Source organism: Schistocerca americana, chromosome 2, assembly GCF_021461395.2.
Source record: "Schistocerca americana isolate TAMUIC-IGC-003095 chromosome 2, iqSchAmer2.1, whole genome shotgun sequence".
NCBI lineage: Eukaryota > Metazoa > Arthropoda > Insecta > Orthoptera > Acrididae > Schistocerca > Schistocerca americana.
Genome location: NC_060120.1, coordinates 494949443 through 495021531, shown reverse-complemented (window position 1 = coordinate 495021531; position 72089 = coordinate 494949443).

Here is a 72089-nt window from a genome sequence, read left to right as displayed (position 1 = left end):
CATCCTGCAACACCTGTAACGTATCACATCCTACCTACTGCTTGAAGTGTAAAGCGAAACCTCCTTCAGGCACCACTGAGCTCACCGTCCCTGTCAATGCTGTTGATGACCCCATCCAGCCCAACAACTCGCTATGCCCTCCACCTACTGCAGAGGACATCACCTGTTTCATCACCATTGTGCTCCAAAACATCCACCCCTTCAGGGGCTCCCACACACTTTCCCAAATCGCCCTTGCTGCCCATTCCATCTTCCGTCTTACCATCTATGCCACATACTCCCACAACCAGGCCCACTTCACCTTCATTCCCCTCACCACCCTCGTCTAACTCTCCCCTTCCATTGTACAACAACGCTACTGTATCCTGTACCACAATATCCCACCCACATACTCCTCTTCCTCCACACTCCCCGTCAGCACCACATGGATGCCTTCGTCCTAAATGAAACATTCCTTCAACCCCGTATCCCCATCTACATAGTTCCTTACACCCTTCACCACACCGATAACCCATACCCTCTGGCGCCTGGTGGAGTTGCTATAGGCCACCTCAAGCACCTTCAAGTCTGGCCCCAACTTCTCCTTAACAATCCTGCAGAGAATCTCACCCTCAGCCTTTTCATCCCCACCCTTACCGTCACCTGTGCCACCATTTTTGTCTGCCCTCAGACCCCCATCCCGTATGATTTCCTGGCCCACATTGACTGCACCTTCTCCACCTGCATAATTGCCCCTGACCTCGATATCTACAGCCGAGATCCGGCCGACCACCAGTGGTGGATCAGTTTATCACCACCCTCCAGAGAGACCTGGTTCCCCTCCCTCAGCACACCCGACCCAAATCCAACACCATTCCTGATGTGGTCCTTGCCTCTCCCAACCTCCTTGGGCGCATCACCGCAGATGTCCTTGACCTCATTGGCAGAGACCATGCTCCTGTTCTCCTCACTATCTCTAATGGTCGCCATCCCCGAAACGCTCCTTGCCCCGACATCCCTTCTAAACTTGTCCATGATTACTCCCATGCCAACTGGGATGCCTACCGGGACTCCATTCACACCCAGGTTGATGGCCACTACCTTACCCTCCAATCTCCTGATGACATCTCTCGCACTGCTGCCTTCCTGCACCAGACCTTGTCTGACGCTGTCGCCACCCACATCTGCACCACAGCCATCCACCCTCACTGCCCTGCCCTGCCTCCTCAGGCTGTAATTCTCCTTTGAGAGTCCCGCTGCCTCTACCGCTCTTTTCTCCGCACTCGTGACCAGGCTGCACATACCTGCCACCGGCAATTACAATGACACATTTGCAACCTACTTACTGAGAAGAAATGCCGTGCCTGGTGCCAGACATGAACAAAACTGAACACCACGCTCGCCATAAACTCTTTCAAGTATTGGTCTGCTTACCACTGTCTTACTGGGAACCGCCACACCCCACCAGTACCCTCTCCTCCATGATGACCATTCTTTTCCTGACAACCTCAGTAAGGCCAACCACTTTTCCTCTCACCTCACCGATGTTTTTTCCATCCCACATGATCCCCACTTTGATTATTCCCTCTTCCCTGACGTCATGGACCGTACCAATACCACTGTTCTTCCCCTTGCTCCTAGTTTCCAGTACTTCGGCCACACACCACCATCTGAACTAAACATTCCCATCACTCCACAGGACATCAGTCTCACACTCTGCACTGAACGCAACACTGCTCCTGGCCACGACTGCATTACCTACTGCCACCTCAAACACTGCCCTCCCTCCTTCCTATAAGTCCTCGCCACCACTGGCTTCTATCCTGACCTGTGGAAAACCTCACATATCCTGATGTTCTCCAAACCAAACAAGCCTCCATCTGATGCCTCTTCCTATCGTCCTTCCTGTCTTACATCAGTCTTCAGTAAACTCTTGGAATCTACCCTTTCTATCCTGACCTGTGGAAAACCTCACATATCCTGATGTTCTCCAAACCAAACAAGCCTCCATCTGATGCCTCTTCCTATCGTCCTATCTGTCTTACATCGGTCTTCAGTAAACTCTTGGAATTTACCCTTTCCTGGTGGATCCATCACAACCTCCACCTAAACCACCTCTGCCCCAACACCCAGTGTGGCTTTCGACCTTCCTTCTCTACTGATGACCAACTCCTCTGCCTCAGTCATCTCCTCTCCCACCAGCTTAACTCCCGTCACTCTGCCGTTTTTGTCTCCGTCGACCTCGAAAAGGCCTATGACCGTGTCTGGCATCCCAGTCTCCTGTTTAAACTCCAAACCTACACCCTTCCTGTCAACTACATTCGTCTGATGGCCTCCTTCCTCTCCCAAGGCCCCTCCTATGTTACTATCCATAATGCCAATTCCCACAGCTGATGACACTGCATTCCTCGCCCTCGCTCCAATGGTCCCAATGCCTTCTCCACAATCACCTTGACCTTTTTGCCGCATGGTGTAAAAAGTGGCTCCTGAAAATCAATCCTTCCACGACCCAGGCAATCATTGTAGGTCATACCACTCGCTCCTTCCAGCTCCTGGATTTCACCCTTACCATCTGAGCCCGTCCTGTCCACCTCACCCCCACCCTCACCTACCTTCGCCTCACCATTGACCGTCACCTCACCTGGATCCTTCATCTCCGCTCCATCCAATCCAAAGCCCACAACTGCCTCCTACTCCTCAAACTCCTCTCTGGCCGGACATGGGGGTTGCACCCTTCTACCATTCTCCACACCTACAAATCATTAATCCATCCCATGCTCTGTTATGCCAGTCCCGCCTCGATATCTGGCCCCCCCCAGATCCTTTAGCCTCATGCCCTCCGCCTCACCTTCCATATACGCCTCCCGTCCCCACCGGATCTTCTATGATCTCATTCCTTTCCCCCATCTGCTCTTATTCCCCGAACATATCTGCATACTCTACACCTGCCGTGGCTCGAGTGGCCGAATGGTTCTAGGCGCTACAGTCTGGAACCATGCATCTGCTACGGTCGCAGGTTCGAATCCTGCCTCGGGCATGGATGTGAGTGATGTCCTTAAGTTACTTAGTTTTAAGTAGTTCTAAGTTCTAGGGGACTGATGCTCAGACCCATTTGAATCATTACACCTCCCGCCGCCTTGATCCCCCCCTCACCCCCTTGTTGCTCCTCTCTTCTCGCATCCCCACCCCCTGCAACGTCTTCACTGTTGTGTACCCCCAACCCTCCATCTCTACACCCTTTATCTCCTTTCCCAAGGTGGCTTCCATCAACTCTCCCTCCCTGATGATGCCCTCTCTCCCTCCATTTATCCCTCCTATCAACTCTGATCCTCACCTCTTTTCCTCTGTCCCCTTCCCAGGCTCCCTCTCCCCCCTTCCATCCCCTTTTTTCCCCACCTACCCTCTCTCTCACCCCTTCTCTCCCCACAGTCCTTTTGCATTTCCCTCCTCTGCCTTTTCCCATTCCCTCTTCTGTGTGCCCTGCCAGTCCCCCCCCCCCCTTATGAGTCCTCTCCCTCCTTTGGTTCCCCTCCCTTTCGTTTCTCCTCTCCTTGTTTTCCCCCTCATCTGTCCAGGTTCACCCCCCCCCTTCCGCCCTAGGCTATGGTGTGTCCTCTTTGTGCCTACATTTTATTGCAGTGTTAACAAAGCATGTTCAGTGTTGTGTGTCTTTTCCGAAGTGTTGTGAACGGACATCATACTGTCACTGGGTGTGGTTTTATAACTCTTGCGAACAGAAGCCACACTGTCGCCATGTTTTTTTTAATTGTCTGTTACTATGTTACCTGTCTGCTTCCTGTATATTTTATTCGCTTTGCCAACCCTTTGCTATATGTTTTAACTTTACACAATTTTCCGCCGTTTTACAATTTAAGTCACTGTTTTATCACCTGCTTTTATTGTTTCTTAACTTCTTCATACATTTGAAAAAGTCTGTAGGCTGCAGAGTAGCGTAAGAAGCTGCTGCCAGCCCCCCCCCCCCTCCCTTTGAGGGGAATCGAAATTCAATAAAGGAAAAAAAAAAGGAATTCATGACAGCTCGCAGCTAAGAAACGCCGGGACTGGCAACAGACATACACCCATCTTAATGCTACACTTCTATCAACTCATCCAAGTACTGGCCAGCCTTCCACCGCCTTACCGAATTTAACCCCCTCCTTACTACCCTCTCCTTCATGATAATCAACCCTTCCCTGACAACCTTAGTAAGGCCAACCACTTTGCCTCCTACCTCTCCAATGTCTTTACCATCCCAACCGATCCCCAGTTCGATTACTCCCTCTTCCCAGAAGTCCGCAATCGAACTGACACCTATGTCCATCCCCTTGCTCCTGGTTTCCAGTACTTGGACAACATTTCACACACCGAACTCAATGCCCCCATCACTACTCAGCATATCAAGGCTACACTCTGCACGAAACGCAACACCGCTCATGGTCACAATCGTGTCACCTATGCCCCCTTTGTGAAGCTCCTGCCTCCTTCCTCTCCACTCTGTCCAGGCTCTATAATGTAGTCCTGTCCACCGGCTACTACCCCGATGTGTGGAAAACCTCCCACATCCTGATGTTCCTTAAACCCGACAAACCGCCGTCCGCTGTCTCCTCCTACCATCCCATCAGCCTTACCTCAGTCTTCAGCAAGGTCCTGGAATCCATCTTTACCCAACGCATCCACCAGCATCTCCGCCAGCGCCGCCTCCTTCCTGTTACCCAGTGCAGCTTTTGGCCGTCGTTCTCTGCCGCTGATCTTCTCCTTCATCTCACTCATCTCCTCTCTGAACAGCTCAATTCCCGTCGCTCCGCTATCTTCCTCTCCCTCGACCTCGAACGAGCCTATCACTGTGCGTGGAATTCCAGTCTTCTCTTGAAGCTCCAAACCTTCACCCTTCCTATTAACTACGTCCATCTGATCGAGTCCTTTCTTTCCCAATGTCCGTCCTATGTCACCATCCATAACACGGATTCCTACACCTTTTCCCCGCCGCTGGTGTGCCCCAAGGTTCCGTCCTCTCCTTTTGTATACGGCGGACATGCCGCCGCCTTCAACCCCCATCTTTTTTCTCCAGTACGCCGATGACACCACATTACTTGCCCTCGCCCCCACCCTGCAGCGCTCCCAACACCTTCTCCAATCCCATATTGTCCAGTTCACCACTTGGTGCAACCAGTGGTTGCTCAAGGTCAATCCTTCCAAAACGCAGGCAAGCATTGTAGGCAAAACCACCCCTTCCTTCCGCCTCCTCGACTTATATGTCACTATCTATGGCTGTCCTATCGCCCTGCCCCCCACCCTTAAGTACCTTGGCGTCACCCTTGACTGTCGCCTCTCTTGGACCCCCCCATCTCTAGACAATCCAAGCCAAGGCACACTCCCGACTTTGTCTCCTCAAGTTTCTTTCTGGACGTACATTGGGTCTGAACCCCTCCACCATCCCCCACACCTATAAATCCCTCATCCGCCCTATCCTCTGCTATGCCCATCCAGCCTTGATCTCCGCCCCTCCTACCTTTTACAAATCCCTTCAAATCCTCGAACACCATGCTCTTCGCCTCACCTATTGCATTTGTCTCCCCTCCCCCCACACGGATCCTGTATGACCTTATTCCGTTCCCCCACCTCCCCCTTTTCCTGGAACGGATACAGATCCTCTACACCTCCCGTAAACAAGATCCTCCACACCCGCTTGTCTCTCACATCCTCTCCCACCCCCGCCCGCTGCCGCGCATGCATTTCCACACCCCACCTGTTCTCCATCTCCCCATTATCCCTACCCTCTCCCAAAGTGGCTTCCACCAGCTCCCCCTCCCTGATGATGCCCTCCTCCCCCCCCCATCTACCCTTCCTATCAACTTTGATCCTCCCCTACCACTTCCTGTGTTTTTCCCTCAGGGCACCCTCTCTCCCTTCGCTCTCCCTTCCCTCCCTCCTCCCTTCCTCCCCCCTCCTACCCTGGGCTTCCCCTACACCCCATACCTTCATTCCTCCCCCCATCTCTCCTCCCATTGGCATCTCTGCTCTCCCCTCTCCCTCCCCCAACACCTTGTTCCCCTCTTGGCAGGTCCCCGGACTCGCACACGTTAAGTGGACATTCGTGCGCCGGAGATCATCGCCATCGGTTAAGTGTGTGTTCCGTTGTGTTTGTGCCTCAGTGTTTTCGCCGCCCACGCTCCATCGTTCACGTGTCGTCTCCATCATCAGTGTCCGTGTTCGGTGCTAACAGTTTCTTTGGTTGTCTTCGTGTGTGAACGGCTTCGTGTTTTTTCGTTACTGTGTCTACTGTTTTTTGTCCCCCACTATATTCTGTATCTTCTGTGTCTCCATTGTTTTTTTTCTATTGTAAAACCTGTGGCTGAAGAGCTGAGTACTGTGCTGCTGCCAGCCTACCTTATGTAAGGTGTTAAATAACAATAAAGGAAAAGAAAATTCATGACAGTCAGTTTTAGCCCTGACGACGACCATGGAGGTAGTGGTCGAAAGCTAGGAGTTTTATCCTGAACTGACGTGGCATGTACACCGAGAGACTTTTATTCGGAGCTATTGTGGTTCTGCACATGGAGAAAGGTATCGCTACGGTTGTGATAGACACCTCAAAATATGAAACGAAAACTGATGAGCTCTTGTGCAACCCTGTAAGCAATGATCCAAGTCAAGTATACGGAGGCCTTCTTAAATCACTCGAAGAGCTCATCCTGACACAGCCAAGAGACTCACCACCATAGTTCCAGTAGCACATACAATTTATGGGGTACCTAAACTATACAGATAAGAGTATGCACTGAAGCCTATAGTGAATGGAAACGATTTGCCTACCTATTATATAGCAAAACATCTGGATTGTAAATTGTGTTGATAGTTTAACAGACTTTTACGTGAACGATTCTTAACACTTTGTACAAACAGCAGATATAGCCAACTGACATGGTTGGTTTTGATATTATGTCTATTTTCGGCAATGTACTTACAAACGAGGCCATTCTTATCCCACAGTATGAGGTCCCACCTGATATCAATGATTTGTTGCCCTTGTGCCTCTCATCAACGCACTTCACCTGGCAGGGAAAATATTACGATAAGTTACATGGAGTGGTAGTGGTCTCCCTTCTCTTCCCAATGGCTGCGGACCTCTCAGTGGAAGCTTTCGAGGAAACGACCCTACCTTCTGCACCATTTCTCCTGTGGTTTGTGAATGACGTATTTCCTGTCTGGCCACACGGGGAAGGAGACCTGAGAATTTTCCTCCAGCAGTTCAACAACCTGCATAAGAATATACAGTTCACACACGAAGCCGCAAACAATGATACGATACCAGTTTTGAAATTGGAGGTATGTAGAACTGTCAGTGACGGACTGGTTCTCAAGGGGTACCAGAAACCAATGCACACCAGCCTGTGCCGGCCGCGGTGGTCTCGCGGGTCTAAGCGCTCAGTCCGGAACCGCGCGACTGCTACGGTCTCAGGTTCGGACCTGCCGAGGGAGAGGTCAGGGAGGATGGAAAAGCAGGGGAACTCTAACAGTTTACTGCTTGCTGAGCCCACTATCTAAGTCTTAGAAAATTTCAAAAGAATATCATGCATCTCTGGCACAACCGCCGGCCGGAGTGGCCGTGCGGTTCTAGGCGCTACAGTCTGAAACCGAGCCACCGCTACGGTAGCAGGTTCGAATCCTGCCTCGGGCATGGGTGTGTGTGATGTCCTTAGATAAGTTAGGTTTAAGTCGTTCTGAGTTCTACGGGACTGATGACCGCAGATGTTAAGTCCCATAGTGCTCAGAGCTATTTGAACCATTTGAACACCAGCCTGTTCATGCAAGCGTAGAGGTACAGCCACCCAACCCAGAAGTTTTCTGTCCTGAATACACTAACTGTCCATGCCCACCGGATAAGTGTGACTAATAACATTAAAGCAGAATCGAGGGGACCACGCCACACCTCTCGCGCCAAAAGTATGATACAATTATAAAAAAAGGGCAACCAAGAGCAACTGGCATAAAGCAAGAGAAGAGGCCAAGTAAGAGAACCTTCGGCTCCTGCACTTACTGCAAGAGAGGGGCGTCAGTGGACGGTTAGGCAACGTCGTCTATCGACGAGTTTTCACACTGATTTTCTGAGCAGCCACATGATAGCTACAATAATCCGGCGCCCCGGCTGAAAACTGTCTCAATCCGACGGGACACGAGTTGTTGCAGTTCGAAAGCCTTACGGGTCATGGACGAGACAGCCTAAGCAAGCAGCTATAGAGGAACAGTCAGTGTATTTTTACTCGCATCAGGAAGAAAATATGTCCACCAGAAGCCTCGAGCAGGTCTGCACACAGGCACCACTCATCGACAAGTCGTATAGTCCTACCCTCTCCTACTAGACATGGCTTGCATATTACATTCGAGGGCCAATAATGTTCCACAAACATGATTATTGACATCAAGCGTTTGCAAAAAATAGTGGCACTTTTCTTCCAGTAAAACCAGTCTAACCACGAGGAAGGACGTTTTAAAACAGCCGAAAAGACAGTTGTTTGGTTCCCAGGAACATGATAAATTGTCAAAGTCGCGAAAGTGTTCAGCTATCGTTCCTGTCCTGCTCCTGCTACTCGCATTCGCAGTAGAACAGAAGCCAGAACGAGTAGGTTTTATTGCGAATACAAAGGCGACGCCACAGGACGGGCGTTTACCGGAAAAGTGACGTAGACTCACGAGGTATCACGTGAGGTCACATGGCGAAGCGCGAGGCGCAACTCAAACGTTGGCAGTAACCTTATATGGTAAGATACGTTGACCGGCAGGCCAGTGGCCAGACGCCAACGTGGAAGGGGTCGACGCTACGTACAAAAGCAGTAGCGGCGGTGTCCGACGGGGGGAGGGAGAATTGAGTTCAGAATGCGATCCAGGATCGACCTCCGTGCAAGTCAGGACCGGGGCTTGGACTTGCGCGGTTTTGCTCTGGCGCGGTTCTGAATTAGCCTCGTAGCTCCCTCCACGGCTGTATGACCAATGCTGTACATTCATAGAGGTCACTTATTGAGTTTGGCTCCAAAGAGCAATTAAAGGTTGTAGTTATCGAAGTCTTCCCTATTTGTTCGTTTTTTTCCGACCGAGTACCATAACTCCTACTTGAGGGACCATCCTCCCCTTTATTATGTCTCCAGGCGTCTGGAACGCTTACTGGCAGCGTCCTATACGGGATGAAGCGAAATTCTCTCACTCGGAAATCGCAGCGTGACTTCCCACATGCCAGCGATAAAAAAATGTCTGTCACAAAATTTCATCTGGGAGTATATGCGGCAGAAAAAGGTTAAAGAGTGGCAATCTGGCAAAACTGTAAAAACACGTACGGTAACTACCTTTGACAGCGGAGTTTAAACTTGCTGTGAAGCTGGTGGAGTGGATAGAGTTTCGGATTAGCATGCAGGAGGTCGAGGGTTTAATCCTGGGTTGGGATGCATTTTTTTTTTTTTTTTTTTTTTTTTTGCTAATTTCATCCTGACATTTCTTACTGTAATATACACCGTTTTTTATGTCACATGTACCCTAAATGTACAATATTTCGTAACGCTGAAAAGAACAAATACATGGTAAGACAAATAAGAAAGAGACAGTTGAAAAAATTAATGGGACCATGGTGATATTACATACAAATTGTTTGGACTTTGTTCGTAAAGCACGTTGCTAGTCGGACGGGTAATGTAAGATCCTAACGAAATGTAATTGACCTGAACAAGGCAAGAATAATAGTTGGTATTAATCCATGTGACCATTAGAGGAGGGTACAAAGAAAATAGGTTTCGCTTCTAGTAGAGGAAGTGGTGCGAAGAAATTCGAGCCCACGACGTGGAAAGGGTATCTTTCAAAGCTGGTCAATGTTCCATTTCTACGACTGTCGTATGTAAGTGCAAATTTTTTCCAAAGGAATCACTACAATCGCTGTTGACGATTTATACGCCAGATACCGTATCACTTGGATTACCCAGGATCGAACCGTCGCCCTTCTGCATGCCAACCCGAAACTCTAGCCACAGCGCCAACTGTGCAGTACTATTAAACTGTGCTGTCAGGGATAGTTACCATACGTGTTGATACAGTGTTGTGAGATTGCCACTCTTTAACGTCCGGATGCACTCGCCGGACGAAATTTTGTGTCAGATATTTTCTTAACACTGATGTGTGAGGAGTCTCGCTGCGAAGCTAGAGTGGGCGAATTTCGTTTCACCCTATATAGAAAATGTGATGGGATGTGTTCATCGTGGATAAGCGTGCATTTATCACGCCACGATTGTAGGAATAGGTCACATTATTCGAAATATCGAACCTACTCAGCCTAAAGTCACGCAAAATGACGGATCGGTTTTGAGACTCCTCATGTATATTACTTCGGTAACCGGTTCGCAGGCCAGGGACAGAACCAGGAGGCAGGAGAGCAAAAGAGCTCTCGAAAAAGGAGAAGAAGCCGGGACCTAGCGCTGTAGCCTCAACAACAGCAGCAGACGGACGGTGCCCGGGATCGAAGCGGACATCCCGGAAGGTGGCCAGGAGCTGCCGACAGCGGCACGTGGTCACAGACGGCGCACAGGCGTGGTGCAGTGGCACCATCAGTTGCAGAAAGCGGCGCCAGGCCGCGGACGACGGTGTGATGGCAACCAGCAAATGCTGCACGCGGGGCGGGCAGCGCGCCGTATCAGGCGACGCAGAGGCGGTGCAGCGCCATCGGCGACGACGGACGATGTCCCTGGCAAAACACGGCGCGTGGCAGGCCACGGCGGCGGCACCACAGACAGACGCCCGAGGTTGCAGACGGCGGCGCAGAACAGCGGAAGGCACACGTCAACAGCAACGGCAGCGGCGACGACGGCCGGTGGCACAAGGTTAACGCTTTGTAGCGGACGGCGCGCGGAAGCAAAAATTACCACACGACGGCGATAATGTTTAAAGCGCAGGCACTGACGCTTATTAGCAACCTATTAGGCAAGTTGTTAATTTGTCAGATTTGCTAAAATTAAATTTCTAGCCTTTCAATGGGGCTAAGAACACTCTAAATTGGTTCCTCGACAGTTGCGATTTAACATTTGAAATGGTTGTACCAGATGGCTCAAATGGCTCTGAGCACTATGGGACTTAACAGTTGAGGTCATCAGTCCCCTAGAACTTAGAACTACTTAAACCTAACTAACCTAAGGTCATCACACACATCCATGCCCGAGGCAGGATCCGAACCTGCTACTGTAGCGGTGGCTCGGTTTCAGACTTTAGCGCCTAGAATCGCACGGCCACTCCGGCCGGCGGTTGTGCCAGAGATGCATGATATTCTTTTGAAATTTGCTAAGACTTAGATAGTGGGCTCAGCAAGCAGTAAACTGTTAGAGACCTAAGCGCCACTTGGCGAGATGTCCGAGCCATATTAGTAGAAGAATACGGCAGCAAAAGGACACTTGATTACTACGATTACCAATTGTTCATAGTCAGCAAGAACGTGGGGAAAGTACAGTACAGTGGGGCTCAAGGTAATATACAATGCAACACCACTTCAAGGGAGTTATTAGAGACACTATGAGAGAATCAGAATTAGAAGGCAGCCTTGCTCTTGTCTGTAAATTAAGCCGAGCTGTGTTTATCCAGGGCACTTATGACGATAGGATAAAGACCAGAGTGCGAATGGGCGGTGAACAGCTAGCGCTAGCAGCAGCTATAGAGACCGCTCCGGCAGAGGAGAGCGCGTTAGCCTCTTCTAGAGAAAAGGTGATCGCCTGAGGCGCTGTTGCAGTGCCGCGAAATGAGAAGAAGGCCTCGAAGTGCTTCAAGTGCGGGAAGCCAAGCCACAAGAAGCGAGACTGTAGTAGCGGAAAAGTAATACGAAATGTAGGACCGGTTGCACCAGGAAATTGCAAGGAAACTGACCAAGGGCGAGTAGTTAAACGCTCACGATGTAATTATCCGGGTCACAGGGGACCACGTCTGCAGAATAAATCTTTAACGTGCTTTAAATACCAAAGTAAATATCTTTAGGCGAGGGACTGCCCAGAGAGCGCTTTCCATGCACAGAATGCGTATGGGAAAGGTTAAATCCAGAAAAACTAAGTAAAGGCGTAAAAATGCAGTCACCTTACGTCTTGCCTGGTGAAGTATTAACAGTAAACTGCTAAAGCAAAAATAATATAGTAGAACTGGATTGTGAGGAAGGTATTAATGATCGCCTGAGGTTTCTCATTGATAATGGGGCGCAGATAAGCCTAGTGAGGGAAATAAAAGACGGGGGAAAATGTAATACAGCTGAACGTAGGGCAGGATTCGGGGAATCGCTTATACAGTTGCAAGGGCAGAGGCCAGAGTAAACCTCGGATTACGAGTGGGCAGCGGAATGCGAGTGACGCATTGCTTCCATTGCATCGGGGAAGATATTGATATTTCGTTTGACGGGCTGGTGGGCCTAGAATTTTCCAAGGAAAATAGTGTCGTAATCAATTATGCCACCGGAAGCCTGTGGCTCCACGGGGAACGGATCGGAATGAAGACGGAGCAAGAGTGTGAGCTCCGCACATTTCAGTTAGGTTTAGAAGTCCGGGACTCGTAATACGATTGCGCAAGTGCAGGAAAGACAAAGATCTTTTGGGAAAATCTCAGACGTTGAGTGAAAGGTGCGTCACGAGATGAAAAAGGAGTCACCAGATGAGCTCCGCACAGTAACATCAAAAGAGAGAGGAGATTCTTTCAACAAAGGCTTAAGCACGAAGCGAGAAACAGGTGGAAAGGTGAGAGTGAGCACTGGCAGAAAGTTATTAACAGTTGAAACACAACAACGGCAGGTAGCAGGGATTGCCGGAGGGAAGCGAAAACGGCGGAAACCAAACGTTAGCAGTGTTTCAACGATAGCAGTTGGACTCCCAGAGGAACGGGTGTGTCAGATAAAAATAGAAACAAACGGAATGAAGGAAGCTACCATTCGGAAACAGAAGATCACAAAGCGCCTGTATCTACTAGAAGCATTGGTAAATCGAGAGAATGCGTAATAAATATGCTGAATACCACAAAGAAGTGTGTCAGTAGAATGCGCACAGGTAGTAGCCAAAGCAGATCAAAAGCTGGAATTGTTGAGAAAATCCTTCAGAGTGAATAGTGTCCATAAAAATAACCCATAGGTGAAGGTGAGGGTAAGTATTCTAAAGGAAAATATTCGCTTCGGTCATATGAATGCGGATGAAAGGGCAGCAATTATAGAGTACCATGTACAGTGATATTTTCCATTTCCCGTGAGACAAATTGTCATACACAGATAGTATCAGGCACTAAATTAAACTGCTGCCAGAAGCGAAAGGTAGGGTGACATGATCGTTGCCCTACAGAATACCGCAAGCACAAAAGGAGATACTCCAGCGTGAAATTGAGAAAATGTTAGCGGATGACATTATTGTACAAAGCGAGAGTGGGTGGAGCCTTCCTTTAATAATTTTGCCTAAAAAGAAAGGCGCTAGGGGAAAGCAAAAGTAGAGAATAGTCGCAGACTACAGGCAACTGAATGAGATCTCTCTAAGTTCAGTTCATACGTTACCAACAACTGACGAAATTCGTGGAAAGGAGAAGTACTTCTCGACCCTGGATTTGCGGAAGGGCTATTATCAGGTTTTATTAAACGAAAAGGATCGAGAAAATACGAATTTCAGCTCGCTGCATGGGCATTATGAGTACAAAAGAATGCCCATGGGGCTCAAAGTAGCTCCAAGTACGTTCCAGAGATTGATGAACTCCATTATTACGGGGTTTCAAGGTGATAAGCTGTTCATATACCTGTACGACGTGGTCATATTCGCCTCCTTCGTACAGGAACACAATGGGCGACTGGCAGAGATATTTGAAAGACTGAGACTCCACAATTTGAAACTATAGGTGAAAAAGTGCGAATTTTTGCGAAAAGAAGTGTGCTACTTGGGCCATATTATATCTGCCGAGGACTTGAGGCCACACCCACAGAAGGTCAAGGTAATAGAGATCCTTAGCCGAGAACAACAAAGCAATTAAAGGTGTGTCAAGGCCTTATGGGATACTACCACGTTCCACAAGCAACTTCAGCAAAATCGCAAATCCGCTACACGAGCTAGTAAGGACAGAGGTGCCTTACAGCTTCAGTGTTGAGCAAGAGAACGCTTATCTGTATTTGAAGGAGAAGCTGATAAGTCCACCATTACTGCAATATCCATACTTTGAAAAGGACTGTAAATTACGACTGACGCTAGCCAAACAAGCATCGGAACTTTGTTGAGTCAGGGAATAATTAGAAGTGACTTACCTGTTGCGTACGCCTTAAGGACGCTAAACACGGCGGAAAGAGGGTAGAGTAGGATAGAAAGGGAGGCGTTGGCCATTTGTTGGGCCATGAAATATTTTAGACTCTATGTATTTGGCAGAAGGTTCTTGATTTGTACTGACCATAAACCTCAAACATGGATAGGTAGTATATCAGGTCCTTCATCCAGACTGATGATGTTTAGGCTGAAGCTGGAGGAGTACGATTATCAAATGGTGTACAACAGTGGCAAAGGTAACCAAGTGGCCGACGCGCTCTCGCGAGTAAGAGACGTCTGGGCGGCGGATGCGCTACCAGAAGGCAGCAGTTGCCTAGGTCAGGATACGACAGACACGGAAGCCGTAGTTCATGTCAGGCACCTACAGGCAGGCAAACACAGCGGGATTGTTGAAGCATACGAACAGGCAGCAGGCGCGGCTGTCAAGGACACCGGACACGAAACAGCTGAGCCGAGGACTGTGAAAGAGTATATTTGGAAGTGATAAAGAAAAGTGTATCAGGAAACGAGACATATCTGAGCCGATAATGGCAGAAGAAATAAGCGGAGGCGAAAAACCCGTGATATTAAAACAGTTCCACAATAGGAAGGACCTATAATCGAATAAAGAAATACTGTGTGTGGAACGGTATGAAGAAATATAGAGGAATACATACGAAAGTGCAAAAGTTGTCGAAACAACAAGCTCACTCGGAAAAAAACATTAAAATGCCTCTAGAAATCAGGAAAACACCTGAGCACGTTTTAGAAAGGTGCAATATTGATATAGTGGTCCATTACATCAGATGGACAATGGAAACACGTATATTGTAACGTTTCAACACGCGCTGACGAAGTTTATGGTAGCTGAACCTTTTGACAGGCAAGATGCCGATACAGCAGCACACGTGCTAATTGAGAAGATTATACTGGGGTATGGGATACAGTCAGTATTGCTGAGTGATATGGGAAGTAATTTCATGAGCGAAACCATGAAAAGAGTATGTTAACTGTAGCATATTGAAAAGATTCAGAGCGATAGAAAGGTCGCACCGAACGTTTGCGAGCCATTATGTGAATAAAGCGCAGACAAACAGGGACAGTTGGGTTCCATTTGCAGTTTTTATAAATAATACGGTATCGCAAAGTGCGACAGGATATACACCAAATGAGTAAATGTAATATTCTAGGGATACTGCAGAAAGTTCCGGCTGCAATGAGGTATAATTTTGACGACTATGTGGCAGAGCTAAAGGAGCGCTGGCAAGAAATGCATTGGTGTGCGAGAGAGTATAATGCGCAATGTAAAATAAAGAATTAGGAATACTATGACAGAACGAAGAATCTCACGGAATTTCGTTGTGGGGGCAGGGTTCTGTTGTTTGATGAGAGCGTATGAAGAGGCAGATCGCTTAAGTTAGATGCGCATTGGCAAGAACCGTAGACAGTAGTACGAACAAAGGGGTCTAATGTGGCAATTTGCCAGAAACGAAACAAGTATCTAGTGTTGATGTCAATAGATTGAAGGAGTTTTTCTAATTCCAGATGTCGGCGTCGTGTTGCAGCGCCAGCGTATTGCATCGCCAGTGTATTGCATCGACCTGCTCATAGGGATTGAGCACACCAGACAAGTACCGAATACGCATCTAACGAAGTTCCAGACGTCACCATTACTATATACGATAACAATTACAATGTAATTTGTAAAATTGTTATTTCATCTTGATGGGACCGAAGGAAAAATTTGCTCACACCGACGTTCTCTCAAGGTGAGCGATTACATATTTTGGCTTGGTTCAAAGGGCTCGGAGCACTATCGCACTTAACATCTGTGGTCCTCAGCCCCCTAGAACGTAGAACTACTTAAACCTAGCTAACCTAAGGACATCACACCCATCCATGCCCGAGGCAGGATTCGAACCAGCGACCGTAGCGGTCACGCGGTTCCAGACTGAAGCGCCTAGAACCGCACGGCCACACCAGCTGGCTCACTTATTTTAAGGATGGATTAGCGTCACTGAACATGAGTGCAGCAGAGAGTGAAACTGCAGAATTTGTATTAAATTGGCACATAGGAATAATTGAAAAGGTGCAGGGACTAACTGAACAATTAGCACGGCAAGAAACCCGTATAAAGGAACAAGGGATCTTACATTTCGTGGGCGAGGTAAAGCGACCTTGACTAGTTTTAACCAAACGGTATACGCCGTAGCAAAAAATGAAGAGATTATCACGCACGGAATGAAACAATTAAGCCGGCACATAGTAGAACTTGAGAACAGCACTGACAAACGGTTGCCCAATACAGTCATTTTGATCACTGTTAATGAACAGCTAATACAACTCACGGGCATATTCAATGTGCTACAGCGGCAATTAGATATGTTAATATCAGCAATTGTTAACGTACAGAAGGGCATTCTGCAGTCGCATCTGATCAATCCACTACAAATGATGAAGTATCTAGAACTGATAAAAGAAGACATCAAGAATAAGCAGTTCCCTGTCTCACTTACGGGCAACAGCGGTTATCAGTTGATCAGAATAATTGTAGCACGTCATCTTCGTGGTGTAGCAATTTTAATGGCCAGTAGTGTATGTATATTGCCCCTGAGAAAGTGCTACTGCTAACTGATGACGCGAAACGGTGGTATGCGAAGTTAAACAACGAGCAGTTTGTAGTGTAAAACAGTATATCAGAGCTTCAGAATATACAAACAGGTTTTCATCCTCTTGTTTACGTCTGATCATGAGAGATGTGCGGTGAAGGTGCTGCAGTCAATGCGAGAAGTTCCGAAGGATTGCGTGCAAAAGTTAGTAGTACTGAACGAAAGTCTGTGGACAGCACTAGGTAGTAATGAATGGCTGTTTGCTGCCCCGTGGATCAGGGCATCACCGTCATCTGTGACCCACAAACACCGTGCTCCGAATTACAGGGAAACTGAAATTTTTAGGTATACGTCGTGGATATGCACCTCAAATGGTGATACAATCTGAACGTATAACACGAACAAATGTCTTTGGTAGTGACATTGTGCCAAATTTGAGTATGGATATAGATTGCTGAGCAGTAAACAACTAAAGAAAAAATATAAGAGAATTTAAGTTAGATTTGCTGATAAATCCTGTAGTTAGGCAGCCAGATGACCTAACTGCTGCAGGACGTACGTTGGATGAGTTGCAGAGTGAAACTGAGAATCAGGAAAGAAGTGCATTCAGCAGGTTCAAGTTAAGTCAGTTTTCTCTCTGAAGTTTCATGGGCTCTGATGTGGTGTTAATAGTAATTATTAGTTGCCTATGCAAATACTGCAGATGTTATAAGGACTATTTCGAAATAGTATTCAAAACGAAGGGTGATGACTGTTGCAGGAAAATATGTGTTAAAAACTCTATCGTAAATTAGTACCCAGATAGAGATGTAGAGGTATCGTCCTACAAGGAAGACATCGAAAGACCGTAAAAAGGTAAATTTTGATAGACCTGTAGTACCTGCAACACATGTGCGAAGTGATGTGAGACGAAGTGTCTGTCAAAGTGTTAAAATGGAAAAGCGCTGATTTATTCGTTGATTTGGAGGGACCATCGGTCCCAGCGGATTAGGGGATTAAGGGGAAGGAAGTCAGCCGTGCACTTTCAAAGGAACCATCTCGGCATTTGCCTGAAACGATTTAGGGAAATCATGGGAAACCTAAATCAGGATGGCCGGACGCGTGTTTGAACCGTCGTACTCCAGAATACGAGTCCAGTGTGCTAACCACTGCGCCACCTCACTCGGTGGACAAGCGCTGAAAATGTGAACATAATGTCTATCAAAATGTTAACTTGGAAGAAAGCGAAAACAGAAAGGAAATGGTTAAGTCTTTCCTTTGCCATGAAATGAAATTGTAATCATGTTATGAAGAGTGCAACAATATGTAAATTAATGATGAAGTTGATTGTAACAGTGGTTATAAATGAAAAGTGTAATCATTATATGCGATGTCCCCTATTGTGAAATGAAATGTATGTATAAGAATGTAACAATGGTGTAAAGTGTGAAATGTAAATGTGTTCTTTTACAGAGAAGATCGATTTATGGAAAACTGTAAGCATTTATGTATGTCGAAGTTGTAGTGTAAACCAAATGTGTATACTTCTCATTATAAGGAATGAATAAAACATGTAAGAATGTTGTATAAAAATTTGTACTCGCTGAGGACAGCGTCTACAAATTTCTCCCTAAAGGGGTAGGTGTAGCGTATTTAAAACATTAAACGCCTAACAGGCGGCAGAACAGATGCCAGAATGAGTAAGTTTTACTGAGAGTACAAAGGCGACGCCGCAGGATTGGCGTTGACCGGAAAAGTGCCGTAGACTCAAGAGATATGACGTGAGGTCACATGGTGAACCCCGAGGCGCAACTCAAGCGTTGGCGGCAACCCTATACGGTAACATACGAGGGCCGGAATGGCGATGGCCAGACGCCAACGTGTAAAGGGTCAACTCTGTCTATAAAGGCGGTATCGGCGGCGCCCGGTTGGGGATTTCAGTTCATAAGGCGGTCAAGGAGGGATCTCTGTGCAAGTCTGGCCCGAGGGGGCTATGACATGGGTAGTTCTGCTCTGGCTCTGTTCGCGTCTCTGAATTAAGCCTCGTAGCTCCCTCCATGGTTGTATGACCGTCAGGCATAGTGTACATTCATAGAGATCACATATTTAGTTTTGCTACAACGAGAAATTAAAGATTATATTTATCCAAGTCTTTCCTGTTTGTTAGTACATTTTCCGACCGAATTCCGTAACTCCTTCAAAATATCCTGTTATCCGTTTCTACTTAGCAAACTGGAGGGACCATCCTCCCCTTTCTTACGTCATTAGGCGTCTGGACCGTTCACTGGTCACCGTGCTGACTGGCGACCCCGTCTTATGGGTTAATAAATCCATGGAACCTGGGGCGTCAAAGCATCAGGAATGAAAAAAACTACTAATAAATATAATTTAAATCTATTTTGCTCTGTGACAGTACGTAAAGTAACGTCATAAATGTAATGAAACTAGCGCTATGTAAGCCCGATGACTGAGCGATGTGAAGGAAAAAAATTGAACCTCATTTCATCCAGCGGATCGATACCACGAGGAAATAGTGAGTTGGAAAGGGAATCTCCAACACTTAGATTCTTCATTTGAGATTACTTAGATTCTTCATTTGCACTTAAAGTGAAACACCACTGTAAGCATTAGCTGATATGTAATCAAAGCTGGAGTCCAATATTCACTGTGCCCATTTAAAAGGACTACAAACTAAGAAATTTTATTCACACACACACACTCACACTCACTCACACACACACACACACACACACACACACACACACACACACACACACACACACACACACAAGCGCGCTCGCGAGCACGTACGCGAGCTTCCACGAAAAGCAACTTAATCCGAAGCGGCGTGTACCAATTACTGCTTGTCACGTAGATAGCAGACTTGCATCTCATTGGCAACGCTGCTCCCCAAAAAGCGCTTATGAATTTTTATATCCACTATTTTAAGCTTCAGAATGCTGTGAAACGAGAAATTCCATAATGTGAAGTCACAAAAATCGGCTATTTTCTCGGCCACGAAAGCTTTCACGGATCATTCGCGGGTGGCTTAAGGTACACTTCTGGACTGTAAATAGCCATTGATGCATTGAACTCAATTGTGGCATACTGATAGATGTGCAACATGCAGACTGCACGCTGACGAATCCTCTCACGGGTGGTCGATGTCAATAACAATAAGAGAAAAATGTGTTAGCATTCATCCCACCTGTTATGCAGTGAACAGTGCTGTTATGTCCTTGTTGTTAAGGTTGAGTAAGAAATTAAGGGAGATTAAGGCATATGTAACGCATATACATGTGTCAGACTCTCTCTTTTCCTCTCTTTTTCTTTAGCTGTTAACCTCTCCAGTCGCTCTCTACCGTCCCCCATTTCGGCCTGTTTGGTGCTAATATTTCCATATCCACCTTCTCATCACACGCAAAATCCACATTTATGTATTTTGCAGATTTTAACGTTGATCAGATCGTTTAATGTTGCCTCTACTCCAACTCAATGATGGCCACTGATGCATGGCATAGCACATGCATTTTCAATATATCTCCTGTCCTCATAATGGTTTGCCTTATAGCTGTTCTTCTCGATACCTGTAACTTTCAATAATTTTAGCTGCCCTCTTAACATCTAACAAAAATGCAACAGATTCGTCTTCTCCCATTTTCTCGTAGCTCACGTTTCATTGCCTTACGTACTGCACTTCGAAGCGTATGTGCGATTAGCAGTTATCATGATTTACCCATTGTTGTTGTGGTCTTCAGTCCAGAGACTGGTTGGATGCAGCTCTCAATGCTACTCTATGCTGTGCATGCTTCTTCATCTCCCAGTACATACTGCAACCTACATCCTTCTGAATCTGCTTAGTGTATTCATCTCTTGGTCTCTCTCTACGATTTTTACCCCCCACGCTGCCCTCCAGTACTAAATTGGTGATCCCTTGATGCCTCAGAACATGTTCTACCAACCGATCCCTTCTTCTAGTGAAGGTGCGCCACAAATTTCTCTTCTCTCTAATTCTATTCAATACCTCCTCATTAGTTATGTGATCTACCCATCTAATCTTCAGCATTCTTCTGTAGCATCACATTTCGAAAGCTTCTATTGTCTTCTTGTCCAAACTATTTATCGTTCACGTTTCACTTCCATACATGGCCACACTCCATGCAAATACTTTCAGAAACGACTTCCTGACACTTAAATCAATACTCGATGTTAACAAATTTCTCTTCTTCAGAAACGCTTCCCTTGCCATTGCCAGTCTACATTTTATATCCTCTCTACTTCGACCATCATCAGTTATTTTGCTCCCCAAATGTTCAAATGTGTGTGAAATCTTATGGGATTTAACTACTAAGGTCATCAGTCCTTAAGCTTACACACTACTTAACCTAAATTATCCTGCCGATAAACACACACACCCATGCCCGAGGGAGGACTCGAAACTCCGCCGGGACCAGCCGCACAGTCCATGACTGCAGCGCCTTGGACCGCTCGGCTAACATCGCGCGGCTTCTTCCCAAATAGCAAAACTCATTTACTACTTGAATTGTCTCATTTCCTAATTCAATTCCCGCACCATCACCCGATTTAATTCGACTGCATTCCATTATCCTCCTTTTGCTTCTGTTGATGTTCATCTTCGATCCTCTTTCCAAGACACTGTCCATTCCGTTCAACTGCTCTTCCAAGTCCTTTGCTGTCTCTGACTGAATTACGATGTCATCGGCGAACCTCGAAGTTTTTATTTCTTCTCCATGGATTTTAATACCTACTCCGAATTTTTCTTTTGTTTCCTTTACTGCTTGCTCAATATACAGATTGAATAACATCGGGCATAGGCTCCAACCCTGTCTCACTCTCTTCCCAACCACAGCCCCTCTTTCATGCCCCTCGACTCTTATAACTGCCTCTGGTTTCTGTACAAATTGTAAATAGCCTTTCGCTCCCTGTATTTTACCCCTGCCACCTTCATAATTTAAAAAGAGGCTATTCCAATTAATATTGTTAAAAGCTTTCTCTAAGTCTACAAATGCTGGAAACGTAGGTTTGACTTTCCTTGATCTTTCTTCCAAGATAAGTCGTAAGGTCAGTATTGCCTCACGTGTTGCAACATTTCTACGGAATCCAAACTGATCTTCCCCGAGGTCAGCTTCTACCAGTTTTTCCATTCGTCTGTAAAGAATACGTGTTAGTATTTTGCAGCCGTGGATTATTAAACTGACAATTCGGTAATTTTCATATCTGTCAACACCTGCTTTCTTTGGGATTGGAACTATTATATGTGCCCATTATGCGAGCAATATTTCAAAAGTAAGAAATGCCACTTGGACACAGTACTAATGACAGAGTAAAATGCATAGCTACATATCTACGACTCCCCATAGCAGATATTTTCAATAAAGTTTGTTTATTTCTGAGTTATTTATTTCTCACAGGTGTGACGAAACGACCCTGTATGTTCCCAGTGGCTTTTACCTGAATGGCAAATAAGTTAGACAAGCTTGTAAGGGTAATTAATTTAAAAATGTTTGTAATTTACTGAATGCGTTCACTGCGGTGTGCAGAACTTCTAGTTCAGTGTGGTTTGCAATCAATGATTCTCTTTGGTGGCGTGTGAAGCCTCCCGACGTGATAGCGAGGGGTGGGGTTTTCCGGATTTCACTCCGACGTGGCTTGTTTATCGATGGAGCAGTCGCCACGCCCTCTGGTAAATGTGCCAGTGAGATAGTTCCCGTGTGCCACACCCGGCGAGGGCCACCCGCTGTCAAGAGAACGGCGAGGAGGTGCTGCAACCGTATAGAGAAGCCTATATTGATAAAACAGTTTTTTCCAGTGAAACGAGACAACCCCTAAAGCAGGGGCCGCGATTCTCGTTTTATTCAACAACTGTCTCAATGAACACCGAAAAAACTAATTTGTCTTTCTACATTTTGACTGCGATTGCTTTTAATCGATCAAAGAAGTTAAACACTAGCAACAATTTCGTATCATTTCGCACAACACAATGTCCTTATATTTTGAGACTCAAATCTTTGTCGTTTAATTTATAAGTTTGTGAGAGTCATGAAAAGATTCTTACTGTTATGATGAACGGATGTCGAGTACATCCCCTTACGAATCTTCACAGAAAGATGTAATCGGTGAATCTGGTAGCTGTCATTACTCATTTAAGTATTTTTGTTACTTAAGGATTACACATTAACACACTACAATGTCTTTGTGGAAACTACTCCGCAGAAGTTATGGATCACATAGACAACATATAAGGAATACATGTCATACGAAAAACGTTAAAGCTAACAGTTTTCTGAATTTGTCCTTATTCTGAGTAAGTGACGTTTTTTGGGTCCTGCTAATCGGTGAAATTGCAATACTTCTTCTTTTTAAGTAGCCGCACTAATTCCCTGTACTACGTTCAATAAATTTTTGCTCGAACGTCTTACTACAATAACTGTGTCAAGTACGATTTATTTTCATGGTCACGTATTTTCAGTAACCTGTTTCTCATTTTCTACGATTATTGTCCCTAAAACAGCATTAATTTTGTACCAGCGATTATTAATTTTAAAATGTAAGCTTACCTATTTCAATTTGTAAATTTCCTGGACACAAAAACCATACACTATGATACAGAATAAATTTAAGGGCTTAATATATTTAGCATAATTTTCATTTATAAGTCTGTTGCAACTCATTTGTCGTACAGTTGTTTCAATCGCTAACAACATCAAGCAATTCGAACTCTTCCGCATGCTTCATGATAACAGACAAATGGAGTTTAATTTTTCATTAGACAAATAATTAGTTGGAGAACTAATTGACAGCGGGTCGCTTTACGACATAATGGTTAGGTTGTGAGCCAAAGCATTGCGTCCATAAAAAATGTTAACTAAATGATATAGCGGCCTAACGGAGAACCAGTGAATAAATACTGAACCAATTACGTGTAATTTATAAATGAAAACCGTAGAGGTATCGTTAGCTAAGACATAAATGTACCCTAATCATACATGAGGATTGACTTCCAATTTAGTATTTGTCTTAGAGAAACAAGTTATTAGGAACGATTGCCTTACATAGGCGAATTACATACACAGTGAGTGCACGCATTAAATTTGTTCCCCTGTTACATATAAACAAATGCGATTTTTTTATTCCTGGTATGCATCTTTAAAATTTACAGGGTAACTATATTACCCTTTGGGAATAAAAACTGGTGTTAGAAAAGGGGATGGTTTATCACCTTTACTGTTTAACTGCGTTCTAGAGAAAATAGTATCAGGAATTTGAAACTAAAGAATCAGACAACTGAACTAGTAATTTTAGGAAGGGAAACAGATGGAGTTAGGGTAAACAACCTGACTTTTATTGACAGTTTTGCAGTGCTCTCAGAGGTAAAACGGAGTGATAGGTAAACATAAATAAGGAACTACACATCAGAACGGACAAGAAAAATGTACAGTGGAAGTAAGTGTTAACAAAATAATGAGACCATATGCTCTGCAAGAAATATTTAGAACAAGAAATGCATATCTAGAGAAACAAAACTAAAACACTATATCTCAATGGTACGAACGAAATGTTTACATGGGTGTGAATGCCTAACGGTGAAGCTGGACAGAATGGAGGTACTTGAATGACAGATTATTAGAAAAATAATGGGTGCAATACGAAGTAAGGATGGCTGGAAAATGAGAAGTAATGAAGAGATCTACAAACGTATAGAGAAATATCAGAAATAATGGATAAAAGTAGATGAATTTTTTTGGATACCTCTAGCGAATATATGAAAACAGGTAAATAAGAGAGATATTCTAATATTTCTGGAAGAAAAATCGATAGTAGCACGGGTTACAGTCCTAAGGCAAGAACTAGAAAAAGGATAAAAATCATAAATAACAGAAGGAAATCTTTTCAAGAATAATATACTAAATATCGAAATGTTTTCAGTGAAGAAAAAAATAACAAAGCTGGAACAGCATGTACAGAAGAAAGGGAAGACAACATGGAGAGAAGTTGTAAATACGAAGATCAAATAAGAGAGCTTACGGCGCTCAATGGTTACATCACCAAGTATGTCGCTTCCAACTTAAATTATATGTTAAAAAATAATTTACTAAACACATTTAAAACAGGAGGACAGAAAGTTCATTTCACAAATAAAAATGCAATTTAACGGAACGTGAATGTAATATTATTGACAAATAGCTTACACTAGAGACACTTACATCTGCATTATTCAATCTACACACTGAGCAAGCAGTATGGGAAACAAAGGAAAATTTTGGAGTAGGAATTAAAATCCATGGATAATAAATAAAAATTTTGAGGTTCGCCGATGACACTGTAATTCTGTCAGAGACAGCAAAGGTCCTGGAAGAGCATTTGAGCGGAATGGACAGTTCTTGAAGGAAGGCTGTAAGATGAACATCAACTAATGCGAAAGGAGGATAATGGAATATAGTCTAATTCAATCAGGTGATGCTGTTGGAATTAGATTAGGAATGAGATATAGTAGATGAGTTTTGCTATTTGGGAAGCAAAATAACTGATGATGGTCAAAGTAGGGTGGATATGAAATGTGGTCTGGCAATGTCAAGAGAAGCGTTTCTGAAGAAGAGAAATATGTTAACATCGAGTACAGATTTAAGTCTCAGGAAGCCTTTCCTCAAAGTATTTGTTTGGAGTGTAGCCATGTATGGATGTGAAACGTGGACGATCAAATAGTTTAGACACGAAGAGAAATGTGGTGCTACAGTAGGTCGCTGAAGATTAGATTGGTAGATCACATAACTAATGAGGAGGTACTGAATAGAATTGGGGAGAAGAGGAATTTGTGGCAGAAATTGTCTAGGAGAAGGGATCGGTTGGTAGGACATGTTCTGAGGCATCAAGGGATCACCAATTTAGTACTGGAGGGCAGCGTGGAGGGTGAAAATAGTAGAGGGAGACCAAGAGAAGGATACACTACGCAGATTCAGAAGGAAGTAGGGTGCAGTAGTTACTTGTAAATGAAGAAGCTTGCACAGGATTGAGTAGAATGGAGAGCTGCATCAAACCAGTCTCTGGACTGAAGACCACAACAACAACAACTCATCTGCATTGTGGCGCTGTTAAGTGTGAAAGAACCAAAGAAAACCATATTGTATTTAGCACAGATGAGACGATTATACAGTGCACATAGTCTGGAAAATAGGAGATTTAAGTTCTTTCCATGAATAGGAAACTTACAATTGTGTTCTATACATTTTGTTTGAAAACAAATAGCTAAATTCCTTGTTCTTAGATTAAAGCAGTTTCATTAAGTCATGTATTGTTAGTGTAACTAAGAAGAAAGAATCACATGTCAACATGTGTGTTAAAAGAGATATTTTGTTATTACTTTGTACAGTCTAAATGTTAACTGTCGACGTATGATGTTCCATCTTGACATAAGATGAACCGGGCCCCACGTAGGAAGGAAGGGTCGGTCGTCTAAGTCAGGACCCCTGGTAGGGAGGTAGGGATACAGAGTGCCAGGCCGGCGAAGCAGAAAGTAGTTACGGGCTTCGGAATAAGTTGGTTTCATTTAAAGGAGACGGCGTGCACTCGTCAGATACAGATAGAATGGAAAAATGGTTCGTTTGTATCATATCATGTAAGTCCTGTATTATGCTGTTCTGAAATAAAACCATTATTAACACATACATAAAAATCACGCAGTGTCATAACAAATTGTTAGTCATTCGGCTGGTCCCGGCGGAAGTTCGAGTCCTCCCTCGGGCATGGGTGTGTGTGTTTGTCCGCAGGATAATTTAGGTTAAGTAGTGTGTAAGCTTAGGGACTGATGACCTTCGCAGTTAAGTCCCATAAGATTTCACACACACCTGAACATTTTTTTGAATTTTTTTGGTTAGAATATATTAAATAGATATTTGTAGTGTTCCATTTTTTTAAAGCACAGTTCAGCAGTGGATGTCTATACTATTAGTCCGCGATTACTCACTTTTGAAGCAGCAGACAAAACCCTGATATGTGTAAGTCCAAAAGAATTATACACTATATCATCACTTAACCCACGTGCGGCTCACTGGCCGCACAATAGCTCACCGACCTTACCCAACTACTCACAAACAGTAAAAGACCGTAAGATGTAATCCACTTAATCCTATTTCAACTCTGTCACAGGACCAACTACCTCGGTTGAAAAAATGCCTACGCTTGACCATTATTCACTTAAAAATATGTTATACAAGTTTTAAATATTCCAAATATGTACATTATATATAACTATCACATGCACTTTAATGTCAATTCTTTTCAGTAACTATTATTACACAATCAATCTTGTATTACATTTTTTATCTCGCAAAAACGGCAATCGCAACCCAAATCAGATAGTTTCTTCACTCGTGCCGATTCCTTGCTAGGCTTCTCAAATATTTTCTCTAGAAATATTAATACCCAAATTCCTCATTAAATAAGCAGAGACAGATAATAATGTTAGTAAAAGTAATTCATGCTGGGCTAATCTTTTCGTTTAACTCTCGAGAACTCTTTAGTTTGGTACACAGTACTATAATAATATATATTTCTCATCTATATTAAATAGATGGTCTTTTTTCTGCTTGTCTCGTATGCTCATTTTATAGCTGTCTCAACAGATGAAGTAACGTACGTATTTTTAGTCAGTCTGTATCTCTTGTTAGTGCTGTTATAAACAGTTTCACGAACAAATGATGGTAAGTCAGTTGATAAATGTGTCACAAACATGGTGATAATTTTATAGGAATGGTATCTTGATTGAGATTTCAATGCTGTAGGAAGGAATTCTGTAGTTCTGTTCGAAGCGATTCCAGCGTTTTTCGTGAACATGTATGTTTTTGTAAAGGCTATGCCACTCCGTGATAGACTGATGGATACGGAAAAGAAAGAATCTCAGGTGCAAAGTTATTTTTATCGGAAGTAGCGCGTTTCGCTAGGTTAACGCGTCATCAGATTTTATCTAAAAAGAAAAGAAAAGCAAGTGCAGAGTCTTACGAAAGTATAATCATAGGTCATGGTTCTAAGCTGAATTAAAAAATTACTTTTTTTCAGACAACGTGGGAACAAAACAACACTCCCGACAAGCTATAAACAGCATTTCATATAACTGACTGGAAACACGGTCAGTCAGAACTGATGGTAAATGAACCACCTAAAGGCATTTCTGACCGACTAGATTCACTGAAACAAGACTGTAATTAAATAATTATAAAAATATAAAAATAAAAGTAAGGGCATTTAAAATCGACAAAAGTAACAGATAATTACCTTGGAACTCATGAACACCATCGTCTGAAGGTCAGAGTAGAGCCAAATGCACATCGCTTAAGTCATAAAATTTTGTAAATAAACTGTCTTCAAGACGGCCACATTGGAACTAGTGCGAAATAAGCACATGTGGTCCGCGAGAGTGCAGCGGAAAGAGCACAGAGGGCACAACTGTCGGAAACTCCTTGACTAAGCTAAGCATAAAGCTATATGAGTGAATCATTAAAAATAAGAAGTGAGATTCATCAAAAACACATCATGAGATGAAGATTCAACCAAACGCCCGAAATACAAGTCAAATATGTGAATAGATAGCACAGTTTCAAAAAGTAGATAACAGCGTCTAAGATAAAAGCAGAGAAATACTGAGTATTAAAAGAAAGTCAAAATTAACGAATATTACAAAAAAGATGTTGGTTTAAAAGAGTTCAATAAAGGTCATAGAAGGTTACAAATTGGCTTTATATGAATAAAAATGGGGTATGGAACAAAAATAAGGAAGAGGAAACAGCTAGTAACTTGCGAGACCTATTATATAACAGGTTACATGAGATCACAATTCAGATTGTTATTGAACAGCTTGTCTTTTAGAAGTCTACTATCATTGACAGTTAACTTTTAAACGTTCAGAACATCCGGAGTTATGTATGATCTAATATTTTAAGTTCAATAAATGTTCGCGGAATCTCGTCTTAAAGATCCTGTCTACACTGGTGTTCAAAATTAAAGCAACAACAAAAAGTTTTACGAGTTGGCGTTTATGCGTTTATTTTGCCACAAAACAGTAGAAACAGGTGATAGTAAAACAGAAACAATCTAAAGAATACAGAACGTAATCAACTCGAAATTGCATAACTGTACACAAACATTTTGGTTTTTTTTTTCAACTTAACGGATTATCACACACATCCTAAACAACTGGTTATCGTCCTCAGTATGGGGTCTGATCACCTCTGGCAGCAATACGAACCTGATAACGAGGGTGCATGATACTTATAACGTCAACAGTCTCATGTTGAGGCAGTAACGTCCACTCCTCCTCCAGAGCTGCTCACAGGTCTTGGAGAGTGGTTGATGGATGCGGACGTGCTGTAACCCATCTCCCTAGTACATCCCAGACATGCTCTATGGGATTGAAATCGGGAGAGTGAGCAGGACATGCCATACGTGCATGATCTTCCATTTCTAAGAAAATATCAGCCGCCCTTTGAGGTTGAGTGAGCATTATCGCCCATCAATACGAAGTCTGGGCCCACGTTGTGTTCATTATGCTGTTGCTGGTGTTGTTGAAATGGCTGCTGCATAGGAGAAACGCTGTGGCACAATAGTACGGAAGGAAGGAAGGAAGGGCGGAAAACTGGTGGCTGGGGGATCTCGTTATCATGGTAGTGACTGAGGAATGGACTGCATAGATGACGAACGTTGAAGTGTTTTTATTGTCAGGAATCTGTTGAAGTGATGGTACATTGTTCACATATGCTGTGGGACAATACAGATTATCTGAAAGATGAGATGGATGTGGACAATTATGAGGGGAGAACGAAGATGCAAAACGGGCGACTGATGGTATGAGTGACGACAGTGACCTATGTCTGGGGAGGAGGCACATACCGCGAGACGTCAGCAAGCGACGTCCAGTTCTAGAGCGAGTGGTGGCTGGAACGACGACTATGAAGATGCGATACAAAGACGAGGCAAATTACTCCCACTATAGTCTGTGAAAAACAGTGATGAGAGTAGAACTCCTTGGCGACGAATTTACGGACTAGAGACTTGATTTTGCAGACTGTGGTAGTGATAATTGAGGGGTTACATTTGTCGAACGATGAAAACAGTTATACTTATCAGGGTGAAAGGCAGCAGATGAGTGAGTTAGCAGAAGACAGTGAAGGCAGGCTGAACACTGTTGCGTTCAAATACAATCGTAAAACTTACGTTTCAGACATAAAAGATTAATGCAGCACTATACAGATCAAGATGGTTCTAAAAATACCACTTGATTGAAAAAGGTACATTCTCTAATTTTTGTAAATTGGGTCTTCAGTCTGAAGACTGGTTTCATGTAGCTCTCGATGCTATTCTGCCATTATTCCAACTTCTTCTCCTTCGAATAACAGCTGAAAGCTACATTCCTCTAAATCTGCTTACTCTCATCGTGTCTTGGTCTCTCTCTAAGATTTTTACTCCCCACACTTACCTCAGTTACTAATTCACGACCCATTAATGTCTCACGGTATGTCCTATCAATGAATCCCTTCTTTTAGTCAAATTCTGCCACGCATTTCTTATCTCCTCATTTCTCTTCAGTACTTCCTCATTAGTTACGCCATCTACCATCTAATCTTCTGCATTCTCCTGTAGCACCACATTTCCAAAGCTTTTATTCTCTTCTCGTCTAATTGTTTATCACACACGTTTCGCTTCCATACATGACTACACTCCACACAAATGCTCTCAGAAAAGACTTTCTCACACTTAAATCAACACTAATGGAAAAAACCGCAGCACTTTGAAGGAACTGTGCGACATAAACGAAAGTTGATAAGCGAGTTTCTGCATCTGAAAAATAATGTCTGTTCAGATTTCGTGCCATTGACATAAGAGTGCCGCTAGTAGCTTTGCTTTCAATACGTGCTATAACAGTCGTGAGCTTTACTTACTTTCGAGTTTGACGTGGTGAGTTAACGTTGGTCAACAATGCCTTTAAGGTGGCAAAGACGCTATCATCAGCACCTCACTGAGCCTGAACGAAGTCGTGTAATAGGTCTTCGAAAAAGCGGATGGTCTCTCCGTGACTATCCAGAACGAGATAGCAGGAATGTAGCCACTGTACATGATCGCTGGCGGTGGTGATCACGAGAATGTACGGTCGCAATAAGACCGGTGTCCAGACGCCCACGTGACACTGCCGATAAGGAAAGCCATCGTGTTAGGCGTGGAACTCTGGTTTATCGTACTGCATCTCCAGCACCAATTTGAACAGCAGTTGTCACCACAGTGACAGGAAGAGCTGTCACAAATCAGTTACAGCTGCGAGCCAGACCCCTGAAGAGTGTATTCCTCTAACCCCAAACCAGCACCACTTGTGACTTCAGCGGTATCAATCGCAAGCTCATTGAACAGCAGAGTGGAGGTCAGTTGTGTTTTCTGATGAAGGCTGCTTAGGCATCAGTGCCAACGATGTCCATGTGTTGGCTAGACACACTGGACCTACATTTGAAATTATTGTCTGGGGTTCGATTTCGTATGACAGCAGGAGTACTCTCCTCGTTATCCCACGCACTCTGACTGAAAATTTCGTAAATCAACCTGGTGATTCAACCTGTGGTGCCACCTTTCATGAACATAGTTTTGGGGGATGTCTTCCAACAAAATACGGATCACTCACCTACCGCTGTTGTAACCCAACATGCCCTACATAGTGTCGGTAAGCTGCCTTAGCCTGCTCGGTCACCAGATCTGTCTCCAATCGAGCACATGCAGGACATCTTCGGACAACAACTCCAGCATCATCCGCAAACAGCACTAACCAGCCCTGTACTGACCGACCAAATGCACTTTACCGCACAGACTGACATCCGGCACTTGTACAACACAATCATCAGTTATTTTACTGCCCAAACAGCAAAACTCATCTATAACTTTAGGTGTCTCGTTTAACAATAGAATCCCCTCAGCATCACCTGATTTGATTCGACTGCATTCCATTATCCTCGTTTTGCACCCTCTTTTCAAGACACTGCCCATTTCCTTCAGCTGCTCTTCCTCGTTCTTAGTTGTCCTGACAGAATTACGGTGTAATCCGCAAACCTTGAAGATTTTAAATCTAGTCTTTAATTCCTGCTCCAAATTTTTCTTTGTTTTCCTTTACTGTTTCCTCAAAGTACAGTTTGAATAACATCAAGGATAGGCTACACCTCTGCCTCACTCCTTTCCCTCTCATACTCCTCCACTCATACAACTGTCCTCCGGTTTTTGTACAAGTTGCAAATACCCACTTGCTCCCTATATTTCATCCCTTCCACTTTCAGAAATTTAAAGATCGATTACCAGTCGACATTGTCAAAAGCTCTTTCTAAGTCTACAAATGCTATAAACGTCGGTTTGACTTTACTTACATTATTTTCTAAGAGAAGTCGTAGGGCCGGCTGGAGTGGCCGTGCGGTTCTAGGCGCTACAGTCTGGAGCCGAGTGACCGCTACGGTCGCAGGTTCGAATCCTGCCTCTGGCATGGATGTGTGTGATGTCCTTAGGTTAGTTAGGTTTAATTAGTTCTAAGTTTTAGGCGACTGATAACCTCAGAAGTTAAGTCGCATAGTGCTCAGAGCCATTTGAACCATTTTTTAACCAAGTCGTAGGGTCAGTATTGTTTCGCGTATTCCTAGATTTCTCCGGAATCCAAACTGATCTTCGTCGAGGTCGACTTCTGTCAACATTTCTATTCTTCTGTAAGGAATTCGTTTGAGTATTTTGCAACCATGACTTATTAAACTGATAGTTCGGTAATATTCGCAAATTTCAACACCTAATATCTTTATAAATGAAATTGCTATGTTCTTCTTGAAGTCCGAGCGCAATTTTCCTCTCTCGTACATCTTACACACAAGATGGAAAAGTTCTGACATGGCTGTTTCTCCCAAGGCGCTCGGCAATTCTGTCGGAATGCCTCGTTTTCCTAGAACCTTGTTTCTGCTTAGATCTTCCGGCCCTTCCTCACATTCCTCTCGCAGTATCTCCCCTCTAATCTTCATCTACGTCCTATTACATTTCCATAATATTGCTCTCAGGTACATCTCTCTTGTGTAAAATCTGTACACATACACCTTCCACCTTTCGGCTTTCACTCTTTGCTTAGAACTGATTTTTCATCTGCTATCTTGGTACTCATAAAGCTGCTTCTATTTTCTCCAAAGGCCCCTTCCATTTTCCTGTGGGAGCTATCTATACAGTCCCTAGTGGTAAATGATTCTAAATCCTTAGGTTTGCCCTCTATCCACACCTGTTTAGCCATTTTACACTACCTGTCAGTCTCAATTTTTTGAGTTTTTATTCTCTTTCGTCAGCTTCATTTACGGCATTTTATAATTTCTTTCTTTCATCAATTGAATTCAGGACCTTCTGTGTTATTCGAGGATTTGTGCAAGGATTTGTCTTTTTGCCTAGTTGATCCTGTGCTCTCTTCACGATTTTATCTCTCTAAGCTACCCATTCGTTTTCTACTATACTCCTTTCCCATGATCTTATCAATCGTTACCTGATGCTTCCTCTGAAACTCTCCACAACCTCTGGTTCTTTCAATTTATCCAAGCCCCATCTCCTTAATTTCCTACCTTTCTGCAGTTTGTTCAGTTTTAATGTGCAGTTCATAATTAATAAATTGAGGTCAGAGTACACATCTGCCGCTGGAAATGTCTTACAGTTAAAACCTGCTTCTGAAATCTCTGTCTTATGATTATGTAATCGGTCTCATACCTTACGGTCTCTCCACATCTTCTCCACGTATACAACATTTGTGCAAGATTCTTAAACCAAATGTTGGTTATGAATAAATGTGGCTTCGCCTTTCATTCCTCTCCCACAATCCATATTCACCTCTTATTTTTCATTCTCTTCCTACTGTCAGATTATAGGCATCCACCACTATTAAATTTTCGTCTCCCTTAACTGAGTAATGTCTTTCTCATAATTATAGATTTCTTCAATTTCTTCGTCATCTTCGGAGCCAGTTGGCATACAAACTAGTACTACTTTAGTGTTGTAGGCTTCGTGTCTACTTCGTCTACAATTCTGCGTTCACTGTGCTGTTTATAGCAGCTTACCCATATTCCTATTTTCTTACCGATTATGAAACCCGCTCCTGGATTGTCCCTATTTGATTTTGTACTTATAAGCCTGAATTCACCTGACGAGAAGCGCTGTTCCTCCAGCCACCGAACGTCAGTAACTCCTAATATATCTAACATTAAGCTATCCATTTCCCTTTCTAAATTTTCTAACGTACCTTCTTGATTAAGTACTCCAATACTCCATGCTCCGATTCATAGAACGCCTGTTTTGTTTCCCCTGGTGACGACTGCTTCCTGAGTACTCCCCATCTGAAGATCTGAATGTAGGACTATTTTACCTCCAGAATATTTTTACCTACGAGCATGCCATGAGAATTTAAACATACAGAAATGTTACATGGCCTCGGGATAAATTATGGCTCTAGCTTCTCCTTGCTTACAGCCGTTCGTAGTAGCAGCACGGCAAGTCCGTTTTGGTTATGATACAAGGTCTGAGTAGTCAGACTGTTGCTCTGCAGCTACCGGAAAGTCTGCCGCTGCCCATCTTCAGGAACCACACGATTGTCTGGCCTCTCAACAGGTGCCCCTCCGCTATGGTTGCACCTATGTTACGGCTATCGGTTTCACTGAGACACACAAGGCTCCCTACCAACGTCAAAGTCCATGGATCATAGGGGGGAGTGGGTATAGATTAGTACATAATACTGTAGTAAATGTCGTCTCCAACATTAGACATTCAGAACCCATTGTAACGCCGGAAATGTATATCCTCCTACTTCCATCTATTGTACTATAATTTTTTCCTTATTTTGTTACCTGAAGATATGACATTTCTGTGTCTTTATATATTGCAATTGTTTTACTATTTATATATATATATATATATATATATATATATATATATATATATATATGCATTTATGTCGATGTATAATTGGTTTGTTTTGTAAATATTATTTGTATTTTTACGCTGGGTCTGGCCTAGGGAAAACTATGCTATCGAACTATTACATCGATAGGTCGTGTGGAGAACCACAGTGTTTAGGATCTTTGGTAGTGTTAACTCTGCCGCGTGGAGCGCGGGCAGAGTGGGAATGTGGCGGGAGTAGGGCTTTGGAGCAGGTGTGTTGAGTGACGCTCCCGCAATTTGCCGCACTTTCGGGATTTGGCAGCATGTATTTGCGCTCGACTTGCTATGATAGTTTCTGACACGGTGTCGCGGACGGGAAGCATTAGCTGGCGCACATCAAGAGCCCGTTTCGCCTGGTGACCGCGTCGAGAAGAAGGCGTGCCAACATCCAGCTTCTGCAACAGCGACGGCCGACAATGAGTGACTGTCGCCACCTCCTCGACCGACGACTTCAAACCTTCAATCAACCAACAAGGAAGGCTGGAAGCACGTAAATTTTTAGAAATGTATGGCAGACCTCAGCTTTTCAAACTGTTTCATTAGCAAAATACAGCAACTTAGCATGAAACTTTGTTGTTCATTGTCCCAATTGCACTACCAAGCAGGGTCCCTTCCTTTTCCATAAGCAACCCAAGTGTCGTTGAAATTCAAACGCCAGCATTAAAGTAATATTATTCGATATCACTGCTTTAATTTCAAAGTTTTAAGGTATTCATAGCTGGCTACAATATTTAGATTACACAAGCACAAATTAAGAGTGCGAGTTTTGTTACTATATTTTAGCTTACCTGTGACTGCAGCTCAGCTTGGTACGTACTAAATTTTACTACTGTTAATTGTTCAGAATCATTTAATTCAAGTTCAAAGTTAAATCTCTTATTTCTTAATTGCGTAGATTCAAGTAGCTTTTGAAATGATTGTTGAGATAGCCCAAGGCTAACCTTATTTTATTGAATTTCGTAGCGCTTCAGAAACAAAGTTCACTGCTAATTTCAGTCACTAAATTAACTTTCAATTTTCCAGTCTTATTAATTATTTTGCTAAATTAAGTCAGAGTGTAGCGTAATTTATTTCTTCTGATAAACATTCAGTTTTCACACAGCACGTGTCAACCTTCAGTTGCCATGCTTTTAGTGCTAATTATATGTGCATTAATCTTTCATTTTCAGTTATTATAGTAGTTGTCAATAGCACTAGCGACCGTAATTTTCCCCAAATCTCAAATATCTAAATAACGTCACTTAATTGTTAACGCAACGACCACACATTTAGCTTCTTTATTAATTTTTCCCTTTCCTCAAAATTAATTACCACCAATTTCATTTGCATTTGCATTTTTCCTTTCACTTAGATGTAGCCCTTTCCTCTCTCCTTACCGACAAATTAACTTCGGTGACGATTGCTTTTCCCAAATTTCCATTAGGTGCACGCGGTTTAAATTTTCACTGTCATTAAGGTCGATAAGTGAGGGGGAGGTTACACCATACAGACAGTTTTTCTAGCTGTGTGTATTTCCGCAACGTGTTGCGTAAAACGTGTGCGAGACCGCACTCTCCAATAGCACAATGCAAACGTGCGAGACTGTTTTCCTAGAGTGCGAACAACGCATACCAGACTGGCCAACGGATGACTGGATAGAAGCCTTAGATTGGCTTATTGATTTCTCTCACGTTCTCGGCAAGACTTTTCCTAAAGTGTGACGGTGGTAGTTTTTGAACAGTTCGCGCAACGGCCTTTTAACAGCTGCATGAATTTCTACTAACTTTTGCCTGTCGTAATTTGTGCGTTTCAATCGAGAACGCAACACCCTTTTCTTCCACATGTGTATCCGAGTGTCGTTGTCAAATCACGGTGGGACTTTTCCGTCCTTAATCCACTTACTCGGCACATACTTCTCCAAGACACGATTTACAGTCTGTTTAAACTTGATCCAAAATTCCTCTACATTCATCTTACTGGAATTAAATGATGTCAATTCAATGTCTACGTGAGATGCTGACAACTTATTATCTGCACTTTCCAGCAGAACTTACGCTTAGCCTCCTTGACTGATTTACCAACTTTAGTAACCATAGTCTCCTTGATGACTTCATGGCACAAATTCCTGTCTCTATACTGACGCGGTCGATGTGTTCAGGCCTATTTGTAGCTACAAGGTCTAAAATATTTCCATTGCTCGTGAGCTGTCTGACTAGATGTTCAAATGTGTGTGAATTCCTATGGGACCAAACTGCTGAGGTCATAGGTCCCTAGACTTACACACTACTTAAACTAACTTACGCTAAGAACAACACACACACCCATACCCGAGCGAGGACTAGAAACTCCGGCGGGAGTGGCCGCCGGATTCGTGACATGACGCCTCTAATCGCGCGCCCACTCCGCGCAGCTGTCTGACTAGATGCTCAAGACGGCTTTCATGTATAGGATTTAACCAGAGAGTTTGCAAGTATCAACATATGTGACATAAACGGCCGTATCTATTGATTGGCTTGACTTAAAAGCTTAAAGTTTTTACGATGCCCATGGGCTATAGGCCTTAATATATGAGATGTACTTCAACTTGTTGCCTCAGCCTCTTCCTGGTAAAAAGAGACCTCAACAGATGGATAGACAGACAGACGGACAAGAAAAGGCATATGAAAGAACTTGTGTAACACAATTAGAAATTAAGGATTTTCTGGATTTTTTACTTTACTTGTACTGCGAAACATAGCTTCTTGCTCAGTTTCATGATTCCATCAAAAGTACCCTACAGCTCTGCTAAGTGCGTTTCCCTCAAAACATGTGGCATAAAAGGTGGCATCATTTGATTACATTGACTTAAAAGCTTAATTTTTTTACACCGCCAAAAGGCGTAAATATCAGCTTAATACCTCTCACCATTCCTGAGAAAAAGGGGTCTCAAAAGACAGAGACTCAAACGGACAACAAAGTGGTCCTGTAATGGCTTGGTCTTCTCCATTGCAGGTACGGAACACTAAAAATCTCCATGTTACAAATATTACTCTGCAGCGCGATTATTACGAAAATGCACGCGGGGGATATTTGTAATGGGAACTTTTTTAGATATATGTTCAGGTCATGAAACAAAAACTGAGGAACTGTTAGATGACGATAATTTTGGCTTTTGGAACGGTATAGGTAACAGAAAGACGGTCTGGTGTTGTGCTTGTTAATGGAAGCAAGACTTAAAGGAAATCAAGATACCATCATAAACTTTTACGACCTTGAGAAAGCGCTAGGCCACATAATATGGAGAAAGATGAAGGAAATTTTCAGAAGAACTGGTGTAAGTTATAGGGCAAGATGGGTAATATACAATATGTATAAGAACCAAGAACGAAAAATAAGGATGGAGATAAAGAAGGAAGTACTGGATTAAAAAGGATTGCAGACAGGGTTTGCAACGTTTGTCTCTTCTTTTCAATCTGTATATCGAAGAAGCAATTACGGAAATAAGAGACAGACTCAGGAGAGGAGTTAAATGTCAGGATTAAAGAACATCGATGATGAGATTCCCAGATGACATTGAAAGAATAAAAGGACACATGGACCGGAATGAACAGTCTGCTCGGCACGTACTACTGGCTAAGAGTAGAACGAAGAAATAGGGGAGCAGTGAGGAGTAGCAGAAATGAGAGTAGTGATCATGATTACATCAAAACTGGAGACATCGAAGCAGGCGAAATGAATTAAGTCTGAGACCTTTGAACCAAAATGATGGACGAGGCAAGGGGGGGCGTTGTATTGTAGTGTATTGAATGTTAACCAGGGAACTGGAAATGACGGTTAGGCTCCGTCCCTGCCGCAGCCGCAGCGGTCCACAACCCCACGACGACTACCACAGTCCACTTCACCCCTCCGCCACCCCACACCGAACCCAGGGTTATTCCCCCGGGAACGTCTCACACCAGACGAGTGTAACCCCTATGTTTGCGTGGTGGCGTACGCGTACGTGGAGAACTTGCTTGCGCAGCAATCGCCGGCATAGTGTAGCTGAGGCGGAATAAGGGGAACCAGACCGCATTCGCCGAAGCAGATGGAAAACGCTTAAAAACCATCCACAGACTGGCCAGCTCATCGGACCTCGACACAAGTCCGCCGGGCGGACTCGTGCCAGAGACCAGGTGCTCCTTCCCACTCCAGAAAGCCGTGCGTTAGAACGCTCGGCTAACCGGACGGGCTAAGGGGGGGCATAAAATGCAGACCAGCATAGTCGGAGACAGAGTTCCTGGCAAAATGAAGTGTACTAGTATCAAACGTTAGCTATAATTTGAACAAGAAATTTCTGAGGATGTATGTTTGCATCCCAGTATTGTATAGAGTTGAATCATGCACTGTACAAAACGGAAAGAAATGTGAATCGAAGCGTTTGAGATATTGTGCCACAGACAAATAATGACAGGCGTACTCGTATTATAATGAATGAGGAAGTTGTGCGCAGAACCGATGACGAAAGGAACATATGGAAAACAGAAAAGAAGAGAGAACAGGTTGTGAAACGTCTATTACGAAATGTGCAAGTAACTTTCATGGTACTAATGAGAGCTGTAGGCTGTAAAATCTGCGAAGGAAGACGGAGGGCGTAAGGTGAAAGTGACGCTCTGAGAGGTTGGCACAGGAGATGAGTCCTGATGACTCGCAGCAGCCCTCTACCCCACTGCCCTCCTCCATCCCCCCCCCCCCCCTCATCCCTCAAAAAATAGGTCCATGCAGCTGTCGACGTAGGTCGTTTGACAGTGGGAAAACAGAGGGATTAGTAGGATGATTTCTTAGAACATCCACCATTTTCGGCAAATTGGCCACGATCTGACTCCCATTTGTGATGAAAGTTTTATAATACACGAAATAGTAGTTAAAGCCCACCGAAGAGGTTAGTACAGCCGTAGGTGTGTCTTTTATAAATCACCCTGAACCGTACTTCAAGTATGTAATCTGCTTAATGGCTGCAGTCATGGACTGTGCGGCTGGTCTCGACGGAGGTTCGAGTACTCCCTCGGGCATGGGTGTGTGTGTTTGTCCTTATGATAATTTAGGTTAAGTAGTGTGTATGCTTAGGGATTGATGACCTTAGCAGTTAAGTCCCATAAGATTTCACACACATTTGAACAACCTGCTTAATGAAAAATATAAGGGTACAATGAAGAAAAATTTTCCTCAGAACACAGTGGATTACTTGTTGAATATAGTTTAATGGGTATTAGGCATTTGTCTCAGGCATATTGATGTGCCTATCGTTTCATCTCTTACTACCTAGGGCCCGGGTATAATGCCCATACAACAAAATTCACATACAGCGCAAATCACGGTCATGGAAATTTGCATTCTACACACAGTAGATCACTCTTAGGCAGACTGAGGCATTTTCTTCTTACCCTTACCACACTGTTGTTCATATTGACCAAATTAAATGCTTACAGGAAACAATTTATTCTCTCGTTTTCCAGATCAAATATTATCGTCAATACTGAAAGCCCGTTATGATTTTTAATACTTATTAATGCCCAAGATCGAGATAAGGAAATTCTCAGCTACTGTCATAATGGTTGAGGTCTGGAAGAGATGTTTGTCTAATATACACTAACACGAAAATAAATAAGTAAGCTTCATCTACCGGTGCCGTTCTCACTAAATTATTCCTCAGTGTAAGCCGCCTTATCTCATAAAATACACTAAATGCTATTAACAGTGAACGTTTCTGCCATACTGCCTCATACTCATTTTAGTAATTTAAGTATTTTATATGACACATTATGTATTTGTTTCCCGCATCTCGTGGTCGTGCGGTAGCGTTTTCGCTTCCCACGCCCGGGTTCCCGGGTTCGATTCCCGGCGGGGTCAGGGATTTTCTCTACCTCGTGATGGCTGGGTGTTGTGTGCTGTCCTTAGGTCAGTTAGGTTTAAGTAGTTCTAAGTTCTAGGGGACTGATGACCATAGATGTTAAGTCCCATAGTGCTCAGAGCCATTTGAACCATTTATTAGTTTCAGGTGCCCAGTACTTAGATAATACAAATATTTACAGCAGGGCGGAAGATGTCACACTGATTAAGATATTCTGGGCTATGATGCCGTGGTCTGATGAATTTTAATTGAATGCTAACGTTTCGTCCCCATCATATGAGCACATCTTCAAAGGGCTTGCAGATTCTTTGAAGGACCCATGAGTGTCGTGGCAGATAGTTCAGCTGTTGTGGAACACGTTTGTCATCCAGGAGACCAACGGATTTGATCTGACAAGACTCTGGTACTGTCGGCCACAAGCGAATACCATGGTAGACTAAACAGAGAGACAAAAAGTTTACTAAACACCCAGTAATTTTTATCGGAAGGAGGATGGTGAGAGCTGAATCATATATGGATTCCGGTGCCGAAGGACAAGTGTACCCTTCTTCCACAATAGGGTGATAGCAACAGTTGACAACAACTGACGACGAACAACTGCGCAAGGACTTCTGAAACATGTGACGTCACGCCTCTGCAGAGGAGCACATGACAACAGAATTCTATTAAAGTCGGTAGTGAGCCAGACAGTCAAGGGAAAAAAAATGGCTAAAATCGGCGTTGAAGTCGTCCTCTGTTGTTGAGGATGAAACGTTGGATTTCTATAAGAAATTTTTCCGACTATTTCATATTAATTTTACAATTCGCTGCTATCATCAGCGTCACTATTGATAATTTTGTTTTCGTTTTCTTGCTGCAAACTCAGCGTATGATGGCTATCATCCCATCAATGATTAGGAATCTAAGTTCATAAAATTTCAGTTTTAGTGACTTTCATGTCACCGAAATCGTTACTTTAAGGAAATAATACCGTTGGAGCTCTCAGTGAATTGCGAAACTCTTGCTCTGCATGTACTCAATAGCCAACTCTGTAATTACTCTGTACATTTGGAAGCTTTGTGAAACAAGCTGCTTAGTTGCGGAACTGCGGATTTCTCCACAGTACAGTGGCGAGCCGCGTCTTCTGTAACGTGAGCGCATTTTCCGTACATTCATACTGACAAGCTCTGCGACTGCCATATCATCAGTACGGAGCTCCTGAAGCGTGGGAGAGAAAACTACAGCCGTTGGACAGACACGCCGTCGCTGTGGAAGTACCTAATGCCGGCTGTGCACCGACAGGAAATTGCCGCGGGGCTATTTTCGGTCGCTTTGGTCGGAAATTAATCTGTGTCAGCGGGGTACCGTCTGCCAATTCAAATTATTAAATGCCTGGTAGGAAATTGGAGCGAGCTGTTGGTGATGAAGCTGTACTTCCCCGTATCTTTATAAGTTTTTTAAAACCGTCTTTGAACGTTTTACAGCAACAAAAGTGGTCGGATATTAATTTTCCACAAAGCGACTAAAATTAAATCGGAAACTTGAGCTTGAAGTAGGTGAAAACGGAGTAACGGGGAACTTACCAAGCTTCAGCGTCATCTTTGCTGAAGCCATTGTCGTTGTCTTTGACATGAGTTATTCCTGTGCTATCAATACTAAGACCCTGACTGATATAGAAAGCTCTTCTATTGCCTGAAAGAGATGAATGAATCTACATAATGTCTTCTTAATGACAGTGGCTTCGAGGTATTCAGCTAATTACTGAAAACACTATGGAGACTATTCGATAAGGTTTCGATTCAGGTGTTTTATTGAGTAGTTTTACATTAGTTTCTTGCATTTCTTTTCATGAATTCGACGTTCGGCTATTGAATCTAAACGCTACATCGTTTACTCGTGAGTGCTTCTGCAATAAATATAATCAATTTTATGATCACTATCGTAGTTAATAAACTGGCAGTAAGGATTGAAGAGTATAGGTATAATTAACATCTGTCATAAGCGAGTGTGGAAGGTATAATCGCCCGCATCTCGTGGTCGTGCGGTAGCGTTCTCGCTTCCCACGCCCGGGTTCCTGGGTTCGATTCCCGGCGGGGTCAGGGATTTTCTCTGCCTCGTGATGGCTGAGTGTTCTGTGCTGTCCTTAGGTTAGTTAGGTTTAGGTAGTTCTAAGTTCTAGGGGCTGATGACCATAGCTGTTAAGTCCCATAATGCTCAGAGCCATTTGAACCATTGAAGGTATAATCTGCATTTCTTTGATGCGCCATACAAGTCCATTTTATAAGGACTGCAGGATATTTTCTTTGTATGTCATGACGAAATAAATAAAAGAACAGGTCGCAAGTTGTACGTTACACAAAAGATAGGCACTTTCTTCTCCTGCGTCTCAGCTTAATTATTTAGAGCTATGGAGGATAAATGGGTATTCAGAGTACGCAGAATAAAATAGTGTAATAGTATATTTATTGTGTTGCCGCTGTAAAGCTGTAGTTATTAACGAGGGCTGTTCCATCTTTGTGTACTCCTGGGAAATGATAATGTTCAAATGTTGTTACGATAGTTACACAGACTTTTGTAAGATGAACTTCAGAGCTCTGTGGTACGTTATTGTTAGGTCATTAAATACCTGTTTACACTTGAAGCTACTTATTTGTTCGAAAACTATCGTTACCGAGCGAGGAATAACACAAGAAATTCGTCAGATGATTAGCGTATTGAACAGTAGAAAGATAACTTTACACATGAGTGGAGTGCTTCGCGGCAGCGGTCGCATTCGTACAGTTCTTATGAGTCCAACATTCTGCATTATGTGGTCACACAGTGAAAATATTTTTATCTTTACGTCAAGTAATAACTAAATATTATATTAAGACAATTATGATTAAAAGTTTTTTTGATTTTTTTTATTATGTAAAGGCTAAAGGCCTTGACGCAGTGGCAACACCGGTTCCCGTCAAATTAAGCGCTGTCTGGCTTGTCTAGCACTTGGATGGCTGACCATCCGGTCTGTCGAGCGCTGTTCGCAAGCGGGGTGCTCTCAGCCCTTGTTGTGATGCATATTGAGGAGCTACTTGATTGACAAGTAGCGGCTCCGGTCTCATAAACTGACATACGGCCGGGAGAGTGGTGGGCTGACCACATGCCCCTCTATATCCGCATGCATTGACCCATGCGGGCTGAGGATGACACGGCGGCCGGTCGGAACTGTTGAGCCTTCGTCGCCAGTTCGGACGGAGTTAAGTTTTTCTTATTACCTAAAGACGTTGAGCTACCGAAACCATAAAAGTAGCAACTCCAGATATGCTTACTGAAAGTTAATAGCGAAATTATGGGCAGAGCGTATACCTCAGTAACAAATGAAATCCACCCATTTAGTTCACGACGAAACATGACGTGTAATTTTCTAATACAGACTAGAAGGGGTTGTGTGGAAAGAGCAAAACTACCCTGACCATACGGACCTTTCTTCACAACTCTTTGTGGAGAACAACTAACGATTATTTTTATACTTCTACCTTTTCTATTCATATGGAAGATAAATGGAAGATCCTCTTTTATAAAAAGCGAACTTCGGAGATGAGTTGATTCAAAAATTCAGATTTAAATTCATGTTATGGTGAACAACTAATGGTTATTTTTACACTTCTGTATTTCTGTGCTCATATGGAAGAGAAATGAGAGATCTGTTTTTGCAAAAAGTGAATTTCGGAGATGGATTGTCATACAACTTCAGATATAAATCCATATAGTAGGACGTTAACTATGATGTTGCAGTCACCTTCTTTCTTCCATTACCGTAGAGGACTTATTCAGCCATGAATACGGTTTTCCCGGACCACTGTATGTCTCTCAGTTCACATGTAGGATAGCAGTAGACAACTAGACTGGTGAGCTCAATACCACAAGCGCTGCTCACCGTTATCGTGACTACTGCCTAGTAGCGGCGCGTAAGCGGAGCAGTGACGAATGGGTAATCGCTCAAGCGACGGGTCGTGCACGAGTGGGACAATCCACTGACGTAAGCGACTTGGACAAAGGACAGCTTGCTATGGTCCTGTGCATCTCGGAAATAGCAGAACTGGACTGCTGTTCGAGTGCCGCCGTCGTGGGCGTCTATAGACTGAACGTTAGTGAGATCACGAGTAGTCAACATCATGTTGGCCGTCCACATTCCATCAGACAACGCGGACGCTGGAGGATTACCACCCTGTAAAGGAGGATAGGTGGCGATCACTGGCAGATCTGACGTCAGAGTACTTTGCTGTTGCAGACACAAGTGTATCGACGTACACCATTCAGCCGTCCTTCTATGTTAACCCAACGACGTCACCAATTGCAACTGCGCGGAATGACGTCATCAAGATTCGACCGAGGATTAACCGGAACGCGTCACGTGGTCGATTGAAGTACATTGGTTGTTACACAAGCTCAATGATCGTATCCGGATACTCCAGCATCCAGACGATCAGCTGTTTGAAATATGTACCGCGCCACGGACGCAGGCCGATGGGGGGCACTGTTATGCCGCGAAGACACCATGAATTCTGTCGATTTTTTTTTTTGGTCGTCAGCCTACTGACTGGTTTGATGCAGCCCGCCACGAATTCGTTTCCTGTGCTAACCTCTTCATCTCAGAGTAGCACCTGCAACCTACGTCCTCGATTATTTTCTTGACGTATTCCAATCTCTGTCTTCCTCTACAGTTTTTGCCCTCTACAGCTCCCTCTAGTACCATGAAAGTCATTCCCTCATGTCTTAACAGATGTCCTATCATCCTGTCCCTTCTCCTTATCAGTGTTTTCTACATATTCTTTTCCTCTCCGATTCTGCGTACAACCTCCTCATTCCTTAGCTCCTCAATCCTTACCTTATCAGTCCACCTAATTTTCAACATTCGTCTATAGCACCACATCTCAAATGCTTCGATTCTCTTCTGTTCCGGTTTTCCCACAGTCCATGTTTCACTACCATACAATGCTGTACTCCAGACGTACATACTCAGAAATTCCTTCCTCAAATTAAGGCCGGTATTTTATATTAGTAGGCTTCTCTTGGCCAGAAATGCCTTTTTTGCCATAGCGAGTCTGCTTTTGATGTCCTCCTTGCTCCGTCCGTCATTGGTTATTTTACTGCCTAGGTAGAAGAATTCCTTAACTTCATTGACTTCGTGACCATCAATCCTGATGTTAAGTTTCTCGCTGTTCTCATTTCTACTACTTCTCATTACCTTCGTCTTTCTCCGATTTACTCTCAAACCATAGTGTGTACTCATTAGACCGTTCATTCAGTTCAGCAGATCATTTAATTCTTCTTCACTTTCACTCAGGATAGCAATGTCATCAGCGAATCGTATCATTGATATCCTTTCACCTTGTATTTTAATTCCACTCCTGAACCTTTCTTTTATTTCCATCATTGCTTCCTCGATGTACAGATTGAAGAGTAGGGGCGAAAGGCTACAGCCTTGTTATACACCCTTCTTAATACGAGCACTTCGTTCTTGATCGTCCACTCTTATTATTCCCTCTTGCTTGTTGTACATATTGTATATGACCCGTCTCTCCCTATAGTTTACTCCTGCTTTTTTTCAGAATCTCGAACAGCTTGCACCATTTTATATTGTCGAACGGTTTTTCCAGGTCGACAACTCCTATGAAAGTGTCCGATTTCTCTTTAGCCTTGCTTCCATTATTAGCCGTAACAGAAATGCCTCTCTCGTCCCTTTACTTTTCTTAAAGCCAAACTGATCGTCACCTACCGCATTCTCAATTTTCTTTTCCATTCTTCTGTATATCATTCTTGTAAGCAGCTTCGATGCATGAGCTGTTAAGCTGATTGTGCGATAATTCTCACACTTGTGAGCTCTTGCCGTCTTCGGAACTGTGTGGATGATGCTTTTCCGAAAGTCGGATGGTATGTCATCCGACTCATATATTCTACACACCAACGTGAATAGTCGCTTTGTTGCCACTTCCCCCAATGATTTTAGAACTTCTGATGGAATGTTATCTATCCCTTCTGCCTTATTTGACCGTAAGTCCTCCAAAGCTCTTTTAAATTCCGATTCTAATACTGGATCCCCTATTTCTTCTAAATCGACTCCTGTTTCTTCTTCTATCACATCAGGCAAATCTTCACCCTCATAGAGACTCTCAATGTATTCTTTCCACCTATCTGCTCTCTCCTCTGCATTTAACAGTGGAATTCCCGTTGCACTCTTAATGTTACCACCGTTGCTTTTAATGTCACCAAAGGTTGTTTTGACTTTCCTGTATGCTGAGTCTGTCCTTCCGACAATCATATCTTTTTCGATGTCTTCATATATCTCCTGCAGCCATTTCGTCTTAGCTTCCCTGCACTTGCTATTTATTTCATTCCTCAGCGACTTGTATTTCTGTATTCTTGAATTTCCCGGAACATGTCTGTACACCCTCCTTTCATCAATGAACTGAAGTATTTCTTCTGTTACCCATGGTTTCTTCGCAGCTACCTTCTTTGTACCTATCTTTTCCTTCCCAACTTCTGTTATGGCCCTTTTTAGAGATGTCCATTCCTCTTCAACTGTACTGCCTACTGCGCTATTCCTTATTGCTGTATCTATAGCGTTAGAGAACTTCAAACGCATCTCCTCATTCCTTAGTACTTCCGTAGCCCACTTCTTTGCGTATAGATTCTTCCTGACTAATGTCTTGAACTTCAGCCTACTCTTCATCACTACTACATTGTGATCTGAGTCTATATCTGCTCCTGGGTACGGCTTGCAATCCAGTATCTGATTTCGGAATCTCTGTCTGACCATGATGTAATCTAATTGAAATCTTCCCGTATCTCCCGACTTTTCCAAGTATACCTTCTACTCTTGTGACACTTGAACAGGGTATTCGCTATTACTAGCTGAAACTTGTTACAGAACTCAATTAGCCTTTCTCCTCTTTCATTCCTTGTCCCAAGCCCATATTCTCCTGTAACCTTTTCTTCTACTCCTTCCCCTACAAGTGCATTCCAGTCGCCCATGACTATTAGATTTTCGTCCCCCTTTACATACTGCATTACCCTTTCAATATCCTCATACACTTTCTCTATCTGTTCATCTTCAGCTTGCGACGTCGGCATGTATACCTGAACTATCGTTGTCGGTGTTGGTCTGCTGTCGATTCTGATTATACCATTTTCTGCTGCTGTTGATATTACCCGATACTCATCTGACCAGAAATCCTTGTCTTCCTTCCACTTCACGGACCCCTACTATATCTAGGTTGAGCCTTTGCATTTCCCTTTTCAGATTTTCTAGTTTCCCTACCACGTTCGAGCTTCTGACATTCCACGCCCCGACTCGTAGAACGTTATCCTTTCGTTGATTATTCAATCTTTTTCTCATGGTAACCTCCCCCTTGGCAGTCCCCTCCAGGAGATCCGAATGGGGGACTATTCCGGAATCTTTTTCCAATGGAGAGATCATCATGACACTTCTTCAATTACAGGCCACATGTCCTGTGGATACACGTTACGTGTATTTAATGCAGTGGTTTCCATTGCCTTCTGCATCCTCATGTCGATTACGTGTGCATAATTGCTAATGGCCTGCATCCCTTCATGCGTGACGTCTTCCCCTAAGGTGAAGGGCTCTTCATGCTGGATTGCTGTCCGTGTCTTGGGGCCAGCTGCAGCGGTTTGAAGGGCATCTACATCTACATCTACATCCATACTCCGCAAGCTACCTGACGGTGTGTGGCGGAGGGCACGTTGAGTACCTCTATCGGTTCTCCCTTCTATTCCAGTCTCGTATTGTTCGTGGAAAGGAGGATCGTCGGTATGCCTCTGTGTGGGCTCTAATCTCTCTGATTTTATCCTCATGGTCTCTTCGCGAGATATACGTAGGAGGGAGCAATATACTGCTTGACTCCTCGGTGAAGATATGTTCTCGAAACTTCAACAAAAGCCCGTACCGAGGTACTAAGCATCTCTCCTGCAGAGTCTTCCACTGGAGGTTATCTATCATCTCCGTAACGCTTTCGCGATTAGTAAATGATACTGTAACGAAGCGCGCTGCTCTCCGTTGGATCCTCTCTATCTCTTCTATCAACCTTATCTGGTACGGATCCCACACTGCTCAGGAGTATTCAAGCAGTGGGCGAACAAGCGTACTGCAATCTACTTCCTTTGTTTTCGGATTGCATTTCCTTAGGATTCTTCCAATGAATCTCAGTCTGGCATCTGCTTTGCCGATAATCAACTTTATATGATCATTCAATTTTAAATCACTTCTAATGCCTACTCCCAGATAATTTATGGCATTCACTGCTTCCAGTTGCTGACGTGCTATATTGTAGCTAAATGATAAGGGATCTTTCTCTCTACGTATTCGCAGCACATTACACTTGTCTACATTGGGATTCAATTGCCATTCCCTGCACCATGCGTCAATTCACTGCAGATCCTTCTGCATTTCAGTACAATTTTCCATTGTTACACAACCTCTCGATATACCACAGCGTCATCCGCAAAGAGCCTCAGTGAACTTCCGATGTCATCCACAAGGTCATTTATATATATTGTGAATAGCAACGGTCCTACGACACTCCCCTGCGGCACACCTGACATCACTCTTACTTCGGAAGACTTCTCTCCATTGATAATGACATGCTGCGTTCTGTTATCTAGGAACTGTTCCATCCAAACACACAATTGGTCTGATAATCTTACTTTGTTCATTAAACGACTGCGGGGAACTGTATCGAACGCCTTGCGGAAGTCAAGAAACATGGCATCTACCTGGGAACCCGTGTCTATGGCCCTCTGCGTCGCGTGGACGAATAGCGCGAGCTGGGTTTCACACGATCGTCTTTTTCGAAACCCAGGCTGATTCCTACAGAGTAGATATTGGTAAACCGAAGATGACGTCTTGCTCACGAAATTTATGCAATCTGAAAACGATGGGAAACATCTGGGACACTATCGAGCACCAGCTCCGAGCCCACAAACCACCAGCCCTTAACGCCTTTGGTGGTACAGATGTATTTTATGCATTCCAGGCGGCTTTTGTTACGGCTGTACTGCTCACCAAATACTGAGAGACGTCACTCCTGGCGATGTGAAACATTTATCACCCAAATTTACGGAAACTGTCGGTGAAAAAATTTGATTTTCGCACATCTTACACTTGAAACGTCCCCCTATAAAAATTATTTAATTACTGTGCTGATAAATCTCTTACATTATTTGATTCTCAAACAGCTGAGCAAAACTGAACGTACTCAGACATTTCGTTCTTTACCTATTCTGATCAACACTAAACTGACCCACAATGTTTTTCTTAGCGCAACGCAATCTCACTTTCAATAATCCCTACAAAAGAATGGCCCTGACTAACATTAACCTATACCTTTCACAAATCACTTACCTCACAATAATCTTCGTTACTCGAACTACTGCAATACAGCGAGCGCCACTACTGCCAGCTACATAAAAGATTCAAACTACTGAAGGCACTAACTACTGATAGACATAGATAGCAAATGAAAGATTTTGATAGAGAACAAACAATGTATTTACCTTAATAGTGTTCAAAAGTCATATTATATATAGCAGTACATGACATCCATTTTTACAAATGTACTATTCCTGATGGACACACGTGCAGATCATCCACTCTAAAAAATCTGTCATCTGACTTACCCACATCCACCACTGCTGGCGGCTCACCTCCAACTGCGCAACGCTATGCGCTGTTAACAGCCAACAGCTCAACACTACAATAGCGGATATTACAACAATGCCACCCAGACACAGACTGCACACAGCACAGCCAGTGATTTTCATACAGAGCGCTATGTGACGGTGGCGTCACCAATATAAAAACCTAAACAGCCTACTTACATAGCCCCCATGCCCCCAGAAAAAATATTACAAATTGTTTTGGGCAGTGGCCAATACAGATTTGAAAAAAAAAATTTCATGATTACAATAACAAAGAAATAAAATGCACACACTTATTGACACAATGTTGGTCAAAAGCAAAAACTTTCTTACAGTCCGTAAAGACAGTCCTGATCATTCATCACAGTAGTAATTATAGTTTTTTCACAAAGTCTCATTAGTAAAAGAAAATGCAGATGGAAGTAGTGGATTTCCATGCAGTCTTGAAGAAGTAGTGTTGTCCTTCCAACGGAAAGACAGTGCTGACTCTTGACATGAAAACAGGTAATGGGCCACAACAGAGCAAACCCACAGCAGAGTCGGTCGAAGTTTTGAAGAACGTTGGTAGTTAGGTCATCACAGAGCAGACCCACTGTAGTCCTGGTAGAGATTACGGTACTGGTGGGCCACCAGAGATGCAGACCCATTGCAGTCCTTGTAGAAATAATGGTATTCGTGAGTCATCAAAGATGCAGACCCACTGTAGTCCTTGTAGAGATAGCCAGCAGCCATCCGTTGCGACTGTACAGGTGCACAATCACCATCGAAGAGTCTTGCAGATAATACAAGAAGTCCATAAACCACCACTTGTGCACTCCCAAAAATTTTTTTTTGAAATGTCCTTAGAATCAGCAATGCTGTTAACCAGTACCTTGCTGAATTATTAACACACGTGCAAACACTATCAGTCCCTACTTCTCACATATTGTCCATATACTATGACCAACAAAATCGTGTGCAGTGAAATGTATGTTACAAGTTAATAATTTGATGAACTGGTGTCAATTACAATTTTATAACATAAGAATAAAATAACAAAGGTACAAAATACATCATTAAAGAACAAATAATATTTGTAGTAGTACAGGCTTTACAAAAGAATAGAAATTAACAGATACATCAGTATTACAGGAATTATGATGTAAGTAAATGTATAAAATAATGCGAATAGTTTTCGAAACAATAATTTCACACATGAGCATTAAAACAGAACAGAATAAATAACGTGTAAACATCTTTACAAAGTAAATAACATATTATTAGAAAAATTCTACAACATAACTCTTATCAGCTATACACATAAAGACAGGAAAAACACAAATACACAAGAGTACACAAACACGTAGCAGAATAACACAGGAGGAAAGGACAGGGTTTGTTTTCAGTGTAACATTTGATACTGCAGTCCAACCCAAAACTTCATTCCATAGATCTTTCGTCTTATTTCAACATTTGTTTCCACCAAAAAACTCCTATCCAAGCATGCTTTCTGTATATATATGTTCACTTATTTCTTACCTCATTATTTAATTTCCATTATCTTACCTCATCAGTCATTTCCAAGAAAATCCTGCCTAAACCTGTTGTCCCTAAACGCTACTTTTTTGTTCATATCCTCTTTCAAAATACTTTTTTGGCCAAACCATTTTCTTATATCTTCTCAAAGCATTTCTTCCAATTCATCACAACTCGTTCTCTTGTATAGGCTACCCCATCTTAAGCTAACGTAGATCTACTGAGCTCAGATGCTAAACTAAGGGACGAGGCAATGCAGCAGCACAAAACAATTAATACAAACAGCAATGAAAAAAAATTCAAATTGGCAAATCTAGCAGCAGTAAATCTAAATTAGCAAAGCAAATGCAATATTACAACTAATATAATGCAATGTGAAGCAAACAAGAAAAATAAATCGGTAGTAAAACTGGCTTAACAGAGTAATACAAAGTGAAATTCAGTAGCGCTATGCCTGGCAAACAGCAGCAGCAAATACTATAACTTATACCTAACCATGGCAAAGCTCAAGCAGATAAAATATTACAGTAAAGACAACAATACAGATAAGAGAAATGTATATTCTCATCTTAATGTCTTGTAATTAAAGTGGTCTATCCCAAAAACTTATTCTACAAAATAAATTACCAAGTACTTGAAAAAAAAATTATGTATGCAGTTACTGTTATTAGTCCCTTCTTATTGCTCTTTCCTTTCCGAGTGCTCCTTTTTCGAAGAATGTGGATCATAAAATTATTATTTAATAGATCTGTTGACAGAAAGTTTTCACATTAGCAAATGCATTTAATTTTATTTAATAAAACCAATGCTGTAACACAGCTGGAAACCTGATATCAAGTGAAATAAGCAACTATCTAAAGCAAAGCATAAAAATATCATTCAATAGTCATGTGGCGTTTCATAAGTTAGTAGAAATTCTCTCAACTCTCGTAGAAAGATACTTGTCATAATCAGGTGTGCCGATGTAAGAATATTTCCCATCAGTTCATAAGCATTTCAGTAAGTAGCACAAAGTACAATATGTTTCCAAGTAATGAGCGTGTCGTATTTGCGATGCTTTCTACAAAGGAATGTCAATAGCAAGGATAATAGCCTCATTTTTCCTCCACCTGTGCCTCTGAAAGGCACATACTAATGGCTTTATTCCAGGCGGCTGTCGCGCAGCTGGATGCTTACAGTGCATTACGTCGATGTGACCTACCTTCCTTACCGAAATATTTACATCAGTTTCCACTACAGTGACGGTTTCGTACAAATAAGATTTCACAGGTTGCAATATTTGCGTTACAAATCTGTAGAAACAAAATTTTATAAATATAACAGTGTCCAAAAAATTTTCGCCGGCATTGTGATACATTCACGCACTTACACACATTTCATAACTCTTAAAGTACGATTCTTGGTTTCCAACATCCTTTTTCACAAGTCAGAGTCCTTAATCACTACTCATTATTCCTTACCTTATTACACATATACATATTCGTCGACACTTCTTCAATATTTCATCATAATAAATACATAGCATAATCAAATTCCTCATATAGCGTCAGCTTATTGATTATAAACATACCTCAACAGCGTAATACACAATGTCATCGTAATAATGACATAAAAACTCAGCCAAATCTCAAAATGTCGTAGCTTTCTGAAATAATTTGAAACCCTAATAAATATTCTCTGCTCATTTCAATAGTGTCATCTACCTCAAACGTACTTTAAAAATCATGATCTCATACCAAATACATCATTCAAAGCTCTCATAGTATCACAATGGTTCTGAAAAAAATATGAACAGTTCACACAGTACAGACAAAATACAATTTCATAAGTGTGAAGTTATCCAACGGTGTAATTACGTAAACATCTGTCACTGATGTAGTAAAATAAATGTTTGTCTCTCTCAGTTAAATGATCAGATAGCTGTGTAATTTATGTGTTAGAGAAATATGGTACCGATGTGCAAAGTTGTGTAAACACATACCATATTAGCTAGGTATCCTTGTGCTTGCCAGACACATGGTACACAAAGTGTGTACCCCCCTGAGGATTAATGTTATTATACCCTCAGGTGTTACAGATTAGAGCAATAGAATGAAATGTATCACAGAAAACCTTTGTATCACTGTAATTCAAAAATCTTTAAAAATAAATGTTTTAATTACAAATTAATCACTCAAATACGTGTCCTTTAGTGCTAAATGTGGGTCTTACTATAAGATAATTCTGTGGAGGTGTCGTAGTTATCGTCCTCTGAAAGTTAAGCTCTGCAGAAGTCAATGTACTTACCCCATGATAAACAAAAGTGAAATGCTATGCTTATAGATATCGTAGTTATTACGTACATTATCGTGTTCAAGTAAGTGCTATACTGTAACATATTGTTGTGCTACGAAAAAGGCCGTCTCATTGTAGCTATTCCATAAAAGTTACTACTAAAACATGTTTTACTTTCCAGACGAATTCAGAAAAACAGATACACTGCAAAAGCAACAATGTAAATTGTGTCACACATTAGTAGCGTTGTGATATAATCGTGTAGCTGTCAAAGAAACCAAATGCTAAGTCATCTTTAATCCCACAGAAAGTACTTCAAATAAAGAATGTATTTTCAAGTAAACCAAAATGTTGCATTAAAATCTCATTAGCAGTATCTGTATATGTTCTAAGTATGTAAGCCTTATAGTCGTTACGTAATCGTGCAATTAACAAGGAAGAATGTACACATACAATAACACCGTGTCCTCTGTTCACTATAACAATGCATTCGTAATTTCTGTTTAAATAAGTTCTCTTGGTTCTTTTACTGGATATTTAAATTCAAACTTTGTTGCATGTTAACAGATTCTAAGCCTGACAAATCATACTAGTAAAGTGAAGTGAAAATTTTTATGGCAAAGACAAAGTTAAAAAGCAGATTATCTTTCAATAAACGCTTTTACATGTGAAATGTGGTGTAAACCTTTACTTTTCCTAAAACGCAGAGTTTCAACTTCAACGGAATTATCATGTGGTATATGGTACATCGGTGAAGAATGCTTAAATTTTTCTCAAGGTTAGCATCTATGTTATTTTTCTCTGAGCCAGCCGGCGCACGTGGCTGCCTGTGGTCCGACTCATTGTCTGCTATCTGTTTGTTGGTGTGCGTCGTTATTGGGACTAGGAGACCTAACTTCTACAAATTCACCTTGCCGAGAGAGCCCAGCCCTGTTTGAATCCCGCCAGTTCGTATGAAATTCAGGTCTGTCGTTATGATTATATCGTCTGTCGTCATGTCGGTAGCTCCTGTAGTTTCTTTCTTGTTAGTTAAGTGGTGGAGAATTTCTCCCTGAATATCACTGCACAGTGGACCGTTGCATCTGAAGTTATTCTGTTTCCCGTGATAATAATTGTTTTGGTTCCCATATTGTCTATTTCTATTATTGTCTCTGTCATATTCATTACTATGGAAATGTGATGTTTCTCTGTAACTATTACTCTGCCAGTGGTTGTCATACGGATGGTGTCTGTTTTGGTCACTATTTACATTCTAAGAATAGCCTTGTCATGTCCAGTTATTATTTCTTTCATCGTGGAATTGTGACAGATGTGACCTGTAATTGTTGTGCTCCTGTTTTTGTGTTCTGCGATTGTCAGTGTCAATTTCCAATTCTTGTAACAGTCCCTGAAAAGCTTCAATGTCGTCTTTGCAACGTCCTGCCAAAATAATATGTCGTAAATGTTCAGGCAATTTCATTGAGCAAATGCGGATGAGCTCTGAGGGGCTGTAAGGGTTTGACAGGTACTGATTCTTGTGTAACATGTCTTCAAAATATTTCACAAGACTGGAATATTCAAATTGTTCGAAATGTTTCATTATTATGATGCTATGTTTTACTCGGTCTTGTGTGGCTTGAGACCAATATGCTGAGAGGAAGGCATGGTAAAATTCTCCTCCACTATGGCAATCGTGAATGGCCGATCGCATTCTTACAGCTGGTTCATTCTCTAAGTAGCCACACATAAATTCTAATCTGTGCTCTAATGACCGGTTGGGAGGAAAACAATGAGAGAATTGATGACGCCACTATTGTGGATTAATGTCGTTGCCGGAATTCTCAAATGATTTGAATTTATGTCTAGTAATAAACAGCTTATAGTCAAAATCATCACGTCGGCGAGTTGCATGTCAGTCATTGTTACGTCGTTTCGGCAGTTCCATCTCAAAATTCGGTGTACCTTGCCGATTTCTTTCATAATTTCCGAAGTGCCCTGTGTTATTATTTTGTGGCTGTTCCTTATTTCTATGTCCCTCTTCCCATATTGGAGCGCGAGTGTCCTCTGACATATGTAATTCTTGTATTACCTGTGTCAACTGATCTTGTACTTCCCGGATTTCTCTTTGGTGCTGCATATTAATTTAATTCTGATTTTGTTTGAATTTCCTAATTTGTTCGTACTTTTTTGTATCAGCTAAGGCTACAGGTCTTGTGTCATTCAGATCATCATCCACCTTTGTAGATAAGTTAGTGAACTGATCCGAAAGTTTGGCTACTTTTTCCGATAGTGAACTTATTTCCTCAGTGTGTTTTTCTGAACCAAGTTTCAGAGTGTCCAATTGTGTTGAAATCGCATCTACTGTGTCCTTTAAGTTTTCCTGAGTTTTTACAAGTTGCATAACCGAATCGGTGGATGCAACTGAGTCAATCTTAGCTTGCAAGGTCTCATGATTTTCATGAACAATAGTTTGCAGTTCTTTTATGGCTGCTTCGTGATTCTGAAATGCATTTTCATGCCGCGAAAAAATAGGTTGGAAATGCTCATAAATTTGTGTTTTTACGTCATTACAGACTTTTTGACATTTCGATTCGATTTTATGTAACTCAGTAGTTAAATCTTCACGTGTTTGTTCAACCCTGGTGTCTAATCTTTGAAGACTTTGATCCATTGTGTCTAACTTTTGAAGATTTTGTTCCATTGTGTCTAACTTTCGAAGATTTTGTTCCATTGTGTCTAACTTTTGAAGCTTTTGATGTGTTTGTCCCATTTGTTGTATCAATTGTAATAACAATGCACTGGTGTCTGAAACATGTTCCTCAGTGCTTTTTGGCAGTGAATTTGCACCGGCAACATTCACATTTTGACAAGCAGAAAATGTGTCCCGGCTTATTTGAGAAAACGGTGAGGACCCAAAACCTGAATCTACAGTATTTGCGAGATTGTGTCCTGTCATTTCGGATTCCTGAGGCGAGCTGTTGCCGACCGATCGATCGATAATGCTTCCCTGTTCACGAATTGTTTCACTGTCTACGCCATCATTTGCCACCCTATGCACAACTACCAAATTACCACTTTGAATGTCTGTTAATTCATTCCACAGTGGTGATGATAACCTATGCTCATCATCACTATTATTTCTCACTTCACTTTGGAGCCTAGTTTTACGTTTTTCACACGCCATTATTGTCACAATATTTCACACGATAACACAGAAAAGCACAATTTGACAGAGCAAAATAAGAAAACACATTAACATAGCACTGAAAATAACATCTAGTTAATTGCAAGCACAGCTGCGAAATACTTAATGCTAATCTACATGCATGCAACAACTGTTTTACTGTACAACAATGATTATGCACTAGCAATAAACAATAGCTACACTAATTACACAAATTACAAGGAAAAATTCAGAAGATTCCAGTGAGGTATCCTGGCAGGGTCGCCATATGAAATGTCCCCTTCTAAAAATTATTGAATTACTGTGCTGATAAATCTCTTACATTAATTGATTTTCAAACAGCTGAGCAAAACTGAGCGTACTCATACATTTCGATCTTTACCTATTCTGGTCAACACTAAACTGACACACAATGTTTTATTAGCGCAACACAATCTGATTTTCAATAATTCCTACAAAAGAATGGCCGTGACTAACAATAATCTATACCTTTCACAAATCACTTACCTCACAAAAATCTTCGTTACTCGGACTACTACAATACAGCGAACAATACTACTGCCAGCTAAATAAAAGATTCAAACTACTGAAGGCACTAACTACTGATAGGCATAGTTAGCAAATGAAAGATTTTGATAGAGAACAAACAATGTATTTACCTTAATAGTGTTCAAAAGTCATAATATACAGGGTGAGTCACCTAACATTGCCGCTGGATATATTTCGTAAACCACATCAAATACTTACGAATCGATTCCACAGACCAAACGTGAGGAGAGGGGATAGTGTAATTGGTTAATACAAACCATAAAAAAATGCACAGAAGTATTTTTTTAGCACAAATCTACGTTTTTTTAAAATGGAACCCCGTTAGTCTTGTTAGCACATCCGAACATATAAACAAATACGTAATCAGTGCCGTTTGTTGCATTGCAAAATGTTAATTACATCTGTAGATATTGTAACCTTAAGTTGACGTTTGAGTACCACTCCTCCGCTGTTCGATCGTGTGTATCGGAGACCACCGAATTATGTAGGGATTCAATGGGAACGGTGATGGACCTTAGGTACAGAAGAGACTGGAACAGCACATTACGTCCACATGCTAACACCTTTTTATTGGTCTTTTTCACTGACGCACATGTACATTACCATGAGGGGTGAGGTACACGTACACACGTGGTTTCCATTTTCAATTACGGAGTGGAATAGAGTGTGTCCCGACATGTCAGGTCAATAGATATTCAATGTGATGGCCGTTATTTGCTGCACACAATTGCAATCTCTGGCGTGATGAATGTCGTACACGCCGCAGTACATCTGGTGTAATGTCACCGCAGGCTGCCACAATACGTTGTTTCATATCTTCTGGGGTTGTACTCACATCACGGTACACATTCTCCTTTAACGTACCCCACAGAAACAAGTCCACAGGTGTAAGATCAGGAGAACGGGCTGGCCAATTTATGCGTCCTCCACGTCCTATGAAACGCCCGTCGAACATCCTGTCGAGGGTCTGCCTAGTGTTAATTGCGGAATGTGCAGGTGCACCATCAAGCTGATACCACATACGTCGACGCGTTTCCAGTGGGGCATTTTCGAGCAACGTTGGCAGATCATTCTGTAGAAACGCGATGTATGTTGCAGCTGTTTGGGCCCCTGCAATAAAGTAGGGACCAATGACGTGGTCGCCAATAATTCCGCACCATACATTTACAGTCCACGGTCGCTGTCGCTCTACCTGTCTGAGCCAGCGAGGATTGTCCACGAACCAGTAATCCATGTTCCGTAGATTCACTGTCCTGTGGTTTGTGAAACCCGCTTCATCGGTAAACAGGTAGAACTGCAACGCATTCTCTGTTAATGGCCATTGACAGAATTGCACTCGATGATTAAATTCATTACCATGTAATTGCTGATGTAGCGACACATGAAACGGGTGAAAGCGGTGACGATGCAGTATGTGCATGACACTATTTTGACTCAGTCCACCGGCTCTCGAAATGTCCCGTGTACTCATGTGTGGGTTCATGGCAACAGCAGCTAACACACCAACTGCACCAGCTTCTCCTGTGACGGGCCTGTTACGGACCCGTTTGCGTGCTACGACCATACCTGTTGCATACAGTTGGCGGTAGATGTTTTGCAATGTGCGGCACGTTGGATACTCTCTGTACGGGTACCGTTCTGCATACACCCTGCAGGCTTCAGCTGCATTTCGTCGACACTCGCCATAGATGAGTATCATCTCCACCTTTCCAGAGTTCGAATACACCATGGTCACAGTTCCTACAACACTACACTATCACAGACGTCTGATAACACGGTGTACTACAGTTGCTCTGCGTGCGGAGACGAATGCAGAAAAACAATAGCAGCAAGCGCTACATGCAGACACTGCGACAGCTAGACCAAACCACAATAGTGCGCTACAGCCACACTCGTAAACACGGTCGTCATCGTAAACATGTACCTGCAGATGCTGCTCGCCGACCGTGGCCCGTGTTTGTTACAACACGCAACTGAACGTCGGAGGTTTCAAGCGTCAATTTTAGGTTACAATATCTCCAGATGTAATTAACATTTTACAATGCAACAAACGGCACTGATTACGTATTTGCTTGTATGTTCAGATGTGCTAACAAAACTAACGTGGTTCCATTCAAAAAACCGTATGTTTGTATTAAAATCATACTTCCGTGCATTTTTGTATGGTTTGTATTAAACAATTACACTAGCCCCTCTCCTCACGTTCGTTCTGTGGAATCGGTTCGTCAGTATTTGATGTGGTTTACGAAATATATCCAGCGGTAACGTTAGGTTACTCACCCTGTATATGGCAGTTCATGACATCCATTCTTACAAATGTACTGTTTCTGACGGACACACGTGCAGATCATTCGCTCTCAAAAATCCGCCATCTCACTTCCCCACATCCACCACTGCTGGCTGTTCACCTCCAACTGCGCAACGCTATGCGCTGTTAACAGCCAACAGCCCAACACTACAATAGCGAAAATTACAACAATGCCACCCAGCCACAGACTGCACACAGCACAGCCAGTGATTTTCATACAAAGCGCTACGTGACGGTGACCTTACCAACATAACAACCTAAACAGCCTACTTACACAGTCAGGTGCCTTCACTAGATAAAGAACTGAATTTAACTTCGTTATCCGTCATAACGTGCTGCATGATGCTGACTAAAACAATGCATTAAATTTCAAAGAGTAGCAGAAGGAATAACGCATTCTATGAACTTTGTGTGTGTTTGATTTAAACTCATACATTGCAGTGAACAGAATGTAGATAAGATATTGAAATTTTACTTAAAATTGAGAGCAGACGTATATTTCATTTTGTTCTAGAGTTATTCGGTTTCATATCCGAATAACAGTCGCGTCCGAGACGCCCATACACGTTCTTAAGCATCACGAATCATATAGCCAAGAAGATCGTCATATCTCATAAAAGTTTCAAGATACCGAAACGAGGTTTTTTCCAAACGATAGCACGCAAAGAGATACGTATGTTTGATAAATACTCGAAACATTCTTATTGACAGCGATATGGATGTAACCTGTGCACAGCAGTGGGAGGTCAACGACTAAGGACGCATTCAGACGTCCGTAGCACTGTCGGGAAAAACTAAGCGGCGCTCTTCAGCCCCTGAAAAAAAGCGTTACAGGGCGTGTCATACACGTCTACACCAGCAAAAGGGTTAATTTACGGAAATTACGTGATCCATGCAAAGAAACTTGGTGCCATATCTCTCTGCGAGCATTCCAAGAACTTTCTGAATCCGTACCGTGCAGAATCACCGCTGTATTGTGTTCCACAGGTGGACCGACACGCTATGAAGCAGGTAAGCCGTGGCGTCTTTAATTTTGGCGGCCATGGCACTCTGCTGGCGCCATTAACTATTTGGGCTGCCGATATCGAACGTGGGGATAGGGTCGTTGGTCGAGAGATGCGTTGTTTGTTACTGGCGGACACTAGTAGGAAAAATTACCTGGAGGGCACATAGCTGTCAAGTTGTTGGTTTTGGGGGGCCTCCTGCTGTCCGATATGGGCCTCGAGAAGCCAATCTGTCGGAGAAAAGCTTTGTCGATTGGATTGAGACTTGAAAGTTGCAGGAAGAGCAGCGGACGCCGCATGCAACCTGATCAGCAAGTTACGGGCAAACTCTGCATCCTGAAGTTTTACGGCACCTGGAAAATTGCCTGTACGGATTGGAGGCAATAACACCCACACTTGGAATCCACGAAGTCACGTCTCCTTCACACCTGAGTGTTGTTAAGAGATATGTTTTATTTGTACAGATCGACAGGAAGTGCAAAATGGCTAAGCAGCGATGGCGAGAGGACTAATGTAAGTATGTAGAGGCTTGTCTCACAAGGGGTAAGATAGATACTGCCTACAGGAAAATTAAAGAGACCTTTGGAGAAAAGAGAACCACTTGCATGAATACCAAGAGCTCAGATGGAAACCCAGTTCTAAGCAAAGAAAGGAAAGCAGAAAGGTGGAAAAAGTATATTGAGGGTCTATACAAGGGCGATGTACTTGAGGAGAATATAATGGAAATGGAAGAGGATGTAGATGAGGGTGAAATGGGAGAGACGATACTGCGTGAAGAGTTTGACAGAGCACTGAAACATCTGAATCGAAACAAAGCCCCGGGAGTAGACAACATTCCATTAGAACTACTGACAGCTTTGGGAGAGCCAGCCCTGACAAAACTCTACCATCTGATGAGCGTGATATATGAGACAGGCCAAATACCCTCAGACTTCAAGAAGAATATAATAATTCCAATCCCAAAGGAAGCAGGTGTTGACAAATGTGAAAATTACGCGAACTATCAGTTTAATAAGTCACGGCTGCAAAATACTAACGCGAATTCTTTACGGACGAATGGAAAAACTAGTAGAAACCGACCTCGTGGAAGACCAGTTTCGATTCCGTAGAAATATTGGAACACGTGAGGCAATACTGACCCTACGGCTTATCTTAGAAGCTAGATTAAGGAAAGGCAAACCTACGTTTCCAGCATTTGTAGACTTAGAGAAAGCTTTTGACAATTTTGACTGGAATACTCTCTTTCAAATTCTGAAGGTGGCACGGATAAAATACAGGGATCAAAAGGCTATTTACAATTTGTACAGAAACCAGATGGCAGTTATAAGAGTCGAGGGGCATGAAAGGGAAGCAGTGGTTGGGAAGGGAGTGAGACAGGCTTGTAGTCTCTCCTCGATGTTATTCAATCTGTGTATTGAGCAAGCAGTGAAGGAAACAAAAAAAAAATTCGGAGCAGGTATTAAAATCCATGGAGAAGAAATAAAAACTGTGACGTTTGCCGATGACGTAATTTTGTCAGAGATAGCAAAGGACTTGGAAGAGCAAGTGAACGGAATCGATAGTGTCTTGAAAGGAGGATATAAGATGAACATTAACAAAAGCAAAACGAGGATAATAACTCGGGTGATGCTGAGGGAATTAGATTAGGAAATGAGACACTTAAAGTAGTAAAGGAGTTTTGTTGTTTGGGAGCAAAATAACTGATGATGGTCGAGGTAGAGAAGCCATAAAATGTAGAATGCCAATGGAAAGGAAATCGTTTCTGAAGAAGAGAAATTTGTTAACATCGAGCATAGATTTAAGTGTCAGGAAGTCGTTTCTGAAAGTATTCGTATGGAGTGTAGCCATGTATGGAAGTGAAACATGGACGATAAATAGTTCGGACAAGAAGAGAATAGAAGGCTTCGAAATGTGGTGCTACAGAAGAGTGCTGAAGATTAGATGGGTAGATCACATAACTAATGAGGAGGTATTGAATAGAATTGGGGAGAAGAGGAGCTTGTGGCACAACTTGACTAGAAGAAGGGATCGGTTGGTAGGACATGTTCTGAGACGTCGTGGGATCACCAATTTAGTATTGGAGGGCAGTGTGGAGGGTAAAAATGATGATGTGATTGGTCATCGGTCACTGTAACTGACAATAATTTGTTGTTCCAGGTCATACTCCGTGGATGTGTACGAGCATTGTCTGTTGTAAATTGCATGGATGAAATCGATATTGCAACATAGTCTATGTCGTAGGCAAGAGACTTTCTGTAGATGAGTATGCCCTAGTAATTAGATTGGCAGCCGCCTATATTTCACGAGCTTGTAACTAGCATTTGTAGTCACTTCGGGAATAAGTCAATATTGCCTACATCCTAGACATTCTCGTTTGTAGCCTTATTTGGGTAGATTACGCTTCCCTTCTGACATGTGTTGGCAGGTAGTTCCGGCAGCGGGTGACGTGTTCCTGTTTCCCGGGCCTAGGGTAGATACGTGTTTTCTTTCTGCTGTGGCAACAATTCCGTCATCGCACGACGTCCATGTTATCCAGCCATTAGGCGTCTTTAGCCTCATGTTGGCTAAGATAACCACATTTGATCGTTTGATACGTGCCAAGGATGAGTGTCGCCAATTAATTCCAGAACTCTTGGTCTATTGAATATTGTGAATTCAGCAAGTACATAAACTTTGCCGGCCGGAGTGGCCGTGCGGTTCTAGGCGCTACAGTCTGGAGCCGAACGACCGCTACGGCTGGAGGTTCGTATCCTGCCTCGGGCATGGATGTGTGTGATGTCCTTAGGGTAGTTAGGTTTAATTAGTTCTAAGTTCTAGGCGACTGATGACATCAGAAGTTAAGTCACATAGTGCTCAGAGTCATTTGAACCATAAACTTTAAAGAGTGTTCTGAAAATCCGAAGTACCTTGTCACTATATTTGCTCTTTAACTCCTTGATTAAACCTTTCACCCTTATTGCTTATTTTGAAGCGTGTTGTCTTAAAGCCCTTTACGTTATGAATATGAACTGTTCAGTTTTTCTTTTTCTTATCCATAACCATTAGCTAATACCATTCATTGTAAAGCTTGCCTGCTTATTGTCTGTTGGCTGTGATAGCCGTCTGTTGTAATTTGCCCCCTTTTCTTGTATTTTGGGGGATTGCATATTTATTTAAGGAACGATTTCAATGTTTCTGGTGGTGTGTACCAGTTAGGAGTCACATTTAATTTGTGTGCCTTCCCAGTTGTTCTTGTATTTTGAGGGATTGTATATCTGTTTAAGGGTCACTATTAATGTTTCTGCTGGTGTGTACCAGCTGGGAGTCACGTTTAAATTGTATGCCTTTCCAGCTTTTCTTGTACTTTGAAGTATTGTGTATTTTACTGCTTAAGTTCTTTTATTAAGATTTGTAAATTGTTAAGGACTTTCCAAGAGCCACAGTCTATGGTGTGGCTTGTTAAATGGGTCTGAGCACTATGGGACTTAACATCTGTGGTCATCAGTCCCCTAGAACTTAGAACTACTTAAACCTAACCAACCTAAGGACGTCACACACATCCATGCCCGAGGCAGGATTCGAACCTGCGACCGTGTGGCTTGTTATCTTTCCTGTATAATGACGGGGCGTTGTATATTTGTTTAAAGTTTTATCCATACTTGTTATTTGTTGGTACTTTTAGTGTCAGTCACGTGTTATTGATTTTTCTGGCAAAACTCAGTTTGTTGAACCATCTTGCACTCACACCTAGTTGGTGTGACTTCTTACATGTATTTGAGAAGTTACGTATATTCCTTGTTTTATGCACTGTTATTAATGGAATAGTCCACCTCGATAGCTGAGTGGTCAGCACGGCGGTCTGTCACGCCTAGGGGCCCGGGTTCCATTCAAGGCTGGGTCGGAGATTTTCTTCGCTCAGGGACTGACTGTTGTGTTGTTCTCATCGTCATTTCATCATCACTAGTGGAAGGCAACGGAAAACCACCACTGGAAGCGTTGGTATTTATTTTTTGACAAGGTTTTTAATTTGCAATCATAATAACAGTTGTTAAGAAATAAAGTGTATTAAATGAAAAGACGAATGACGAAATATGTGGGTCCACGTTCCAAGTTCAAAAATGGTTCAAATGGCTCTGAGCACTATGGGACTTAACATCTGTGGTCATCAGTCCCCTAGAACTTAGAACTACTTAAACCTATCTAACCTAAGGACATCACACAACATCCAGCCATCACGAGGCAGAGAAAATCCCTGACCCCGCCGGGAATCGAACCCGGGAACCCGGGCGTGGGAAGCGGGAACGCTACCGCACGACCACGAGATGTAGGCCACGTTCAAACTGTTTCTCCTTAAATTGTTGTGACGTTTCAGCAGGCGACACTGTTTGGGTCTATCTTTGCCAACTTTTAAAGGGCGTATATTCGTTAAGAACTCGCTAAAGGTACGTATGTGGTGTCTGTTCTTTTGCACATATCTGAAAGGACAGATACCACATACATAACTAAAGTAAGAACGCCTACTTAATCACTTCAGTTCAGATATGCACCACGCTCGAACTCTTACAGGAATCGGCGAAATACTGCGATAAACGACGATAAGGGCAAGGGGCACTATATTGGTAGAGTGTGAACGATTTCAGACTACAGGTCTGAGGAGAGGCGTATTAGGGCAGTCCGTGCAGTTGAGATGACCACTATGGGCAGATGGCGCAATGATCAGCACGTCTACCTAGTAAACTGGTGACCCAGCTTAGAATGTCATTCCAGAACAAATTTTCAAATTTCCCTATTTATTGAAATCAATGTCCATTAGCAGATAATGTCAGTGATTTCTTTTTGCCTTGAATCATAATGGCTGCGGGTTCAGGATGTGTCTGCTCTTTCCTACTTGTCCGAAAGAACAGACACCAACTAGACGAGGTGTCCTACGTAAATCCGGCACGCCTCACGTACCAGTTAATCACCTGTAGTTGAACTTCTTGTGAAGCGGTAACACTGCCTCGAAAGTTGGCTCCACTGCATTTTATCGGAAAGCTGGGTGCAGGTAACTATATGAATTTTAACAATACTCTTATCTATTCTTTATTAGTTAGCTCACTGTTACATGGATCTCTGGCGTAAGGCGTACCGGTTTTATGTGGGATACCCAGTAAAATTAAAAGGAGGACGACCAACTGATCACTTCAGTGCAGATCCATCAGCGTTCGAATTCTTACTGTAATCAAAGAAATGGTGCATGTAACGGGGATAATGGGAAAAGAGCACTACGTCAGTAGCTTCTGGATACAATCAGAATTTCTGCCTGACGGGAGGTGTGCTAGGGTAGTTCGTGCTGTTGCGATGACCACTGTGTCCGCACATCCCAATGAGCTGGGTTCGAATCCCGGCTCATCACAAATGTTTAGCTTTCTTCATTGATTTAAATAAGTGTTCGCTATCAGCAAACGTCAGTCATTTCTTTGAATCCCAAACTATGTAATGTGTCGTTACTAAAAGCATGTGCAAGTTGTATAACACGGGTGAGCGTTTTCTCTGTAGTATTTGGTCGCAGCTCACTGCTGGTGCAGCTCTTTACCTTGTGCATTGAGACAATTAATATCAGCCAACAGCTTTTGTACTTTGTGATGGTCTTACGAAAGAGGAAAAAATACAAGAAAGATGTAACATCTTTGAATCAGATTAATGATAGTGTCCTACACTGCCGATAGAATTATTGAGCCACAGATATCCGATCTCTACAGTGAATACACCTAACGACGACGCCAAGATGGAGGAAAAAGAAAAATTTTATGGGGAACTGACGGGATCACTCAAAAAGGTAAACGGTCGAAAAGAAATTTTAGTTACTGGGAACTTATAAACAAGTGCTGGGTGGAGAACTAATGATCACATCGTTGGTCAGCATAGGGAAAACGTGATTCAAGACAATGACGATAGGCAGATAGAATTATGCCAGAAAAATGCCTTGAAAATAATGAGTGGATGGTTTAGGCATAAGCCAATACATCATTATACGTGGGAACAACCGATTCGTAATGTAACACCAATAATTGGTCATGTGATAACACAACAGAAATGAAGCCTGTTTATTAACGATGTGAGAATTTTACGGGATCCCGAGTGCAGATCAGACCATTGACGTGTGTCAAAAATTTACTTTCCCTTTAGACTGGAAGAAGTAGCAACTGGACAGCTGTCAAGTGTGACGTCGACGGAGATGCGGTATAATCTGTTAAGTCTGCAGGAGGAATCAAGACGTTTCCTCAATCAACTTACATGGCAGCCAAGGCGTCACATATCAGGGATTATAACGTTGAGAATACGTACCAGGTTGTTAAAGCATGATACATTAGGCTTCCATTGAAGGTCTGGGGGAGAAAACAAAATTGAGGAATGCAACGAAAAATTCTTGGTGTAATAAGGAAACAGAGAAGTTGGTGAAAATGAAAAAGGGCACCTATAACATATGGCTCTGCACTCAGCCGGAGGAAGATCGTAAAACCTATGGATCTAAACGGAAAGAAGTGCAAAAAAAACCATCATTAAATAAAAACATGACGCATGACTGAAAATTGAAGAGGATATAGAAAACGACTTAGGTTGTACTACAGCAAACAGAGCGTGGAAGATACCGAAGACGATGAGAGACGAAAACAAAGAAGAAGACTGGAGGAGTCAGCGAAGTATTTCCAAGCCCTGCTCACGGAGAAGAGATTGGTTGGTTGTTTTAAAAGAGGGGAGAAGGGAACAAACTGCTAGGTCATCGGTCGCTCATGGAGAAGGGAAATGAATTTATACAAGAGCCGTTAAATTTGACAGAAGAAAACGAACATACTTGCCACGACGGATAAGCTTGCACGTAATTTGTAAAACTGTGAAGGATGCGAAAAATTGGGTATCACTAGGTCCGGGTGGAATGAACATAGAATTAAAAATTTCGGTTTCTATAGCTGTGTATGACATCTTGGTCCAGTTCATGATAAGTATTTGGAAGGCGTCCAGATACTCAAGGAATGGAAAAATATTTTTAATACTTAACTCAATAAGAAGGAGAATTCGTGGGGCGTAAGTGTGATGTCATCAGCACAATAGATTCTTCTGAACAACTCACCTTCTGTTTCTTCAGAAAACCAAATTTGGTTTTGCTTTTTCTTCTTACAGTTTCTTAATTTTTATATTTTCCTCTTTAATAGTCTCTACTTCAAATATCTCTTCCGGATGATTTTTGTTTATTGCTTGTCTAGCTACGCACTGTGAAGTGTTTCTTCCACATATCTTGCCAAACGACTTTGAACTGCGTTCTAATTATATCATAGGATCCAACAGCCTTACGCCTACTGTTATTAATTTTCCTTTTTATGGTGATACCAAGAACATTATCATAGGAACTAAGAGGGAATGTATATATTGGGTTATCTGGCTGAAGTCCCCCGGATCAAATGTCGACTTCTGAAATAATGGGCAGCATCTCTCCTCAAGATATATCGGCATTAGGCCTTAATTCAAGTAGAATGAGAGGTAGGGTTTTTGAAGGTCGTTCCTGTTTTCTTCTTGTGGGTGTGACCTAGAGTTGCAGGATCTGTTGTCTTTTGGAGAGAAGTAATTTAGCCAGCAACTGTGAACACATTTTTGTTCGATGGGAAAATCATAAGTTTTCTAAAACAATTTCATGTAAGCTCTGCTAACTGCAGATTCAAGTAAGCCATATCAAATATACAGAGTCTCATACCGGATATAACGGGGATGAGTGAACTGAAAAATTTCCGTACAGACGTAAATAGCATAATATCGAGGCAGGAGGAAACGGCATAAGAGGAGGAAGGTTGAGCAGAGACCAAGTTACTGTAAACAGGAAAGTTAGGGCTGTTCTCATATAATCGCCAGCAAACAAACGCCAACAACAATAATTCATTTTTGCAGAAGTATGGTTGCACACAGCAGTATTAATCAACTCATTACTCAAACAAATATGATCTTAAATAGATCTTCTTCTTGAGTATCATGACGCCTTAATCAAATGTGTAACAATCCCAGATCACTATCAAGCAACGCATCACAAGCCCACACCTCAATTTAACTATAAACCAGGAGCACACGCAGCGTAAGAAACTAATGTGCCGAAAGACATGGCAATACTCAGTGAACAAAAAAGCCAGGGAAGCCTTTTAGAACAAAGTATTTTATGAATCAGCAAAACACTCTGCAGTTATAAATGGTGTTTAATAAATACTTTTACTATCTTTGGGGACAGGTTTCTTCTACGGAAATAAAAGTTCATGTAGATATTTGTCCGAGAAATGCTTCGTTTTCGAGTTATTAATGATTGGAACTCATCAACACATAAACTCATAATAAATGCTCAAACTATCCTCTTTTTGCATTTAAACAGGTATGCACTCGTCGAATCGTGCACTGACGCACCCTTTCTAATACTGACTGATGGTCTCGACTGTTTTCGCAGCTTTCCATGACACACTTATCAAGAGTTTCCTCATTTGAGTGGTCTGCTGTATAGACTAATTGTTTAAGATGCCCTCAGATATAATAGTCCCAAAGACTGTTGTCGGGGGCCCCCTGCCAGTTATGGACCTGGTCGTCGTCTACCTAACCATCTGTCACAGTAGTTACCAGCCAGTGGTTCTCAAACACAGACTGAAATATGCTGGAGCTCTACCGTGCATAAACCTCATCTTTCTTCTTGTTTGCAGGGGCACTTCTTCTAGTAGGCCTTGGAGGGTATTCTAAACAAAGGCCCTGTGCTGGGAGAATGTATGGCCCCACAAGACATTCGAAGTTCCAGCCCATGCACTGATCTTAAACTGATGCTTTTCCGTAGCATACTGCGATCGGCAAATATGCCTTGCTTGCGGAAATTTGTTATTCAGTCTCGTCAAAACGTTACCTCATCTGTAGATAAAACTAAAGTGTGTATCAGTAGGCTTGAGGCCCTACACACTTTGAAGATGATACGGATATTTGAGTTGCTCGTGAATTATCTTAAATGCCGAGCTTGGAGATGTACCACATGCCAGGACCACGTGTCTCGTACTAATACCTCGCTCTTTTCGACAGCCCTTAGACGTACACCTCCAGGTCACCCGTACGAGGAATGTCTGGTCCACCTTTACTAACAGCCGATGGTGCTACGGATTCTATCTTGGGAACGCGACGACCCACAGCATCAAAATGACTCTACTGTCTTCAGTCTGGAAACACCGTCTGATATAGCCGTGCAGCCTCGTTTCTTTTATTTACCGGTGACCCTACATGGAAATCATCTTCCTGCTCATAAAGTTAATATTCTACCATGTTTGAATGGAGCATTTTCAGTTAACTCTCTAGTCTTAATACATGTACGTTGTGGACACGTTGAAGACCGGCGAATGATGATTGTAAAAAAGTATGCCTGGGAACACTATGTTATCTAATAAACGATGAGTAAATTGGTGCATAGGTAAGTGAAGGTCTTGGGTTGTACCTACAAAGCCGTTAAACGCCATCAATAGCTGGAAAACAAACGATTTTTGGACATATATGTTCATATGAACTTTTTTCTTCTTTTGGGTAAGGAACCTGTCCCCGAAGTTTATAAATGTGTCTTTGAAACACCCTTCTTTGACTTTATTTACCAGTTCACCGCACCCTCACTTATTTTTGACAGTCAGTTGCCAGAATTACAAAAAAAGGAACAAGTACTGTAGTGTGACATGAAAGCCAGAAGTTATTCATTTTTATTTTGCTAGTCAATCACTTTGTGCACTGCTCACATTGACGCCACGAGATTTGTGCTACGCAGGTAGCGGCATGCAGGCGGTAAACATGCGGTACGTGGCGTGGCCGTTTCACCAAGACAGGGAGGCGGGAGGGAATTTCAGCGGAGATGAGATCAGTCTGCAAACGACTTGCCACAGCTCCATTAAGCAGCCCACAGCAATAGAGACGACGCACAGAGTGCTACAAGAGTGGCCGTTACGAGTGCATCACAACCATCACAGGCGGAGCATGATGGGGCGCAATTAACTGTTCACGTCTGCTAACATCTTCTGCGTGAACAGCATCTTCTGAGTGAACTGCATCGACTGAAGAACTTCTGCTCCTCTGAACAACAGTGATAGCAGAAAGCAAACTGTCACTGAGTCGGGTATTTAATACAACGGGGCATATGCTGTCTGAAAGCTTTAATATCAACATAAGCAAATACAAAATTAAGGTACCTGTGTACACAATAGGTAGGCATGCCGAATGGTGAAGTTTTGTACTATGAGAAGAGGCTCTTGATGAGGTGGATGATATCTGCTATGTCCGAAGCAGATGATGTGACAAAGTTATGGCGTAGATGATTGCTCGGGGCAACGGTTCTTTCTGTTAAAAGAAACAACTACTAGCATCCAAAAATATAAACAGTGCTATTAGGCAAAGGTAGATGGAAACCTCTGTAAGAGTGTAAAACAGGACGGTGGGAAGACAGGAATGAAGCTATTAAGAGCTTCCTAAATGTGATGTTACAGGAATCTGATGACGTTCAGGTAAATCTATCGGGTAAGGAACAAGAACATTCTGGTATAAGTCAACGACAAGAAAGTCTTATACAGAGATTAATTAAATTAAGATATGAAGACCACACAGAAAGAAGGGGTTAAGTCCATTTTATAGGAGTTTCAACAGAGGAATGTTAAAGTTTAAAACGTTACAGTTTCATTGGTTATTGAAATATGCTTTTGTAATTTATACAGTGCATTGAACAACATTTCCTTTAGGATTCGGTAAAAGTGGTAAAAAACATTATTAAAAATTAGACCCTGTATGTCTTTCTATAGGAGTGTCTATTTTTTAATTTCTTTCTATAGAGCAGTAATTAGATTGTAAAAGTCAGAATTTACTGTGATATTGGGATGAGACTTCACTATAAAACTATCCTGCAACTCCCTTGACAAAGATCTAGTCATCTATGAGTCTTGTCA